General features: G+C 45.6%; 4 protein-coding genes and 3 long non-coding RNA genes across 17 annotated transcripts; 5 read left to right on the top strand and 2 right to left on the bottom strand.

Moving 5' to 3' along the window:
• The first annotated feature begins 13756 nt into the window (after positions 1 to 13756).
• LOC120671411 lies at positions 13757 to 16093 on the top strand. Its single transcript, XR_005673636.1, has 5 exons — positions 13757 to 14684; positions 14767 to 14856; positions 14951 to 15073; positions 15282 to 15483; positions 15603 to 16093. It is a non-coding gene; the product is annotated as an uncharacterized LOC120671411 (long non-coding RNA).
• Positions 16094 to 17228: 1135 nt separating this feature from the next.
• Positions 17229 to 22141, bottom strand: LOC120671361 (pentatricopeptide repeat-containing protein At4g39530-like). 5 transcript variants are annotated; one of them, XM_039951658.1, is made up of 4 exons: positions 21993 to 22141; positions 21861 to 21907; positions 21153 to 21292; positions 17229 to 20450 (listed from the first exon to the last, which is right to left on the bottom strand). In XM_039951658.1, the coding sequence occupies exon 4, from the start codon at positions 20179 to 20181 to the stop codon at positions 17716 to 17718; it is 2466 nt and encodes an 821-aa protein (XP_039807592.1). In that variant the 5' UTR covers positions 20182 to 20450; positions 21153 to 21292; positions 21861 to 21907; positions 21993 to 22141; the 3' UTR covers positions 17229 to 17715. The 5 variants fall into 5 exon arrangements, with proteins under 5 accessions (XP_039807592.1, XP_039807594.1, XP_039807618.1 ...); XM_039951660.1 differs by having other exon boundaries at positions 21153 to 21244; XM_039951684.1 differs by having other exon boundaries at positions 21093 to 21226.
• A 295-nt stretch (positions 22142 to 22436) lies between these two features.
• On the top strand, positions 22437 to 26527 carry LOC120671405 (DNA topoisomerase 2-like). Its single transcript, XM_039951713.1, has 8 exons — positions 22437 to 22575; positions 22774 to 22913; positions 23378 to 23584; positions 23659 to 23772; positions 23845 to 23952; positions 24595 to 24786; positions 25248 to 25370; positions 26393 to 26527. The coding sequence occupies exons 2-8, from the start codon at positions 22818 to 22820 to the stop codon at positions 26411 to 26413; spliced, it is 861 nt and encodes a 286-aa protein (XP_039807647.1). The 5' UTR covers positions 22437 to 22575; positions 22774 to 22817; the 3' UTR covers positions 26414 to 26527.
• Positions 26528 to 26554: 27 nt separating this feature from the next.
• LOC120671394 (DNA topoisomerase 2-like) lies at positions 26555 to 34517 on the top strand. The gene is made up of 10 exons (XM_039951703.1): positions 26555 to 26742; positions 26909 to 27064; positions 32597 to 32730; positions 32803 to 32858; positions 32943 to 32989; positions 33177 to 33383; positions 33482 to 33671; positions 33755 to 33804; positions 33882 to 34240; positions 34330 to 34517. Exons 2-9 carry the CDS (start codon positions 26969 to 26971, stop codon positions 34158 to 34160), a joined length of 1059 nt encoding a protein of 352 aa, XP_039807637.1. The 5' UTR covers positions 26555 to 26742; positions 26909 to 26968; the 3' UTR covers positions 34161 to 34240; positions 34330 to 34517.
• Positions 34518 to 39974: 5457 nt separating this feature from the next.
• On the bottom strand, positions 39975 to 44733 carry LOC120671352 (CASP-like protein 5B3). Its single transcript, XM_039951651.1, has 3 exons — positions 44413 to 44733; positions 40733 to 40865; positions 39975 to 40425 (listed from the first exon to the last, which is right to left on the bottom strand). The coding sequence occupies exons 1-3, from the start codon at positions 44541 to 44543 to the stop codon at positions 40225 to 40227; spliced, it is 465 nt and encodes a 154-aa protein (XP_039807585.1). The 5' UTR covers positions 44544 to 44733; the 3' UTR covers positions 39975 to 40224.
• Positions 44734 to 55516: 10783 nt separating this feature from the next.
• LOC120671327 lies at positions 55517 to 58812 on the top strand. 7 transcript variants are annotated; one of them, XR_005673600.1, is made up of 5 exons: positions 55517 to 55931; positions 56087 to 56160; positions 56237 to 56401; positions 57065 to 57504; positions 57885 to 58812. It is a non-coding gene; the product is annotated as an uncharacterized LOC120671327 (long non-coding RNA). The 7 variants fall into 7 exon arrangements; XR_005673597.1 differs by having other exon boundaries at positions 57065 to 58238; positions 58410 to 58812; XR_005673604.1 differs by having other exon boundaries at positions 55518 to 55931; positions 57065 to 57243; positions 57384 to 58812.
• Positions 58813 to 66609: 7797 nt separating this feature from the next.
• Positions 66610 to 68071, top strand: LOC120671324. Its single transcript, XR_005673585.1, has 2 exons — positions 66610 to 66785; positions 67941 to 68071. It is a non-coding gene; the product is annotated as an uncharacterized LOC120671324 (long non-coding RNA).
• The last annotated feature ends 2052 nt before the right edge of the window (positions 68072 to 70123 follow it).

The raw sequence follows: 70123 nt of genomic DNA, 5'->3' as shown, positions 1-70123 counted from the left end.
GAAGCCAGAGCTGGCAAAGTACTTAGCAGCTATGCGAAGCATGGAGAAGTATTTCCTCGAATTCAGCATACGAAGCTTCCCCAGATCACAAAACAAGCAAGCCGATATATTGGCGAAGGCTGCAGCACAATATGATCCATTGCCACCTGATGTGTTCTTCGAAACTTTAAGGGAAGGCTCCGTCAATTGTGCCGAAGAGCTTGCAAAATTCATCAACGCCATAACCAGCGAAGACTGGAGGGCCACTATAATGGCTTATCTTCGCGGACACTTCATCCCAGAAGATGACAAGGAAGAAAAGAGGATGGCTCTTCGCGTCCGGAACTATAGAATAATCAACGAAGACCTGTACCGAGGGGGGTCTGCGCGCCCCTCTTAAAGTGCATTTCTCGTGAAGAAGGCAGACAGTTGCTCGAAGGCATACATGCAGGCATGTGCTCTTCGCACATTGCAACAAGAGTCTTGGTAGGCAAAGCTTTTCGCGAAGGTTTCTACTGGCCTTCGGCGGTGGCAGACGCGCACGATGTGGTTCGCACATGCCCAAATTGCCAAAGGCATGCACCGTACAGCAAGTTCCCACCAGACGAAGTGCAGTTGTTGCCTCCGGTGTGGCCCCTCGCACGATGGGGCATCGACATTGTCGGGCCTCTGCCCACAGTGTCAGGAAACTAGAAGTATGCTGCAGTCGCCGTGGAGTATTTCTCAAAATGGGTCAAAGCCAAGGTGCTCAGGGACATCATCGCCAAAGGCTTGCAGAAGTTTTTCTGGCAAAACATCGTCTATCGCTTCGGCGTCCCGAAGGAGGTCACTGTAGACAATGGTAAGCAATTTGACTCCGCAACATTCAGAGACTTCACCACTCAGTTGGGCACAAAGCTATGCTTCGCCTCGGTCTACCACCCGCAATCAAATGGTGCGGTGGAGAGGGCCAACGGCATAATCTTCGCAGGCATAAAGAAGAACATCACCGAATTGCCGAAGGGAAAATGAGTCGATGAGCTGCCAAGAGTGATTTGGTCCTACAACATGATGGAGTCGAGGGCCACGAAGTTTACCCCATTCAAGCTGCTGTATGACGAGGAGGCTGTGACACCAGAGGAAATCAAGCTCAAATCTTGGCGAACAACCGAAGGGGCAGCCACAATAGAAGAAGACATAAAGCCTTCGATCGACACGATTGAAGTAGGCAAGATACAAGCTGCAATCAACCTCAGCAAGTACCAAGAAGAAACTCAAAGATGGAAGATCAAGAAAGTGAAGCCCAGGGATATTAAGGAAGGAGATCTTGTGCTTCGCAGAATCCCGAAGGCCAAATAGAAAGGCAAAATGCACAGCAAGTGGGAAGGACCATTCATTGTCGCCTCTATGGTGAGGCCAGAAGCCTGCAGACTTCGCACGCTGGAGGGTGCCGAAGACCCATATTCATGGAACAAGAACATGCTACAGAAGTACTATGTGTAGGAACTGTGTAAAAGTCGCCGGAAGAAAATAACCGAAGGGACTTGTAGTTTAGTTTTTTCCTTATGCAAATTTTATTTCCATTTGCGAAGATTCACACGATGTACCGAAGGGACCGTGCTCTTTTTCTCACGGGGGAAGCCTTCGCACATTCAAATTGGGCGTCGAAGGTGTGAGATTTTTGACGAGGCGAAACCCTGTGTAACCCCTTGTGAAATATAAGCAAGGCCTCCGAAAAAAGAAAAATCTCATAGATACAGGTATATTCTGGAGGCGTCGAAGCGTCCATCCCTCTTCGCCAAGCGAAGAGGGGAGTCATCGGTGCAGAAAACAAGCGATGACGCTTGAAAGAAGCACGGGGCACAATGCCAAGTTGGGGCTTCGCACCCCTTAGCCTCACTTCTGAAGATTCTAAATAAGAAATCCCTTTCGCATAGAACGCAGAAGGCAGAAAAGTCCTTACGAGCGAAGAGCCCAAGGTAGAAAAGTCCTTACGAGCGGAGAGCCTAAGGCAGAAAAGTCCTTACGAGCGGAGAGCCTAAGGCAGAAAAGTCCTTACGAGCGAAGAGCCTAAGGCAGAAAAGTCTTTATGAGCGGAAAGCCTAAGGCAGGACAGTCCTGTCGCGCGAAAGCCGAAGGCTAGGCGCGACCTTCTCCGGATAAAGACCTGAAGGTCACCCTAACAAAGTTCTTATGTGCGAAAGCCTAAGGCGGAGAGTCCTGTTGTGAAAAGGTCGAAAGTCAGGCGCACCCGGCTCAAGTCGAAGAGCCAGGGTGCTAACAGCCGCGACACACAAAAATTCATCACCCCCGCTAGTCGAGTGAATGGGGGTGGCTCTTTGCAAAACCAATTTGTGCGCGACAGCGGCACCGATGAACAAAACAAAACACGTTCACCCAATCGCCCACACAAAGGTGGGGTGGCGCTTCGCAACACATATTTTTTGCACAGGCGAAGGGTAAACGAGAAAAGAAGAATACATTCATTGCATATACAAAGTATGGTTTTTGTTATAATATAAACATACACTTCGCACGAAGGCGAAGAAGACACAACAAATCAAATCATACAGTTACATCTGAGGCTTCTTCATCAAAGATAATGCAGTCCAAGTCAGATATGACTTCGCAGACCGCGTGATCTAATATCTCTTCGGCAGTTCGACGAAGAAACGCTTCAAAGTCCTCCCCTGGAAGCGAGGGCAATGCAACATTAAGCAGACTCTTCGTCAAAAATTCCTTTACGATGATACATAAATTCGTGCGGCGTCAGCACTTCTTCCACGGGCTCCGGCTACGTCTCCATATGGCCCATGGGCGCACTATAAGGCCTGTCGGTGTCCAGAAGCCATTTTATCTCAAGGCAAAGCCGGCGCTCGGCCAGAATCTCAACGTGTTTCTTAGGATTGCGCTGGAACTCCTCAAAAAATCGCTTCGTATCAGTGTTGCAGTATTCATATATACGTTTTCGGTCAGACTAGAAGTCGTCGAACGAAAGCCAAGGGTGACGAGCATGAATCTTCTCCCAAGTTAAACCAGAAACATAAAAATTCCCACAGTTTAGACGCCATGGAATAATACCTTCGGTAATCCGCGCAGGGGCCAACGCAGGGTCCTGCGCAGACACCGAAGGCGTTAGATACAGTAATATTTTGTTTAAGCACAATAGTCAAAGACAACAAAATCACTCGGCCTTCGCCTCTCACACCTCGCCACTCTTCGGCGCGCCGTCCTCTTGCCCTCCGGGAGCTCCGCCTTCGCCTTGCCCAGGGGCCTCGTCTCCACCACTTCCGGGAGCACTGCTGCACAAGTTGCCAGCATCAGCTTCGCCAAGTACACCTCAAGCGAAGATCTCCGCTTTTTCTTGAATCTGGGAAAATAGAAACTTGTCAGTTAGCAGAAGGAAAACAAAAACGATTCAACTCCGAGAAAAATGAAAGGGTACCTAATCCTTCATGCGCTCCAGCTCTAGGTCAATGAGTCCCTGGCCTTTCTTGTGGAAGTGCTTTGCAAAGTTCTTGGCGATGTTCTTTGGCAAAGTGGGAAGAGACTCGGGGCGCAAGGAGTCCAGCAGAGGCCACTCAAAAGACGCGTCCCGAAGAAGCCGCAGTTGAGCCTTTAGAATGCCCATCGAAGAGATGCTGCTCTCCGCCGGAAGCAAACGGCAGACGGCAGTGCTAAGTGTCCGCGCCGCAACCATAGCGGACAGCTCGCATTTAAAGTCCGCGCCAGACCTGGTCATCGCCAAGGAAGCACGGATCCAGCGGAAGAGCTCCGACACTTCAACGGTTTCTTCCTGCGACATCTCCGGGGGATCGAGGCCAAACTTCCTAAGCAGGCCGTGCATATCAACCTGCACCAAATCTGATGCGGAGCTGATAGCGGTGCGCCTTCACTGGACAGTTTCTCTCCCGTGGGCGTGCGTGTCCTCGGCAAGCTTCCCAGCCTCTTCGGCTTCCGTTTTGGCTTTTTCGGCACTGGCCTTGGCCTCTTCCATTGCGCGAGCGTCCCGGCGGGCGGTTTCGGCCGCTTCAGCATTACTCTTCGCCTCGGTGCGCGCAGCGGCAAGAGTCTCCTCAAGAGCAGCCTTCTCTTTCTCCAGGCTGGCCACTTGCTCCTCCACTCCCGCCAAATGCGAAGTCCATTCGTTATCAATCCTTAGTTGGTGGGAGGCGTAGCGGGAGGCAACGAAGGCCTTCAAAGAGAGGTCATCGACATCTTGAAGGATTTGGCTCACACCGGAGGCCATCAAACGCCTTTCCATGAGGGGGAAACCGAACGAGGAGCCAGCTTCGGCAAGAAATCGCCTCTCCCGGTCGCTGCTTGAAAACTGGAGGCTTCCAACAATGTTGCCCCCGATCAACCTCGCCTCTGGCATCCTGAGAGCAGTAGCCACCTCAACAGGATTGGAGGTGCTAACATGACAGCTGCTACTCGCCATAGAAGTGGAGGCCGCAGGTCTTTGACCGGCCGAACCAGCCGACCCGGATTCGAGGAGCTTCAGGCCCGCGCCCGCGGCTAAGGCAGTGGCCCGTCCTTTGGACCCCGACCCGCGCCCTTCGGCGTCCACGCCGCTTGACAACGACGACGACGATCCTGAAGAAGTCGACATGGCTGAGGAAGGGGCCGCAGGTGAGGTGGTCACGGGGGTCTCTGTGGCCGCGAGGGCGGATTGGATCTCGAGGGCGAGCTCGTCGTCACTCTCCGGCTCCGTCGCACTGTACTCCAAGATTAGAGGTGGCTTCGGCATAGGAGCGACAGCCGAGAGAGGCCGAGTGGCGATAAGAGGCTGAGCAACGGCAGTGAGGCTCTCTTTGCCCCTGTCGTCCTCGGAGTCCCCAGTGCTGTGAAGGGGCGACGAAGTTAGAATGTCAAGTAGCTTCGTACGCTTCACTCCACCAGGGCCAGAACCTCCTTTTTTCCTCTTCTTCTTCTCAAGCGTGGCGATGGCACCGCCCGCACCTCCGGTCTTGCTCGTTGCCTTCTGAGCGGCGAGCTGGGCTTTGGCATAGCACTGCGGGGCCTCGATCTCAAAGAAGGAGAACACCTGATTTCCCCGCGTGCCGGTGAGCTTCGACAGCAGCAGATCGTACTCAGTCCCAGATACGGGACCAACTATCTCATCGGCGTGGGTCTCCACCTCCGTGGCATTAATCAATGCAAGCCAAAGAAAAAGTTCTCAGGTCTTCGATAAAAAAACTCATGTTCTTTTTGAAGCCTGAAGACTTCGCTGAAGTTGGGCATAGGAAGCCCGTAAACTTCCTTCTTCGGTAGAGCCCAGGAGGACACAGTCCAGCCCTCCCTCATGGGAAAGCAACCGCACACGACGAACTCTTCCGTGATGTCGCGCATGCTTAGTACCTTCGACACTTTGCGAAGAATTATTAAGTACGCTTTGTTGGTGGGCACGCGGTCCAAGTCCACCTTCGGGGTGTCGCCCAGATTGCCAAGCTTTCGGATCACCAGAGGGTGGCGCTTTGTGGCGGGGTCGAGGGGCACCTTGTGACATAACCAAAACGATGACCAATCCCCCGGCCATTTGTTCTTCGACGCCCCCACGGGGCTGGGAGCGGTCTGCTGGAACGCAAAGGTATAACACCCGTACTGGGGATCCATCTCCGCCGACTTGCCGTCGGAGCCTTGCACGAAGATGGTCTTCAGCTGATAGTGCACCCGCATCACCCGAGCAAAGTTCTCAGGGGTCAGGGCGATGTGGCACGTCTTCGACAGCCACATGAAGAGACTGAGGCGAGAGAAGGAGTTCGGGGTCATATGATGAAGAAAGATGCCATACCGAGCGAAGATGTCGATAACGTCGGGGTCGAGGGGAAAGCGAAGCCCAGCATGGAAGAAATCCTTGAAGACGATCACTTCATCGTCATGGGGCTTCGCGTAGACATCCGTCTTCAGTGGGACTCGTCCGAGGCCAGGAGAGAGCACGCCTCTTTTCTCCATGTCCTCCAACATGGCCAAAGTCATCTTCATTGGGGCGAAGAAGGTGGTAGGCGAAGCCTTGTTTTTCTTCGGAGCCATGGCGGGAACAGACAAAGTCGCCGTGGTGCTAACGAAGGGAGAGGAGCTGAAGCTGTGCTAGCTCACGTCTAAGAGGTGCCAAGGCAGGAGAGAACAAAAGAGTTCAGAACAGGAAAGCAATGGAAGCGTGCCTCCCCTGTCCGCGCGCCCTCACATTTATAGGGGGGCGATGATGTGCAAAATCTTTTCTGCCCTTCATACCTTTTTACAGGATGAGCGTGCGTGGAAGGGCAGCATCGGCAGTTCGTAGTGGGCGCCTCATTTTCTGCGTCGAAGGAAAAAAGTCAAACCTTTTGAATTAAGTTATTAATGCATTTATGACGCCTCGATATCTTGTCCACTATTCAATAGGCATCTCAATGAGATTCTGCCCTCGTCGGACCGCGAAGCGATCGGACGAGGCCCCGAGGGTGGCGCTTCGGGAGAAGAAGTCGGAGTCATTGCCCCTCCAAGGAGGGACAACGACTCCAAGGGGATATTGTTGGGGACGCCACCTTCGGCCATCGACCGAAGGCCCGCGGACAGTCGGAGCAGGAGCAAAGACTTCCGTCTCAAGCGAAGGACTTCAGGCGAAGCCATGCGAAGACATGATCCTGTCAGTGAAGACCCGCGAAGACCCGCGAAGATGGCGCTTCTGGAATAGAAGCGGAGATGGCGAAGCCATGCGAAGAGTTGCGAAGCGAAGCCTCTTGGGCTGCTGCTCCGTAGGCAGCAAAGATCAAGGCAGATCAATGATGACATTCGAAGGTGGACCCGGAGCGGGAAGAGCCCAGCTGTGATCCACTATGTGATGTAAAAAAACCATCTTGTCATTGGAATATTGTAGGAATATAGTTGTTGGAGGGCATTACAGTGTAAACCATGGGAGTTGGTAGGTGAACCGTCACCTATAAATACCCGGACCATTATACATTGATGAAACACATTGAATAGAGAGAGAGAGAATTATGCTCGATTGAGCGAAGCCTTCACACTTGGTCTTGTGTTTTTTTCTTCATCTGGAGTGCATTTCCTAACTGTTGTAGTGTTCGTCCGATTCGGAGTCACTCTCCACCAACAGGGGTGGATTATGCACGTTAGGCAGGGTCTCTGCATAGTATTTGGTTGTGAAGTTTGACACCTCCTCAACACAATACGCCTCTGCAGTGGAAGCTTCAATTTTGCATTTGTTTTTACATTTGGTTCGAAGAACCTTTTGTTGTCTCTCAAATGCATAGCACTAGCGGCCCTGCACAGGCCCCCCCATTCGTGCCTCATACGGAAGGTGCAAAATCATATGCTGCATGGGATTGAAAAAGCCTGGTGGAAAGATTTTCTCCAATTTACAAAGCAATACAGGAGCCAATTGTTCCATTTCTGCAACTACAGTTCGAGATAACTCCTTAGCACAAAGGATGCGGAAGAAATTGCTTAACTCTGCTAGCACTCGCCACACATTGTCAGGGAAATAGCCTCGCACCATCACCGGAAGAAGCCGCTCAATCCATATATGGTAGTCATGACTCTTGAGCCCATTGATTCGCATTGTAGTTAAGTTCACCCCCCCCCCCTCCTCAGATTCGCTGCATACCCATCGGGAAACATTAAAGTTTGAAACCATTCTAGTACTTCCTTCCTCTGGGGCTTCGTCAGGACGAATTCGGCTGGAGGCTTTTTCCATTTCTTCCCGTCTCTAGGAGGCGGAATGTTGAGTTTTGGTCTATTGCATAACCTGGCTTGATCCACTCTAGCCTTAACATTATCCTTTGTCTTAGTAGAAATGTCCATTACTGTACCAAAGAGTGCCTCATCGATATTTTTCTCTGTGTGCATCATATCAATATTGTGTGGAAGCAAAAGATCATCCATATAGGGAAGCCTCCACAAACCTGACTTCTGAGTCCAGGCATGTTCCACACCATATCCCTCAAAGCCACCTTCTTTCTTGACCCTTAGCGCATCTAACTGCGCACAAATCGCAGCACTAGTCAACATCTGGGGTGGAGGGTTTTCAACCATGAGACCTTTTGTAAAGTTTCTGATGTCTCGTCTGAATGGATGGTTAATAGGGAGAAATTGTCGGTGCAAATCAAACGAAGAATACTTGCCACCCTTCGCCAACCATAAGAACTTGAGAGCTGCCTTGCATACTGGGCAGGGAAACTTTCTGTGGACACACCAGCCGCAGAAGAGCCTATATGCCGGCAAGTCATGCAGGGAGTACATGTACCACACTCGCATATTGAAGTTTGTCTTTGTAGCTCGGTCGTATGTCCATACACCTTCCTCCCAAGCATGGAGTAAATCATCAACCAGAGGCTCCATGTACGCACACATATTATCCCCCGGGTATCCAGAGATTATCAACGACAAGAATATGTTCTGTCGTTGAAACATGACTTCATGGGGTAGATTGAGGGGGATAACGAACACGGGCCAACAAGTGTATGGGGCAGCCGCCATTCCATAGGGATTGAACCCATCTGTTGCCAGTGCAACACGTACATTACGAGACTCCTCAGCTTTCTCACTATGACGCCCGTCAAAATACTTCTATGCTTCAGCATCGGCTGGATGTACCATGTTGTCAGGATGGTATCGTTTGCCTTCTTTGTGCCATGTCATCTGTTTAGCGGATTCCTCGGTCATGTAAAACCTTTGGGTCTTCGGTATGAATGGAAGGTACCGTAGGATTTTCACAGGGATCTCGAGTTGCCTCTTCTGACCATCACCTGAGTCGACCTCCAGGTACCTAGATGATTTACATTTAGGGCAGTACTTTGCATCTGCATGGTCTTTCCTAAACAAGATGCATCCATTCATACAAGCATGTATCTGCTCGTAAGGCATCTTAAGTGCACGAAGTAGTTTTTGTGCCTCATACAAGTTGCATGGCAAATTGTGACCAGCCGGAAGCAGGCTGCCAAAAATTGTCAACAAATCATCAAAGCCATCTCTACTGATTCCAAGCTGAGACTTTAGGGCCATTAGATGTCTGATGGCATCCAGTTGAGAAACATCAGTATGGCCGTGAAATGGTTTTTGTGCCGAAGACAACATGTCGTAATAGGCCTTTGCGGTTGCCTCTGGTGGATCCTCCCTAACCTGGCTAGGTCCTTCATCGAACTGTGCTTGATGAAAATCATCCAACATGTCTTCGCACCCAGCATCAGCATCATAATTCTCGATATGTTGTCTCACGACCTCGTCTCTCGCATGATGGGCTTCACCATGACAGATCCACCAGGTATAGTTTGCCACAAACCCATTGGTGCAAATGTGTTTACCCATATTGAACTGTGATTAAAATATCTTGTTTGCACACTGACGGCAAGGACACAAAGCTTTACTTTGTCCTTGCTCAAAAGCTTTTTTCAGAAAATCTTCAACCTTCCGAACGAATTCATCTGTCCAGTCACGTTTATCGAACCAGCCCGTGTACATCCACTCACGGTCATCCATCCTAGCTTTAACAAATTACCGAGACATATAAATCAACTGCATCTACACGATATCTACCATGCTCTAATAGGTGAAGATAGGTCCTAATCCCACCCGAGATGTGTAGATGGTGTTAGTTTCCATGCTCTACTCCTATCCGAGACAAATTTCGGCAGCACATCCCCGCTGTTCTCCGAATACACGTCCTGACAAGAAGATTGTGCATTCGGAGAACAACAGGGAGGCGATGCCGAAACTATCTCGGATCGGAGCAGACCATGCAAACTAAACCCATCTACACATACTCAGGCTGTTCAAAAAATGTGGACAATTCAAAACAGATACGATCATACATATGCAAAGATATGCATATTTTCAACCGTATCTCTTTCGAATGGGAGACGTCTAACTAGGTTTTGAGATCTACAAATATAATACGGATTGAGGGTCGAATATGACTCTCACCTTGCTGTGACGGAGGAAGGCGGCGGGAACCAAGTGGCGGTGACCGATTCCTGCAAAAAAAAAACAATTTAGTGTTAGAGAATAATTTTACCAGCACCTCCCCTGGCACAGTGAGGTTCCCAAAACCAACGGCACGATAACAATCACGATTCCAAAAATAATAAATTTGAATTTTGCCTCAGATATGTTGCATTTCATTTGACCTTGAGCTTGAAGGAAAAGAAACATCACAGGTAGTGGCAACAAGGGGTTCATAGCAGTCATGAAACCATGTGAGACACCCAACCCAATCATCTTATGATCACAACTGAGTTGTTGTTTGGGCATGGATGTCTCACATGGTTTGATGACGACCATAAAAAATGTAAGTGTACAACAGAAGCTCAAGGTCATCATATGTTACCCAGCAAAAAAACTGAGTACAAATTGATATCTTCACAGGCATTGACATAAAATCATTTGACATGTCTATAAAGAACTAAAATCACAGACATTTATCACTAATATGTATCTATATTTGTTTCAAAATCATGTCTAAAGAGCTAAGATCACTATTATTCTAAAACTAATTTCATATCATCACATGCTACTACAAAAAACAATTGACACTCACCCAAAGTGCGAGTGACGTGTACTGGTGGGCAGCGGGGCAACGAGCGGGGGTCCCTCCTTGTACTCCCTCCGCCGGTGCGGTGCCCACCTCCTCGGACGCCGACGCGGTGCCCTCGTCCTTCTTGGATGCTGGCACGGTGCCCTCCTCGATCCTTCTTGGACGCCGGCACGCGGCCCTCCAAATCCTTCTCCTCTCCCTCTCCCTCTCACATTCCTCCTCCTCCTCCTCCTCTCCCTCTCCCTCTCCCTCTCCTCCTCCTCCTCGCCCGGCGCAGAGAACCGAAGGCGACGGCGCCGGACGAACGAGGCGGCGGCGACGGCTCGGGGGCGCGGGGCGGGTCGGCGACGCCGGCCGGGCTCGGCGCGCGGAGGAAGAGGGGGCGGCGGCGGACGGCGGTGGCGGGGGATGCGTGGGGGCGGCCTCGGGGGCGGGGTCGGGCCGAAGCAGGCCGGGCGCATGGCTGCAGCGCCGACCGGGCTCTGCGCGCGGAGGAGGAGGTGGCGGAGGCGGACGACGGCGGCCTCGGGTGGCGGCGCCAGCCAGGCTCGGCGCGCGGAGGCAGAGCGGGTCGGCCTCGCGTGGCGGCGCCCAAAGGCGGCCGCGGCGGCGGGTGGCTGCGGCGGGGTGGGGGTGTGACGGCGGGGTGGGGGCGGTGGAGGCTGTGTGGGCGCGTGACGCGCGGGGTGGGGGTGGCTGCTGTTAAGTCATGAGCCAGACTTCACCGTGTGACAGGATCCAAGACACATGGCGAAGTCTGACTTCACTGTGTGCCAGATCTACGGCACACGTTGAAGTCTTGACTTCGCCGTGTGTCTTAGTCTAGACACACGGCGAATAAATTTCCATCATTTCATGTGCACAAGTTTGATAATGTACTTTCTAAAAAATCACTAAATCTAAACACTAAATTTTTTTATATGGCCTCAATAACATGATAAATATTTTTACTAGTTCCATTCTATTGTTTCATATCATTACTAATCATATTTTACTTATGTCAATTATAATAGTTTACTTGCAATTAATACATTAAAAATACCAAATGGACCCAGAAAAATATGAAAATTCAACATGAAGCAATCATTATCGCATATTGTCTATAGGAAAAGTTTAAAAGTCAAACTCAAATTTTTCTATCATGACATGTACAAATCTAACCTCATTATCTTCTTCTCTCTGAAACTTCTTCGGGAAACTCTCAATTTATAAGCATCACCATGACAAAATGTTTGTATCGTGCTCAATTTTTTACCATACATTCCACGTATGATAGCATGAAGCTGCGACAAATCTCTTAATTTTCTGACGTCGTTCTAATTTTATAGAATTTAAACACTATTTACCACCACGATCGTCATAATGTTTCATTACCACAATCTTTGAAATTTTGTTTGAACTACTAGTTAAGGTTTTACACTACAGTCAATATCATGAAAATCATTTTTACAAATTTTTTCCTATTATTTCATGCACTTTTAATTAAAAATTGATTTATACCACAAAAATCATCTAAATGAAATAAATTAGTTAAATAAAACTAACATGTCTATAAAATATCATATTCAAACATAGAGTACCAAACAATATATGGACAATGTAGAAAAATTTTGGGTGGAAAAATTAAAATATTTTAATTATATGTGCCGTGTGCTGAAGGATGGCACACGGCAAAGGTTGGTTTTTGTCGTGTGCCAGAGATGGGGCACACAGTAAATGGAGCTGTTCGCCGTGTGCCTCTCTGGGCACACGGCAAACGCTGACGTTCGTCAGGCGCCGTCCCTGGGCCTGACGGTGTAGCGACTTCGCCGTGTGCTAGGCTTTTGGCACACGGCGAACACTCACGTCCGTCAGCCCGAGCGACGGCGGGAGCACGTGCCATGCGCGTGTTTCGGCTTCGCCGTGTGTCTGGGCTTCGGCACACGGCGAAAACGGTTGTTTGCTGTGTGCTTGGGGTCGGCACACGGCGAAAATGGCTTTTTCCCGAGTGTGTTTTATTTGCCATGCGTTTTCTATAAGGCACATGATAAATAACACCTTTGCCGTGTGCCTGAAAAAAATACACAGCAAAAGTTCAGGCACACGACAAAATGCCGTTATCCGATAGTGAGTGTAAGACGTTACAATGGGAGACTGGATTGCCGAGTGACCAGAAAAGCGTACGAGACAACTTAGCTTCCTTTTTTTTTTGAACTTGACAAATTAGCTTCCTATACTGTGGGCTTTTGCCGTAGGCCCACGACCATCACTTGATCAGGACGACCAGCCAAAAAAACACAGACGTACGCCAGCCCAGCCATGTATTGTAGTATGTCGCTATACGCTGGATATACTAGTTTTTATTCTACGTATATAAGCATAATATACTAGTCTTTTGTATTCCCTCCGTCCCAAAAAGAATGTAACTTTAAGATTTGTGCCGGTCAATTTGACTAAAGTTTGACCACATTTATAATAATTAGTATTAATATTTATGTTTCAAACCAGATATATTACAAAAATATATTACATAATTAATCTAATGATACTTATTTTGTATTATAAATGTTAGTACTCTTTTGTATATTTTGAGTCAAAATTGAAATCGCTCGACTCCTCAAAAAGCGAGAATTACATTTTTTTGGACGGAGGGAATATAAAGGTAAGGTATGGCAGGCCAAAACCTCGCCACACAGCTGGCTGCGCCATGGGCATGTGCATCATCGCCCTGTTAGGTGACTGCAAATTAAGAGCAACTCCAACAGATGATGTATATTGACTTGGCTAGGTAAATTTAAAGAAAGAGGAGAAAAAACTTGTTCCAACAGTCTCTTCATCTCTCTCCCCTCGTAATGAGCCGCGCTATCTCTCCCCCACGCCTCGCTTTCTTTTCCGCGCGGCGCTGGCTCGCCATCCCCTCGCTCGCGCCGTCGCTCCCTGGCCCCACGTCCTGCGCCACGTCCGGCCTCCCGTGCCCTGCTCCGCTCTGCCGCCGCGCCGCCGTGAAGCCGCCGCCGCCGCGCCCCATCCGCCTGCCGCCGCGGGAGACACGGAGCTCGCGCGGACGCCGGAGTTTGCACAACCCTTGGAGGTCGCGCTGTCACTGGAGCTCGTGCGGACGCCGGAGTTCGCGCAGCCCCTGGAGGTCGCGCTGTCGCCGGAGCTCGCGCAGGGGAGCAGAGCTTTGCGCCGCCACTGCGGGAGGGGGCGGAGGGGAGCAGAGGAGGGCGCCGCTGCCGAAGAGAGGGGGCGGAGGGGAGCAGAGGAGGGCGCCGCTGCCGGAGAGAGGGGGCGGAGGGGAGCAGAGGAGCTCGCGCGCTCGTGAAGAGGATAAGGAAGGAGAAAGAAGAGTATGACATATGGGACCCATGTGTAAGTGGGTGTGGAGTGGGAGAATTGAAGGAGCCGTTGGGTTTTAGAGGGTGAAAAATGAAGAGTTTGTTGGAGTATACCTCTTAATATGAAGAGCAATCTGTTTAAAGAGTTAGATGGAGAGTCAAATAGAGAGTCAAAAATAACTAGTGTGTTGGAGTTGCTCTAACAACCGACTGGCTATCCTCTTGAGCTCCTCACCCGATTTTATGATTTTATACGAACCGTGCAGGTACGAGTACATGCCAATAATTAGAGCTGGAAGCTCCAGGTCGCTTCCAGATCCATCCGAGGACAGCAGCCAACCGACAGCAGTAGCTAGTCGGTTTTTAGTGGCTCCATCCCATGACTGCAGTCACGCACTCTCCCTCCATCCTAAAATAACCATGCAAAAACAAGATTAAAAAAACTCGAAAACACTCGATCTGTGATGACTAGACAACCTGGTTTTTTTTCGAAAGCGTGCATATGCACGTGCTTCGTTAAGAGGAAGGGGAAAGTTTACAATCTCCACAGAGTCACGGCGAGGAGCCGCACTGAACATAAAGAGAACGCAACAGATAACTGAAAAAGGCGAAAGGGAGAGACCCTCCACCGATAGCCTAAACAACTGAACCTGCAAAGAAAAAACACCAACACAAGGGAGCCAAAAAACTAGATATGGCGCAAACAACACGGCGGCAAAACATCTGCCAGATCATCACGGTGGCAAAGCATCCACCCGAGCACACGACGACAAAGCATCCGCCAATAGACAGGGGCCAATCACACCCTCAGCGGTCGGCATGAGGGAATATGCAATTCATGTGGTACAAGTTTCTTGGTTTTCAAGTTGTTGGAGGAGAAGGTAATAGGAAATTTTAGTGGCATGGTTAATTAGTATATTATTAGTTTGATGCTATAGAGTCTGACAAATAGCTTTTCACCAGGGGTGAGATTTGTGTTCAGCAAAATCGACATGCAAAGTCCTGACAAGGAGTATTCTTTTTGCATAAAGCTTATTGATGAAAGATACATCTGTGAGTTGCAAGTTTCTTAGCTGCACCTTCCTATACTCTTTAGTGATTTACATTTGTGCATAGATGCTGAAGTTCTTTCTCTTGTTAATTACAGTAGTCCATTGTGCTCCCTTTGTGCATGGCTCCGAAGAACTTGTGAAGGATCTTAACTGCAACAATGATCTGTACAAATTTGTGAGGACCAGGAGAGAGAGGTTCCAGATCGCTACAATCAGTGGTACTTTATGATACATATTCTCTTTACCTGTTCTGTTTCAGAAAAGAATGTCTACATTAATGGAACTTCAATCATGTCAAAGGTTCCAGGTTCAGGAGTATTGAGCATGACAAAGTCTTATGAACTTATGTAAATATTTGTTCTGAAAATATACCAACTAACTCATACTCATATTATTTATTCAGAGTTACGGTTGTGCTTTCTGCAGGAAATCTCCAGGCAATCTCCTTTTGCCCTGACATGTCATCCATAACATCGTCATCACTCTCAGCCTTGTCACTCAATTCCGGAAGTGAAAATAATACCAAGCAAAGGCATACTCGAAGTCGGTCAAAGAATCAGGAAATTGCTACTAAGAAAGGACTAGCATCCCCCGGTTCCATGGTATGCGTCGCTCCCCACGAATAATTGTGAGTACATCCTATCATCCTCCTTGTGCATAGCTAGCATGTAATTGTTATTTAGTTTGTAGAAAACGCAAGGCAGTATTCAGCGATAATAAATAAATCGATATGGATATTGATTGTAGGAACGCTGCTAAAGTTGCCGTCAAAAGCTGGCTCCGGTGTAGCAAATTCATCTGCGGCTGGGCGAACTTAATAGCAGGCAGCGGAAGATAGACACTTGGAGATCCATTAACCATCTGGGAGGACTCTCAATTCTCCATGGCGACTTCCTACTCTCCTTCCAACAGCAATGGGACGCGGAGATCTGTACAGTAAAATTTAAGCACCTCTGTGTGGCAGATGATTAGATCAGGCATCAAATATGAACTTTCGATCCCTGTGTTGACACATAGGCAATGCTGTATTTTTTTTTGTCTGCTACTTGGCATTTCCATCTCAAACTCCCACCATACCTCTCGGTTTCACTGTTTGCAATTTTTCATTTGCCTAATATTCTTAATAATCTAGGTATTATAAGCTTGTTCTAGCCTCTGAGACGGAGACACTCTTCTACACAGTTTAGCTTGTAATTTTACATGTTGACATGGTTTAAAAATTTGCCAGACCAAAATGTTTAAAGGATCCACAAATACAATGTGCAAAAACTATATCTTCCTTGAATATTCGTTGTAAATGAAATATGTAAAGGTGGGCGTAGCTAAATTATAATGCTCTAGAAGTTGCAAATCATCAGACAAATGTTCTCAGTTGTGCCCGGCAACAAAGCGCAAAAACTGAAATGTTGATATGAACATATATAAGTAGTGGGTTGTCTTGAAATATGCCAAAGTTAGCTTTTGGGCCGAATGTAGCCAACAAACTGGATGAAACTACAAACTGTGAGTTTGGAATGTACACAGTTTTGCTACATTCATTTGGACATCCCTCCTCCCTACAATGGAAATTTCAGTGATTGGAGACTAGCTTGGACGCTGTCCGTAAGTTTCATCAGGCAGGAGCAAAGTCAAAAAGTTCTTGTACAAGTGGCGATACACTTGCAGTATGCACAAGGTTCTTGCACTTGTCCTGATCATCAATGATCATTTCAAAACTTTGGTTTCTTCTTTTGGAGGCATCACAGTTCATAGATATAAAAAAAATCAAAATAGCACATTTCCTCCAAGGCTTGGTTGTGGGTGGGAGGGGGGGGGGGGGGGGTGGAGGGCAGAAGCTACTGCAGAGCATTGACTTTCAGATCGCCAAAATGTATGTAGCATCACTAATCAAACTCCACATAACCCATATGACAATATTGTTTACCTTCAATAAACTGACTATTGCAGTATCTGTGACCAAGACCACATTGAATGACCCCTTTTTTGGGATTAGGTTGAAAGACTTCATGCTTGGTATAACTGAAAAGAGAAAAGATGACACCATGCTCCTGAATCAAGTATGATCAGGAGCACAGTCCTTGCACCAACATAACAGATTTTGACCTTACCATGGAGATTATTTCCAGAGATTTGTTGCAGTGGAGCACTCAGATAAGTTTGTGTATGACTACCTGATGATGTATCAGCAGTCCACAACATTTGATGTGGGAAAGCAATAATAAGCCCATGGTAAGAAATTTTGTCCTATTTTTAGAAAGAAAGCCGAGCCCGGCCCGTTATCTCATGATACAACCAGCAACCAAGGGAAAAACTTTCTAATAGCTAAAAATTAAGAATAAGTTCTCTAAGGTTTTTTCTCTGGGAATCAGTTAGTAAGGAAAATACACCACATATGTTTATTTCGGTTACTGGCCGATGAAATAGCTGTAAACAAGAGCTTCTTATAGGTCAATGAATCAGTTTAACATTATTAACTTTTCACTAAACGAAAATCTGATGCTGTTACCTAAGCACTTGACTCCACTATCTGTGTATGTGCGTCAGTGAAACTTCACAGCCAAATTTTTTTTATGCAGTTACAAATCTCAAAGATCTGAATTGACAGTAAACATATATGATCGGATTGTTCTCTCTTCTGTCCCAATGCTAGTCTTGCTCAATAAGTAGTGACCAGTCAGAAATTGTTTTGGAATGGATAGTTGTAAATCACAGTAGCATTATAAAGCCACTACATGACTGCCTCATCATACCAGAATCACCTCAACCATAATCAGGGAGCAGCACTAACCATAATCAGGGTGTAGATACTGAATTAGAGTGGTCCATCTTATGAAAGTAACTGGTGACCACTGAGAAAGCACTAACCATAATCACCAAGTAATGGAAGTTCAGATGTATCAGGGAGATAGCCAAAATCTCTCAGTAGACTCGTCAGCTCATCCAGTACTGCATATATGGATTCTGCCTGTGGGTGTTCTGTCCCTCTTGCGATGAAAGTATGAACCTCCTTCATCACCTCAACCCAACTATAACCTGGTTCCTTCACCGTCCCAGCATAATCCATCCCCAGTCTTAGCTTCTGCACATCAGCCCATAGCCCTTTGGAGGCATAAATATTTGACAGTAGTACATAAGGGCCACTGTCTGATGGATCTACTAAGAGTGCCATTTCAGCAGCATACCTCCCAATTTCAATGTTACCGAAGAGACGACATGCACTCAGCAAGCTCCTCCAAACAGCTGCCTCTGGTTTGATTGGCATCCTTTCAATAAACTCCTTAGCATAATGCAATTTTCCTGAACGGCCGAGAAGATTGACAACAGAAGCATAATGCTCAGTACCTGGTTCAATACCATATTTTGTTTTCATAGAGTTAAAATGGTGTAAACCTTCATCCACAAGACCTGCATGAGCACATGCTGTTAGGACACCAACAAAAGTGACATAGTTTGGTTCTAATCTGGCCTCTCTCATCAGCTGGAAAACTCTAAGTGCTTCTTCAGCATGACCATGCTGTGCATATGTCGAAATCGTTGAGTTCCAACAAATGACATCCTTCCCACATGTTGACTCAAACAACAACCATCCTTCTTTAATAAAGCCACATTTTGCATACATGTCTATAAGAGCATTTGAAACATGAGGATCAATGTCAGCACCTGCTTTAATGATCTGGGCATGAAACTGCTGCCCATGGAACATGGTTGCCAAGTTGCTAGCCACAGTTACTAGTGCTACAAATGTGAACTCATTAGGTGTTACCCCAGAGATACGAAGCTGGTTGAAGAGTTTTACTGCCTCTTCGCCTTGCTCATTCTGGCTGTGGCCAAAAATCATGGCATTCCATATGGCCACGTCCCTGTTTTGCATCATAAGAAACACAGCCTTGGCATCATCCACGAGGGAACATTTCGAATAGGCATCAATTAGGGCACTCCCCACGTACAGGTCTACTGAAATTCCTGATCTGATGATGAGACCGTGAATCTGTTTGCTCAATTCACTAGCTGACTGAAATGATGACAGCCCAAGGAGCGAAACAAAGGTCAATAGATTTGGCCTTAGGGAGCAATATCTCATTTTATGGAATATATGAAGCGCTTCTGTAAGATCACCTTGCCTTGCATATCCTTCAATCATCGCATTGTAAGAAACTGCATCGTCATGCACCAAGGCATCAAATACCGCTCTCGCAGCAGTTAGATGATTACACTTAGCATACATGTCAATGAGAGCATTCTTGACATACTCGTCAGTCTCCAGGTTAGCCTTTATGGCATGTGCATGTATCTGCCTTCCTTGCCATATAGCTTCCAACGAACCACACGAATTCAAGATACTTGTGCAAGCAAAGACATCTGGCTGCCATCCAGCTCGACACATCCGCCAGAACATGTCAATGGCTTCAGCATCAAGTGAATTCTGCATATAACCAGCGATCATTGTTGTCCAAGACACAAGATTATGGTTCTTTGTGTGATCAAACAGCTTCCGAGCCACTAACGGTCTGGAGCACTTGCAATAAAGATCCATCAGTGCATTGATCACTGAAGCATCCATTCCTGCTGCACTTCGATAAGCATAACCATGTATTTGCCTGCCTCCTTGTATGAAGGCAAGCGCGGAGCAGGCACTGACAGCACTTGCTAGCACAAACCTGTCAGGACGGACACCTTGAACCCCCATCTTTTGAAACAAGTCCAGGGCACGTCCGCCCTGTCCAATCTGAGAGTAACCAGTAATGACTGCTGTCCAAGTGACAGGGTTCTTTGCGGGGAGGGCATGGAACACCCGCATCGCCGCATCCATGAAGGCAACCTTTGCATACAGGTTGGTCAACGCTGTGCCAACGTAGAGATTGACATCCAGGCCAAGCTTGAGGGCAGTGCCATGCACTTGCTCGCCGAAAGGAACAGCCCTGGACTGCGTGCAGGCCCGCAGGACACTGGCAAGCAAGAACTCGTTGGGCACCTCGTCAGATGATTTCCTGAACGCTGAAAAGAGGAAAAGAGCTTGATCGTCGCCGCCGTGCTGCGCATACATGGAGATGGCTGATGACCAGGATACGAGGTTCCGGTGCAGCATTCCGTCGAACAGGAGGCGGGCGTCGAGGAGAAGACCGAGCTTGGAGTAACCACAGAGGAGAAGGTTGGCGAGGAACAGGTCACCGAGACCTTCTGAGACAACGGCGCGGGCATGGGCAGCCGGGAGGAGGCGGCGGAGGTGGTCGCCGGCGAGGCAGGAGAGCAGGGTTTGGGCGAGGCTGCGAGCTTGGCAGGAGTAAGAGACTGAGGGAGCGCGACACAGTGGCCCCACAAGATTCATACTCAAGCATATCCTGCTCCACTAGTTTGGTGGCGGAGGGGCGAGCCGGCCGGCGGTGAGCCAACCGGCCGGCGAGGCACTGGTAACATATATGTACAGAAGTTATTTGAGATCACTATACTCTACATTAATCCAAAGTTATTATTTCAGATGAATATGAGAAATTTTAGATGCCTTATTTCCACTATCCTTCAACATGGCAACAAAGTACCTTGAAGTAGGGAAACAGCAAACCATCCTTATTTAAGTCCTAGTTTAGCATGTGTACCCTGCATCAAAGAAATGCAATATAAGAACCATCATATTTGATTTTCTATAAAATTGAGAACAAGACCCAACCAATATGCTTGCTACTGATGAATTAATTGCTACAACACTTCATCATATTTGATCGATTCATGATGCAAAATACAAACACATCCTCAGATTTGTTCATTCATTCATTCATCCAGACTGTGATTATGAACTGCTAGCCTGATCTCTCAGAAAAAAAAGGAATGTAGGAATATTTCTGAGGCATCTAAAAATTGAGGAATGCTGAGATGCCAAAATGCCAAATCAAATATGTGTGGAGTCCCCATGATGTCATATTGGAATTACTTGTTACTAAACTAAATCTGAATAAAGTGTATACAGAATTTAGAGAGTTAAGTTAACAAATTCGAAGAGCTACTGGCTGAAAACAAGTCAAGCTAAAGAACCAATATTTAGCACTAGTTAAAACTGAACAAGCAGACCAGACTAGGACAAAAGGAAATAAATTGAGCAGCATACAGGTCAAGAAGGTTTTCACTGTTGGGAACCAAAAGCAGCTAGCTTGAAGAATTAAACTACTGACTACTTCACATGACGAACCAAATAGCTAAAACAAGCAGGCAAGGAATAAAATATGGAGTCAAAGATTAGATTACTTAGCAATGATGGAGACACTCCACACAATTCAGAACTAAGCTGAGCTACTGTTTGCAAACCTCACAATAGAGTCACCCTGCAGCTATTGAAACGATGCCTCTCGACCTGCAGACTCCTCTGCACTGCATTCACCCTGCACAAGCTGGTCCAGCTTCATTGATAAAAAAAAGGGTCAACTGCTAATCTTCAGTTTATGGAACTGCACACATGTAAATTAGGAAACAGAGCACTGTGCTTATTTCTTTTTTTTCTGCAGTAAGATTAATTCGCACATAACTCCACATGCCAACTACTAATGTCGACATCATAGCATATACTGTACTTGTACAACAGTAAAATCTACTTCGCAAAGCATGACCGAGCTACATATGGGAATTGGGGAAGACAGGAACACAAAGAGTATGATACACAGCCACAAAAACAAAGAGTAACTGACAACTAGCACTGCAAGAAGATCCTTATGATGTTCCATAAAAACAAAGAGTACACTAATTCATTATGATTTTGTCGTAAAGTGGTTTACTTGAAGAGATCTTTGATACACAGCCACTGTCATAGTGCCTATGATATAATGTCGAACAGCATAGATGTGCCAAATTCTACCAATTTTTCTCATGAACAAAGCAGTGTATGACTGACTAGACTTTGCTGCGACGCCAAAATCATAACCACCAGCCAAACAACACAGACAGCGCAAGCATTGTTTCGACAGGCTATTTCAGGCTAGCATTGTTTAAACGCGTGCCTCAATTTGTGATAGGCCTAACCATTTAGACGGTAGTGCTGGGATTCCTCCAGTTCTGAACATCCGAATCTGCGAATGAAGTGAAAAGCATGAATATTATTAACCCAGAGAGACCAACTGAATGAAACAGGGAAGGCATGGGATTTGGTCAAACAGGTTGCCGGCGATGGTGTCGCAGTAGGAGGAAGGGGAGGAGGTCTGAGCGCTGGCCGAGATGCAGCCGGGAAGGGAGGAGGTACAGGCACCGGCGCGCGGGCACGGGAGCAGGTCGTCGGGCGGCGGGCGCAGTCGGCGGCGGCGCGGACGGATATGGGTCGGGGCAGAGCAGAGCGCGGGCGGATGAATCCGATGCGGACGCGGAGCGGACTGCTTCCCCCACCCCCCGGTAGCGGCGTTTTGGTTTTTGGAGAAAATAGAGGAACCGATCGATCCCGTGATCCGTCTCTCTCTCTCTCTCTCTCTCTCTCTCTCTCTCTCTCTCTCCGGCCTCCGCGCCGCCGCCCGACGCCGCGAAGTCGACGCCCCCGCCTTACCTCCGGCACTGGCGGCCCTCGCCGCCGACGCCGACGCCATCCTACGCCGCCCCAGACGCCCCCGCCGCCTCCACCGCCCACCGGAGATCTCCCACCGCCCGGCTCCGGCGGCGAGGGCGCCACCTCCGCTCTGCCGCCGTCTCTTACACCTCCACCGCGGACCGGCGAGCCTCCCGGAGCTCCCTCTAGGCCCGAAGGCTACAGGTAAGCCCCAAACCCTAATCCCAAATCTCAATCCCAATTCATTTTCTAATACAGGATTTGGTGAATAACTATATAAATCAGACGTTTGATGAGGAGTAAGACTCTTTTTTCCTTTCCCTCGCGGGGTGCAGAATTTTATATTCATTTATGACTGATCTTAGTTAACAAGTTCATAATTTCATTTTTGTATTGCTGTAGGTGTTGATAATATCTCTAATATAGCTAGGAAAAAGTGTGAAAAAATGGAAGCTCTTGATGATGCCATTGAAGCCGGAGGAAAGAATTCAATGAAATGCACACTGATTTTGGCTCAGGGAGATTCAGCCAAATCATTTGTTGTGAGTATTTCAAACTTCAATCTATCATCATGGCCCTTATTTTCTAGATGCAGCGCACTATATTGGAAAAACAATTCTAAGGTGCTGGTAGGTAGATGTAGCACAAATGTTGAAGGAATGGCTTCGACGTGCTAGTAATTAACGCCCTAAGGGCAGCCTTATCTAGAAAGAGTTTAATCAAAAGCTCAGGGACTCCCTATTAGTCAACTAGACTAGATGACAGCCAAAGTGACAACTAAATTTTACTGATAACACCTAACCTAAGACAACGTCTACGACAGTCAAGGATCTTGTAGCAATATAATGACATATGCAAATCACATCATGATGTATGTAGTAGAGGTAAAATCAAATTAACTTTTATTCTTGGTAGCTAAATTCAAATTTACTTGTCATGTTGATAGTTTATGAATTTGCCATACGATGTCACCATTTTCTTTTAATGATAATATTTTTTTTTCAAGATGTCTGGCATGGACGTTCTTGGTCGTGAACATTATGGTGTACTATCTCTTATGGGCAAGGTGGAAAATGTTCGCGACTCAGATGTCAAAGATTCAGTGAGCCCAATCATTCAAAACATAATGAATGCACTGGGGCTTGATTTTGAGGCTTGTTATAAAACTGCCTATAAATTAAGATATGGCCATGTGATGTTTATGATGGATCAGGTTAGATATGTTCTAAAAGTCAGCTTAGCTTCATTTGTAGGACTTTTATTGATTGACATGTTCTTTTTAAATAGGATGCTGATGGAATTCATACTAAAGGACTCCTACTTAATATATTTGGCAAATATTGGCCTTCGCTACTGAAAATAGATCGATTTTTATCTGATTTTACCACACTATTAGTAAAGGCAACAATTGCTGATTCAGATTTTTTTTCATTTGTCTATATTTAATTTATAACATTTATTTTTTTAATTCAGGCAGAAGCTAAAGATGGTGGTGCCGAAGAAATATTCTACACGATGGAAAGTTTCAATAGATCTGATGTTAAAAGAGACATCGATTCTTGGAACATTACGCACATTAAGGTTTCCCTTTATCTATCCTTCATTTTGTTTTCAGAGCGACATAACTATTATTAAGTATAGTATATTATTTGATTTCTGTAAGAAGATTAGTTTGCATTTGGTATTTGTTCTTTTAAATAAGAGTTACAGGAAAACAGACACATGCTATAAACTTTTGTTGAAGGTAATGATCAAGTTTTAGAAAACCAAACAACAAACTTCTAGGGATGGGTCACTTCCTGTGGAGTGACATATGCAACATGTATTTATCTTCTCCATTTTTTGAGATAAGTTTTTTAATTTCTTTGAGAACACATTCAGCCAGTTTAGTTTGTCTAATATTACCTTAATTAACTATCTGAATCTTAATCCATAATACCAAAAAGAATATCTACAATCTAATAGTTCCAGTTGGTAATATCTTTCTATCAACAACTGATTTGGTGTCCCCACCTCAATCTCTCCAAATCATACTTTATTATTTCCATATCTGTTTATTATGACAAATTGTTTATAAATGCTTTGTTCTCCCAAACTCACTTAAAAGAAATTTATAATTATAGGAGAAATATTTTTTTTACATTTAGAATCCTTCTTAGTTATTTCAATTTAAATTGAAAATTAACTCAGAAAGAAATAAACTGTTCCTTTTGGTTTCTACAGGGCCTGGGATCTTTGATGGCAGAAGAGGCCAAAGATTATTTTGCAAACATAGATGACCATAGAAGATATTTCAAATGGAGTGGCGAGATAGACTCCAGGGCCCTTGAAGTATGTTTTGTGAAAGATAAATGGAATGCCAGAAAGATTTGGATCATGAGGACTATGAGCTTGCAGTCGCAGATTGAAAATGAGGTTTGTTGGAAACCCCTCTCTCTTGAGAGTTTATCACAAACACACTAGCAATAAGTTTTTAGTTTTTAGTCAATGAGGCTACACTAGCCCTCATAGTGTTCTCATTTATATTTAGCTGATACAGGGCTGTAGACTGCCCATAGTGTCCTCTAATTAATGCAATCAGTGCCTCCTATGATCTGTCTGTTATTTTCCTTAATTACAAGTATAAATCCAGCTAGCACTAATAGTCATGAACCTAGTAATAAGTTTAATGCTAACAAGGTTATTTTTCTCAACGTCATTTTTGTATGTATGCTGCTGGCTGAATTGTAGATTTAACGATTGCAAACCTTTTCACAGATCGTGGAGGTTGATCAACAACAACAACATAGCCTTTTTTCCCAAGCAAGTTGGGGCAGGCTAGGTTGATCCCACTGAAAAATTTATTAAATATCATTGTTTCTTGTATAAGGATTAAGGAGTTCTCGCGATTTGTAATCAAGGACTTATTGGGCTCAGTGCCATCAATGATGGATGGTCTAAAGACCACACAACGAAAGGTGTTGTTTGCTGCTATGGAAGACCTCAAGGAAAAGAAACAGGTGAGTTCTGAACTTGAATGCTCCCATGATGTTAATTTCATTGTACATCAACTATATGCATTGGAATTTTGGTGCAAACTGTGGATAAAGGAATTTGGCCTGTAGGTCTATGCTTAATTTTTTAAAGCAAATTCAGCAAGATATAGAGCTAAAGCCCATTGCCCATTCGGCCATTCCTGTTTTGACATGCAGTGAATTAAGTTGCCCAAGAATCTGTTAAGAGTAAAATACATGGGCGGTCCTCGAACTTGTCTTAAGATGTCATCTAGGTTCCTAAACTCTCAAAATGCATTTTCAGATCCCTAAACTTGTTCCAAGGTGTCACATTGGTCCCTAATATCTGAAAATACATTTTTAGGTCCATAAACTTGTCTCGCGGTGTCATGCAGGTCTCTAAACTCTCAAGATGCTATTTATAATTTAATATAAATGTTTTTTTTCTACTTTGAGTTAATGAAAAGCCCTTTTGCTACTTTAAATTTAATAAAAAATTGATATTTTAATTTTTATTGAGAATGAGAACAAATTATCTTAATAAACTTATACAAAACGCATGCAAAATATAAAATAGTTAGTAGAAAATATTCAGAATTAGCATTGATATCTCCATGTTAAACAGGAAAACTATAATATACATCGTTGATATCAATTGATCTAGATTAACCCACGATGTATGATTAATAAGCAGCTAATTCAGAATTAAAATGGTCTTAGTGGTAAGACTATAAATGAATTGGCTGAAAAAATAGCTTAATAAACAATCCATTTTGAATACAATTAATTAATGGTAATTTTTAGGGATTTGAAAGTTCATCTTGAGAGTTTAGGGACCGAAATGATATATCAAGACAAGTTTGGGGACCTGAAGATGCATCTTGAGAGTTTAGGGACTCGAATGACACCTCCAGACAAGTTTAGGGATCTAAAAATGCATTTTGAGAGTTTAGGGGCCTAGATGACACTTTGAGACAAGTTCGAGGACCGGCCATGTATTTTAATATGTTAACTACTTCCATGTGCAGTGCTGTCCTTGCTTCAATTAGCTTCTCATTAAAGAAAGCAATGAGTAACTTTCATGAGATAAAAGAATCCTAATGCCTGTTCCACTCGCATCACATTCAGATGACATATTCTGTCACAATGGAACCACGCCTGATGTTCAGCGGGTGGTTTGCGTTTTTGGGGTGAGGCGTCACTCTGGTGCTAGGCAGGAGGAAAAGAACTTGACGAGACAATAGTTGCGTATTCTTGGGCACTTGACCTATCAACATTCACAGAATATGTCCTCTGACGATTGAAGCACAAACTCTGCAAAACCCACACAATCAAGGATGAGGAACTAAATCTGGCAGGAGAAAACACAATCCATGAGGTATTGTGCTGTCTTCTCAGCTTAGTCAGAGCAGATGACATGCCAGATAATCTAAATTTATTGTTAGAAGTTACATTGGTGCATCACAATATGTTTTACTTCATTACTTACTACTTGATAGTACCTCATCAGATATCTGATCCTGGCCTTTTGCTACACATTATAGGTTGATGAGTTTGCAGGTGATGTTGTCAGCAAAACTGTGTATAGGCATGGTAGATCTAGTATGGAAGGCACGATTATTGGTATGGCTCAGACTTTTGTTGGAAGCAATAATGTGAATTTGCTTAAGCCCAGAGGCCAGTTTGGTTCACGATATGAGGTATAGAATATGATATTTTTTTTGTTAGCATGTTATGTATAGGCTGGCCCACGGGCCCTAGCTAGCCGGCCTAATGGCCTTTAGGGGCTGGGCGCCCACTGTGTCTAGGTGCGCCCCCCCTCAGGATATCTCTGTTGATTAGGATAGGCAAGGATCCCTCTGATAGGGTTGTTTCCATCTACTGCGGCATCCTTGCCTATATGTACTCGTACCGTGCTTTGCACCCTAATCAATCAATTATATTCCTGGCCATACTCACTTTCATGGTATCACGAGTCCGGGTTTTGCCACCCCCGATTCATCTTCCGCTGCCCTAGCTAGCTATGGCAGGGACTGTCCTTCCCGATCCCGCCGCCGCCGGCAAGGATGCCGTCGACGTCGACGCCGCAGCCGCCGCCGCCAACGCTGAGCGTGAAGAACGCTCTTGCCAAGCCCAGGCCGCGCGCGACGCCACCTTTCTGGAAGCCGAGGTCGCGGAGAAGGAGGCGGCCGCCGCTGGGAAGGAGCGCGACGACGCCGCTAATCGCGCGCGCGCCGCCCACTCCGGTGCCGCCGCCGCCCGTCAGAAGGCCGCGGCCGCCGTTTCCGATCCCGACGATGCCCTCGACGCCGCTCTTGACGGCAGCGACGTCGACACGCACGTCTCCGATCCCAACCGCGCCGCCCTCGACAATGCCTTGCTTCTCCATGAAGCCGCGGCTCTCCTCAACCTCCACGCCTAGGCCGTCGCCGTCAACATCCGGAGCATCGTCCATGTCATCCTTGACGTTAACTCCGGCAGTTTCGCGCGGTGGCGCGAACAGTTCGTGCTCACCGTCGGCAAGTACTCTCTCCAGGACCACATCTTCTCCGACGTCGCCTCCCCCAGGAATCCTGACTGGGCGCGCATGGACTGCGTGGTCCGGTCTTGGATCGCTGGCACGATCTCCCACGACCTCGCCGACGCCGTCCTCGAGAGCAACTCCACTGCGCGCTCGGCATGGCTCGCCGTCGAGACCCAGTTCCTTGGGAATTGCGAGACGCGCGCTCTCATCCTTGACGCCGAGTTCCGGAATTTCGTTCAAGGTGATCTTTCCATTACAGATTACTGCAAGTTCAAGAAGATGGTGACCGAACTTCACGAGCTGGGCGAGCACGTCTCCGACCGCACGCTGGTGCTCAACGTGCTGCGCGGCCTCAACGAGCGCTACGCCGCCATCGGGATGCACCTCCGTCGCGGCCGGCCGTTCCCCTCCTTCCTGGAGGTCCGGAACGACCTCCTCTTGGAGGAGCTCACCGCCGGCACCCGCTCCTCCGCACCCTCCACAGCCCTCGTCGCCACGGCTCCGACGGGCTCCCGCCCTCCTGCGCCACCTCCACAACTGCCCAAATCGAGCAATCGCTCTCGAGGTGGCGGATCTGGGGGCTCTGGCGGCTCCTCCAAGCCTCGGCACGGCAAGCGGGACAAGGGCGCCGGCGGCAGCAGCGGTGGCGGCTCCTCTGCTTCTTCCAGCGGCGGTGGCGGCAGCAAAGGGACCCCTGCGTCCTCTGGGACCCCGTCCCCCCTTGAGCCGTGGCCCTCTCTGCTGAACCCCTGGACCGGGTCCATCCAGATGTGGCCCAGTCAGCAGGGGTTCACGCCTCGACCAGACCCGCAGCCGCAGCAAGCTCTGCTAGCCCAGCACGCCCAGCTGCAGGCGCAGGCTCTTCTCCAGGCCTAGGCGTACCAGCACGCCCAGCTCCAGGCGGCACAGTAGCAGGCGCCGCAAGCCCCGCTGCCTTAGGCGGCTATGTGGGCCGCGCCGGGCCATCTCAACCCGGCCACGGGCCTTCCTTCATGGGATCAGCAATCCCTGGCGTCCACCTTCAGCACCGTGTCGCTCAACCCTCCGGCACAAAACGAATGGTATTTCGACTCAGGTGCCTCCTCCCACATGACCTCCGATCCTTCCACCCTTATCTTTGCATCTTCCCCGCGGTATCCCTCTCCTTCATCAATTGTTGTTGGTAATGGTTCTCTTCTACCAGTTACCGCCACTGGCACAGCACGCGTTCCAGGCCCTTTTTCTCTTAATAATGTTCTTGTTTCACCAAACCTTATTAAGAATCTCATTTCTGTACGCCAGTTTACTTCTGACAACAATTGTTCCATTGAGTTTGATCCCGCTGGTTGTTCTGTGAAGGATCTTCAGTCCAGGAGAGTGATCGCCAGGTGCAATAGCTCCGGTCCCCTCTACCCGCTGCAGCTGCCCACCGCCACCTCCCTTGTCACCGGTGTTGATGCTACTCTTTGGCATCGCCGCCTAGGACATCCCGGTCATGAGGCTCTCGCCAAGCTTGCTCCCGCCATACCGTCATGTAATAAAAACAGTAGCAGCTCTTTGTGTAATGCGTGCCAGTTAGGTCGCCACATCAGGCTTCCTTTCCCTACATCCTCCTCTCGTGCGTCCAATAAATTTGATCCTATACATTGTGATCTTTGGACATCTCATGTGGTTAGTGTCTCGGGTCATAAACATTATTTGGTCATTTTGGATGATTTCTCGCACCACTTATGGACGTTCCCATTGCGGCTTAAGTCTGACACATTTTCCACGCTCGCTAACTTCTTTGCTCATGTGACCACCCAGTATGGCGCCACTATCAAGACGGTCCAGTGCGACAACGGCCGCGAGTTCGACAACTCCAGTGCCCGCACGTTCCTCCTTGCTCGTGGGGTTCATCTTCGTATGTCGTGCCCATACACTTCCTCCCAGAACGGTAAAGCTGAGCGCATTATTCGTTCAATTAATAATGTCGTTCGCTCTCTACTGTTCCAAGCGAGCATGCCTGCTTCATACTGGGCTGAAGCACTCGCCACCGCCACATACCTCCTTAACATTTTGCCTACCAAAACGCTGCAATTTGCCACGCCGCACTTTGCCCTTCATGGGTCACTCCCGTCCTATGATCACCTTCGCGTTTTCGGTTGCAAATGTTACCCTAACCTTTCAGCCACTACTGCACACAAGCTGGCTCCACGTTCTGTCCTTTGCGTCTTCCTTGGCTACTCAGCTCATCAGAAGGGATACCGCTGCCTTGACCTCGACTCCAACCGGGTGCTCATCTCGCGCCATGTCGTCTTCGACGAGGCTGCTTTCCCTTTCGCTGCGCGCTCCACTAGCTCCGCCAGCCTTGACTTCCTGGATGATTTCATTAATACTAAGCCGGCCCCTATTGGACCGACTCATGTTTTGTCTCGTGCAGGACCTCTTGGCGACATGGCGCCTCTCCCTGGACTGCCACGTGCGGCAGCCCACCCCGCACCAAGCGTGGCCGGCCAGGTTCTGAGCTCGGCCGGCCCGCTGCCACGTGCGGCCCTCCCCAGGACGGCGCCGATCGTCCCGCCGGGCTTCCAGCCCCTGCCGGCTGATCGGCATTCAGCGGCTGCCACCCCGACGTCCTCGTCCTCGGCAGCCCTCCGGCCGGTGGTGCGGCACCTGCAGCCACCTCGCCGCCTGTCGTCGCCGTGCCACCAACGCGCGAGCTGCGACACGTCTACTCCCGTCGGCGTGTGCCTCCACCTGCCGCACCGACTTCTACCCCGCCGACCGCTGCCCCGCTGCCTCGTGGTGCGGTGCCTGTTCCTCCAGTGACGAACCAGCACCCCATGACCACGCGGGCTAAGCGCGGCATTCGTCTTCCAGCAGTATACCATGCTGCGCCGCTGTCCCCGCTCCCGAAGACCTTCCGCAGCACCCTTGCCGACCCAAATTGGCGGGCTGCTATGGAGGAGGAACACGCCGCTCTTCTGCAGAACCATACCTGGGATTTAGTTCCGCGTCCGCCGCGGGCTAATATCGTTTCTGGCAAGTGGGTCTACAAGCATAAGTTCCAGTCTGACGGCAGCCTCGAGCGCTACAAGGCTCGATGGGTTCTTCGGGGTTCCACTCAGCGTCCTGATGTGGATTTTGTTGAGACCTTCAGTCCGGTGGTCAAGCCTGCTACGGTGCGTACAGTGCTTTCTTTGGCTCTCTCCAGAGGTTGGCCTATTCATCAGCTCGACGTGAAGAATGCCTTCCTCCATGGCACTTTGTCCGAGACAGTCTACTGTGCTCAGCCTTCTGGTTTTGAGGATCCTGTTCACCCCGACTTTGTTTGCCGTCTAAACAAGTCGCTTTACGGTTTGAAGCAAGCCCCTCGTGCATGGTACAGTCGGTTCGCCACTTGCTGTCTCTCAGGTTCGTTGAGGCCAAGACTGATACCTCATTGTTCATCTTCCGGCGCGGGACCGACATGATTTACCTGCTGCTTTATGTTGATGATATTGTGCTCACAGCTTCCTCCCCGGCACTCCTCCGTCGCACCATTCAGGCGCTACAGCTGGAGTTCTCCATGAAGGACCTTGGTGAGTTGCATCATTTTATGGGCATGTGTGTGGAGCGCCACGGTTCTGGTCTTCTCCTCACTCAGCGGCAGTACATGTTGGAGATCTTGGATCGTGCAGGCATGGCCGAGTGCAAGCCCTGCTCCACTCCTATTGACACCAACTCGAAGCTCTCAGTTGATGGTCCGCCTGTTCCGAATGCCACAGATTTTCGCAATCTGGCTGGCGCCCTTCAGTGGCTGACTTTCACCAGGCTTGATATTGCATATGCGGTGCAGCAGGTGTGTCTACATATGCATGATCCACGGGAGCCTCATCTTGCCGCCCTGAAGCGTATCCTTCGCTACATCCGGGGTACTCTTCATCTGGGACTTCTGATCCGTCCTTCTGCCATGGCTGAGCTGACTGTGTACACTGATGCTGATTGGGCTGGCTGCCCCGACACCCGCAAATCCACCTCAGGTTATGCTATCTTTCTTGGAGATAATCTTGTTTCCTGGTCGTCGAAGCGTCAGAACATAGTGTCCCGGTCCAGTGCAGAGGCCGAATACAGGGTTGTAGCCAATGGTGTTGCAGAGGCGACATGGCTCCGACAGCTGCTCCTCGAGCTTCATGCTCCACTCCGGCGCGCCTCGTTGGTCTATTGTGACAACATCGGCGCCGTTTACATGAGCTCCAACCCCGTCCAGCATCAACGCACCAAGCACATTGAGATCGATCTCCACTTCGTGCGGGAGCGTGTTTCCATTGGTGAAGTCCGCGTCATGCATGTTCCGACTGCCTCCCAGTACGCCGACATCTTCACCAAGGGGCTCCCATCTTTTGTGTTTTCGGAGTTCAGGTCCAGTCTGAATATCCACGGTGTCGATGATCAGACTGCGGGGGGTGTTAGCATGTTATGTATAGGCTGGCCCACGGGCCCTAGCTAGCCGGCCTAATGGCCTTTAGGGGCTGGGCGCCCACTGTGTCTAGGTGCGCCCCCCCCTCAGGATATCTCTATTGATTAGGATAGGCAAGGATCCCTCTGATAGGGTTGTTTCCATCTACTGCGGCATCCTTGTCTATATGTACTCGTACCGTGCTTTGCACCCTAATCAATCAATTATATTCCTGGCCATACTCGCTTTCAGTTTTTTTAGTTTGAAAACCACTATCTTTTTTTTTTCTTCTAAAATGTATCATTTCAGGGAGCTAAAGATCATTCCAGGGCACATTATTTATTTGTTGAATTGAATGACATAACCAAGTTCATTTTTCGGGATGATGATAAAGATTTACTTGAATACTTGGAAGAAGATGGAATGTTAGTTCAACCAAAGTGGTATTGTCCTGCAGCACTCATAATTAATAAGTGGTCGATTTGTGGTTAATGTATCTAACTCCACTTCCATAGGTACCTTCCTGTTGTCCCAATGTCATTGGTGAATGGCACTGCCGGAATAGCAAGAGGTTGGGCATCTAACATTCCAAACTATCACATGAATGATGTTATTAATGCTCTATTCAAGCTATTGAGAGGCCCCACTATTGCAGAAGATAGCAACAGTATATCATTGAAACCAGGCTACAGAGGTTTTAAGGTATCTTTCTGAAACCTCACGGCTTGCTTTAAACTTTCTATTGTTCTCTGCATCGAAGCCAAGTGTCCTACTACTATTACCATAACGAAGCTACAATTTGCATCCATTTGAATTCCTAAGCATGTGTGTTAGACACTTACTCTTTTTACTTTTGTTTGATTTTGATGTCCCTTTTTTTTATTATCAGGGAAGGGTTGAAAAATCTACTGACAATGATCATGGAATAAATTGCACCATTTATGGTTGTGCTACAGAAATCAGTGATACAGTAATTGAAATAAATGAAATACCTCCAGGCAGAACAATTGTTGAGTACAAAACCTTTCTCCAGTCCCTACTGCCTGATGCTAGTAATAGATCTGAATATTCCAAAATGAAATATCCAACTATTGAGGTATTGATAAAAGGCTTTTCAAGTTTTGTTTCGTAAAATGCCTTATGTATGAATCTTTCATGATTATGTTACTGAAATTAGTTGCATATATCATATAGTGTTTTCAAGAACTGCATGAGGATGCGAATAACTTGAGGTTCAGGGTTTCCTTGGACAAAGGCAACATGATGTTTGCTAGAAAGAGAGGCCTGCTGGAAGCTTTTAATTTGGTGAGCAGAATGCCTGTAGAGACTCTAAATTTACTGGATGAGATGCAACAGCTGCGTCAATTTCTTAACGCAGAAGAAAGTAAGTTTTTTTCTTCTGTACTTTATTGTTGGTCTGAATTTCACAATGAGACGTATGATAAAAACATGATGCTACACGTGCAGCACTGACAGCCTTTTATGACATGAGGCTTCCTTATTATGCTGCAAGAAAGGTACTTCATTTCTCTGTTTGTTTTGTTTGTGTTTATTGATATTGTATAGACTCAAGATTTGTAATGCTCATGTGTAGGCAAAGCTACTGGAAAGGATGAGTAATGATATGACAAGAATTGATAATACCATTATGTATCTCGAAGCACTGGACAAAGGTGAGATCAAGCAGATAAACAGAAAGAAGCTCATTGCTAAGTTCACTGAAAAAGGTTACAAGGCTATTCCAAATGATGGGGATTCAGGCTTTGATCATCTCATTAATCTATCATGTGATGAGCTTGATTTTGAGTGTACCCAATCTCGTGGCGGAAAGGGAAGGCCTGCATCAACGAATGGAGGAAATGCAGAAGACTAGAGATACTGACCTCTGGATTAAAGACCTCGAAGAATTGCAGCAGAAGTTAGCTGAAACAGATATGGAACCCCAAAAGCGAAGTATGTCCCCAACTTCTTACCCTTTGTCTTTTCCATATTGCCAACACACTAAACCAACAATTTGGTTGCACTTCTCTTGTTTATTTCAGAAGTTGAGCGGACATCTGCAAGCAGTGCTAGTGACAAAAGGACCAGGTTCGGCCTGTGACAGGTAGCATCGAGAAGCGAAAGCCATATCTGTGCTGTCAAACTGCGGGGAATTGTTCAAAAAACAAAACTGTGTTGAAGTTGAACTTACTATGCTTATTTATCTAGTGTTGACGTAGTAGGGAGGATAGATGTGATTGCTTAGATTGTAAGGTGGTATCTGGGGAGTGTGTTGTCCTCAACGCAAGGTTGTGGTGGCGGACTTTTGTCTTCGGGTACGTGTCCACCGGGATAAACGTGCCAAGATTGCGAGAACAAAGTGGTGGAAGCTTAGAGGGGAAGCGGCACAAGCGTTTAAGGAAAGGATGCTAGGTGAGGGGCCTTGGGAAGAAGGAGAAGACGCAGATGACATGTGGCTAAAGATGGCAACATGTGTTCGGAAGGTGGCCTTAGAGGTGTTTGGCGTGAGTAGGGGAGGCAAACAGGAGGGGAAAGATACTTGGTGGTGGAACGACGAGGTGCAAAGGGCTATTAAGAAGAAGGAGTGTTTCAAGCGCCTCCACCTTGACAAGAGTGCAGCCAACATCGAGAGCTATAAATTAGCAAAGATGGATGCAAAGCGAGTTGTGAGTGTAGCAAAGGGTAAGGCGTATGATGACCTGTATCAGCGGCTAGGCACGAAAGAAGGGGAGAAGGACATTTATAGGATGGCTAGGATCCGCGAGCGGAAGACAAGGGACATCAACCAAATCAAATGCATTAAGGATGGGACAGATCGACTGCTAGTGAAGGATGAGGAGATCATGGATAGATGGAGATAGTACTTCGACAAGTTGTTTAATGCGGAGAGCGAGGACCCTACCCTTGATTTAGATGACTCTTTTGACGATACCAACAGACGTTTTGTAGAGATCGGGGAGGCTTTGAAGAGGATGAAGGGAGGTAAAGCGATGGGCCCTGATGGTATCCCCATTGAGGTGTGGAGATGACTATGAGATAGAGCAATAGTATGGTTAACTAAGCTTTTTAATCTCATTTTTTGGTCAAACAAGATGCCGGAAGAATGGAGGAGAATTATATTAGTACATATCTTCAAAAACAAGAGCGATGTTCAAAGTTGTAATAACTACCGTGGGATTAAGCTGATGAGCCATACGATGAAGCTTTGGGAGAGGGTTATCGAGCATCATCTAAGAAGAGTGACAAGTGTGACCCAAAACCAATTTGGGTTCATGCCTGGAAGGTCAACCATGGAGGCGATTTTCTTAATACGATAATTGATGGAGAGATATAGGGAGCAGAAGAAGGACTTGCACATGGTCTTCATTGACCTTGAGAAGGCATATGACAAAGTACCGAGAAATGTCATGTGGTGGGCTTTGGAGAAGCACAAAGTCCCAACTAAGTACATTACCCTTATTAAGGATATGTACAAGGATGCGACGATGTTTGTCCGGACATGTGATGGCAACACCACTGACTTTCCTATTAACATAGGCCTACACCAGGGGTCAGCATTGAGCTCTTATTTATTTACTTTAGTGATGGATGAGGTCACAAGGGATATACAAGGTGAGATCCCTTGGTGAATGCTCTTTGCTGATGATGTGGTGCTAGTTGACGAGAGTAGGACAATGGTTAATAGGAAGTTAGAGCTGTGGAGACGCACGTTAGAGTCGAAAGGGTTTAGACTTAGTAGGACCAAGACCGAGTACATGATGTGCGATTTTAGTGCGACTAAGCATGAGGGGGGAGACGTTAGTCTAGATGGGCAAGTGGTGGTCCAGAAGGATACTTTTCGGTATTTAGGATCGGGGTTACAAAAGGATGGCGACATTGATGAAGATGTTAGGCATAGAATTTCAGCTGGCTGGTTGAAATGGCGGCAAGCTTCTGGCATCTTTTGTGACAAGAGGATGCCACAAAAGCTAAAAAGAAAATTCTATAGGACAGCAATTCGTCCGGCGATGTTATACGGTGCTGAATGTTGGCCTACAAAAAGACGACATGTCCAGCAACTGAGTGTAGCAGAGATGCGGATGTTGCGGTGGTTTTGCGGACACACAAGGAGGGATAGAGTCCGGAACGAAGTTATTCGGGATAGGGTCGGGGTGGCACCAATTGAGGAGAAACTTACCCAGCATCGACTGAGATAGTTTGGACATGTCCAACGAAGGCCTACTGAGGCGCCGATGCGTAATGGGGTTCTTGAGCGGGTCGATAATGTAAAGAGGGGTAGAGGTAGATCTAAACTGACGTGGGATGAGTCGGTTAAGAGAGACCTTAAAGATTGGAATATCTCTAAAGACATAGTTTTGGATAGGAGCCCTTGGAGGCTAGCTATTAATGTGCCTGAACCTTGAACTCATTTCTTTTGGGTTTCATCTCTAGCCTACCCCAATTTATTTGAAAAAAAGGCTATGTTGTTGTATTTATCTAGTGTTGACATGCTTATCTAGTGTTGACAACAGTTTGTCCAAGCCTCGCTTGTGCGGATGTGTTTATTTCTGCACTGCTGTAACACGTAGTTTTGTGCTACACTACTTATGAAGTTTTGAAAACAGAAATCACTCTTGAAGTTCTATTTTGCTTTTGAAGTATGCTGTTCGAATCAGAACTTTCTAAAAAAAAGTGCTCATGGAACAGGTAGGGTGCTTGTTGGTGGTCCTTAAGTGTCAAATCTCACCGCCAACTATACTCAAGAACAAAGGAACACTATGCAAGTCACGGTGTTAAATTGAAGGTGAAAAGACCATTTTTAAGGCTGCAATGAACGATTTGCAGCCGTTCTGTATGTCTCACCCGTGTGTTCCCCAGTCGCTCCTTCCTCCCATTCGTGTTGGTGAGGAGCTGGCACAGGGGCCGGGCCGGGCCGGTGTGGGGTGGGGTGGGGTGGGGGGGGGGGGCTACAGAGAGCCACACGTGTGACTAGTAGTCAAGGTGTTATATAGTAATATTTTCCAAAACTGTATATCCAAATCAAAATTTGATTGCACAATTGTATTCCTTGCGATAAAATTTTCAAAACAAGATCATACCTAGATGATTTTTTATGTGGAACATTTTTTAATGCGGAATGGCTGGCGGCGAGATGTGGCCCTGCACCATCGAACGGCGACAGACAGGCACAGCCATGTAGCGGCGCTCCCACGCATGTGATCGGGCAGCAGCATGGACACGTGCCGCCGGGGCGCTACAGAGAGTCACACGTGTGACTAGTAGTCAAGGTGTTATATAGTATTATTTTCCAAAACTGTATATCCAAATCAAAATTTGATTGCATAATTGTATTCATTACATAAAATTTTCAAAACAAGATCATACCTAGCCGATTTTTTATGTGGAACATTTTTTAATGCGGAATGGCTGGCGGCGAGGTGTGGCCCTGCACCATCGAACGGCGACAGACAGGCACAGCCATGTAGCGGCGCTCCCACGCATGTGATCGGGCGGCAGCATGGACACGTGCCGCCGGGGCGCGGCGCCCTGTGCTCAACAGGCGGCGGTGCGGCCACACACGGCTAGGACGTGCACCTATGCTCGACGGGCGGCAGCACGGCAACACGCTGCTTGGCATGCATTGGCGCCGTTGATTCAGGGTGGGCATTCAGTTCTCTGGTTTGATTTTTCGATTTTTGAAGAAATTCGGTTCCTAAAAAATAGAAACCGATCGGTTCTAAGAAAATTTAGGAACCGAGCATTTCGGTTCGGTTCGGTTTCAGTTCTAACCGAATTAACTGAAACTTTAGGAGAAGGTAAGATAACAAGAAAAACATACATGTTCTATAGCAAGTTTAGACAATACTTCCTCTATTTTATAGAGAATAGTAATTGAGAAGAGAACAATAATGATAGAGTAATAGAAATATGACACATCACATATAAACTAAGTATACTATTAGAAAATACATGTAATTCAGTTCTTTCGATTAATTTGGTTAACCGAGAATAGGCACCAAATTTTTTTCGGTTATTTCGGTTCCATGTTTTTTGGAACTGAATAGGGAACTGATTTTTTCAGTTTCTATTATTTTGGCTTCAGTTTTCATTATTTCAGTTCGGTTTTTGGTTCGGTTAATTATGCCCACACTGACCGATGATGGGCATGGACGGGGCAAAATGGTCTTTTCGCATGCATCTTAACAACGGCTGAAAATAGACAATAGTGTCAAACTGAAAATCAATTTCAGACCTAGTGTCAAATATGGAAGATTTAGTTTTAAAGGGTCCATAAAGGAATAAGTAACTTTGCTAGTGCTAAATAAGGAATTTTCTCCGCTACCTAAGCCCGCAAATGTATCACACTTGCCTCATGACGAACACACTCTACATCACACAGTTCATCTTCCACGAAAAAGGAAGGGATACACTATTGAAAAAAAAATACTTTACCTTAGAAAGCCAGCCAAATTGATGCTGTGTCGCAATAGTCGTACACTGAAACCACCCCTTTCCCTCTAATTACTATGCTGCTGTTGGCCCCATGTAGCTCTGCGGGCTTTGTTATGAATGGCTTTGCGCATTCCCCATTTCATCAATTGAATTACCACGTATGACATGGTGCTAGGTCATGCACTTCATCAAACAGGTGCAACGTACACATCAATACCAAGAAGCTCCGTAGCTCACACAGACCATTGAATTACCATATATGACAATACTATCACTTCTGGATCTTCTTTTCTTGTGCAAAATTATCATTTCTGGATCTTGTGCTCTCACATGATCTAAAGTCCACTGAAGCAAGCAACTCTAGCTGTGCCCCATTTATGGGTCAGTTTGTTTGGCGCCTCTCAATGTATAAAAAAAAGATATTTCATCTCCAGCACTGCACCACAGGCCCTTGCTGCAGCCCATTTCACCACCAAAAAAGACACCCCCTCACAAAACTTACCTCTTCTCCAACAATTAATCATTCCTACTACTAAAATTGATGAAAGAATGATGGTATAAATAAATAACAAATGCACATTAATTAGATTGAGATCTTACCTTTTCCATGCCAATCTCCTTCTCTCACAACTTAGTAGGTTTAGAACAACTGCCTGTTAGGGGCAGATTCATTTAGCTTCTTCTAATTTCTATAAGTCTATCATGAATCCTCCAAGTTGGAGGCCTGACAGGTGGGGACGCCGTGAGGGATATGGGCTTATTAATCTTGGTAAAAAGTATTTTAATTGTTTTGGTTCGTTATAGTATTGATTTTGCAATATCATACTCTTGATGGAGTAGATTGCTACAGATTCCAACGGCGGAAGAGATATGCCTAGTAAATATTGTACTTGGAGAAATAAAATATTTTCAGACTCTTCTAAAGAGAAGGAAATATTTTAAAATCACTTGACGCGGGATTGGAGGCGATGGAGGGCTCCGATCGCGCGAGGGGGCGATGCACGACGGGCAGGGACTGACGACGGACGAAAGATGAAGAAAAAAAGTGTTATCCTTAGCCTCTTCTTAGTATTTTTATATTTAATTTTAGTGGTGGAGAAGAGAGGAGATGGACCAGCTGAAGCAAATTGCCAAACATGACGATGAACTCGATCCCGGCCTGATCAAACAAAAATGCGCTTCCTCGCGCATCGGCGGTGCGCTTAACACCTCACAAAGGCCGCTTGCCCGTCACATTTTCCAGCAAACCGATCACTTAGCCTCCAAATGTGATGTCCACTTCAAAGCGCACAGAACCACTCTCTGTACATAGGTAGGAAACAACACCATTGGGCCAAGCAAACAACACAGGATGACTGATGCTGGAACGGCAACTGAAATCTTTCTTGTTCCAACGGACAGGTAGCACAGGGAACAACACAGCGGTCGTCGGTACACAACACCAGCGTGGCCAACCAAATGGATGTACACAGGATGGGCTAACAGGCTCCTTCCGAGATGCTGACTCAGAGGGACGGCAGCAGCCAGAACATGGAGACGGCGGATGTCGCGATGAAGGACCAGGTGATGAATGCCAGGATCACCGAGAGCTCGTACCGCCCGCACGACAGCTGTGGGTACATCCTGCAAAAGTGTACGTCCCTCTCGAACAGGATGGTTACGCCGGCTGAGGCAGAGGCGGCTGCAAACGACAAGATCGCCGTCACCTGCGTGCAGCAACCAACCGCATCTTAATGTCTCATTAGCTGAACTTTTATAGTGGAAGTGAAATCAGAATAGGGTCCACAATATGCAGTGTAAAATGCGGTTGGTTAAGTGAAATCAATCCAACAGGAGAAAAAGACATTCCACAAGCTAGAGAAGTATCATCCAAAAGTAATGCAGAACACATTACTAGTTTATCATCTCTGATGTTGAAGAACAAGCTTAGGGAAGGTGCATTACTTATTCAATGCATACTTTCCTCTTAAATGTAAGTACTTGAGCAATAAGCAGACAAAATAAACCACGTACCCAGTCCCCAACAACAAACAGGCTAACAAGCACAGGGTTGTGAAGATCTCGTTTAGTCTTCAAAGAGTAGATATCAAGACAAGCAAGGCCAAAACTCCAAAGAAGCTGCAGGCCCATTGAAGCAATCAAGTAGCTGAAAAAAAGAGACATCAGAATAAGACACCTAGTAGCAGTGTAAAAGATACCCCAATATATGCATTATTGAGCTTTGAGCACATGCCCAAGCCATTCTGAACATTACTCAATAACTTTCAGAAGTGATTAAGTTGCAGTCTCAATACACTTAGCTGAGCAGGAGAGAGAACCATTTATGCATCAATGCAGTAGTCAAGAGTTCTAGACATGCAACACACCGAAAATAAAACTCCAACATGGAGACTCCGACCATGACAGAAAAAAAAAGATACATGTAAAGATAGAATAATGTCATTGGAACACGTGCGCACTTATGTTCAATATTGTAGCTATATCTTGTAAAGTGTTTCTCATTTATCTCTGAGGCCTTTAATGGCGCACAATACCATTACATAGTGATATAGTATAGAGTAGATCTAACCCTTCAATAATAGAGGCCTCCGTTTCTAAATATTTGGCAACTTTGACCAAACACGGTTACCAAGGTAACTCACTTTTTAATGAGCGAAATGACTAAAATGCCCTTATAAAGCTACCTTTAAGTGTTTCTAGAATATTCCTATAGTATTCTTATAAGGGCAAAATAGTAAAGTGTTTCTCGAGAAACGTGAATTGCCAAGTATTTAGAAACATATAAAGTGATCAAAAGTGACAAGTATTTGGAAACAGAGGTTGGTAATTAGTTTTCAGTTATAAATGAAAATTAAGATATGAAATTAGAAAGAAAGTCTAAAAAAAATGAATCTTGATATTAATATGTTTTCCCATAAAACCCTTATACTACCTATGCTACTCACATATACTACCTATACCACTACTGAACTTTTCAGTAGTATACAATTAATCTGAACCATCGAATGTTTATATACTAGTCCTTTCCAAACACTAGTATAAACCAGTATTGTGTACAATAAAAGACCTTTTATCTCTGCCAGTAATTGAATTCCGGGGGGTATCCTAGCTAATCAGTATTCTAATTCTAATGAGAAACCCTGGCGGACATCACGGCAGCACCATGGTATAGATTAGGAATTCAAATATTATTTTGGTCCATCTTTTATATAAATGAATTGATAGCGACCAACATAGGAGAATTAGGTGTCTTTTAAATTAATTAATTAATAAGAAATAGAAACCCATATTCGCCAAGATGAGGCTTTGAACTTGGGTGGTATGGGCATACAAACACACCCTTGACCAACCGAACTAGGCTCAGTTCCTATAAAACTCTCCAACACCTATGAGGAACTAGGTATCTTTTAAATTAAGAAGAAATAGGAACCCAAATTCACCTCAACAAGGACCTGAATTTGGGTGATCTGGGCCTACATCAACGCCCTTCACCGAGCTAGTCTCAATTCGGTCATATGCAGCCCATTAGGGCCTGTGACATGGAGAAGCCCAAGGCCATCATGCTAGGGCTGGCATTGTTCTTGCGCAGTTACTTGTTCATGCAAACAGTAACCACATTGTATTGTTTTTTTTTATTTATAGATGAGTCTTTAGTTGGTTCCTTTTTAGATGATTTCAGCAACCAGGTGATATGGAGGAAGGAACAAGTCTACTTTCTTGTTTAAGAATCTTCAGCAGGAAATGAATAAATCTATCTTGCATTCTTGCTTGAATCTACAAAAAATTGAACCCATCAAGGATCTCATTTGAACAATGGATAGAAAGGGAACATTCAAATATATAAAAAATATTGTCATCTTTTAAAAATAAAAATGTTACCCGCAATTGTTCTCTTCAGCAATAAAATTTTATGGTCAATCAGACAGAGCTTTTGGCACTTCTGACGATCATGATCCCTATGCCACAAGAAGCTTAAAGGGAAAATTGGTTGTACAGCATCAAAAATGAAGATTTCACAAAATGAACTGTTCATTCTAATGCTGCAACAGCCTTGCGATATTTAGCATTTTACCAATCCACTGAACTTAGTGTCACCTCTGTGTAATCTGCACCCTTCTGCTACTGATGCTTCTTGCCTCAGGATGGCTCCATGCAAGGCACTACTGGACAAAAAGATGCGCGTGTGCCATGGGCGGGTTGGTGGGGGAGGTTGGTGTAAGGACTTTGGGTTCACTTAACAAGGGTTCCTTGTGGCAAATGCAAGAAAGTCCCCATGTATGTTGCAAGAGTCAGCAAGGCATGGATAGGGTAGGCTCAGGGCTATTCTGGTAGGGCTAAACTATGCAAGGAGAGATTTAAATAAACAGCAGTGCCATATTTGTAACTAGTATTTCTTTTCATGAAATGTGTGATAGGAAAATCCTATGGCAAAAGAAAAGGGTCACCGGGATGGTACAAGTTTAAAATCAATGACAAGTTTCTAGGCTTAAACTGAACGGTGAGATATTCTTAGTGCTTAATTTGTCAAAATTTATATTTACAGAACAATGTTTCCAGAAGTTAAGGAACAGCGGTGCAAATATAAAAGTACGAGGTACAAGAGAATCTAGCACACAAAGTTAAATAGGAATTAAATAAAAGACTCTTTTCCTAACCCTGTCGAATAGGAACAAATGCATATTCATTCTTTTGGCATGTGTGTTGTATTCTTTACTTTCTTCTCCTGAATGCAAATGATACGTAGCCCTCTTGCGTGTTCAAGGAAAAAAAAAACCTCGACCACAGGGATGTTGCATCCCCTGTCTGAACTAAGGACAGTACCATCCCATAGCTGCCAGCAAACTCACTGAGTCTCAGGGAGGTACACACATTTAGCTAGCACCTGGGTGGGTCGCCTCCTCAATGAGAGACTATGAGCAGAGTGATCTCAATCAAGGTGAACATAAGACAGCAAGTGTCATTCATACATACGGTTAAAAAGATTCAGACCACAATTTTCACCCCATTTCTAACAGAAACAATTCAATATATAAAATGCTGCAACCTGTTTTGAGAGGATGGCATTACTGTGGAAGTTATAAATTTAAGGTCTTGTATCACGAAACATACAATTTAGTTCCTCATTACATAGCAACCCTCCACATAATTTTCAAACAAACAGCACCATATCCAATAACTAACTGAGAAATGTGCCCCATGAGTCCATGACAACTCATCTGGAGGAACCATTCACAATACAAACAAGAAAAGAAAATCCACTCATAATGGCACTACTCTGGGGCCAAACTCCCATAGAACTAATCCAAGCTAGTGAAGACCAAAAGTAGCAGGAGACATACTTTAGGAACCTGAAAACTTCACATCGTAAAGGAGCAGCATCTTTTGGCAGCTTAACATAGTTTCCGACTAATTCCAAAAAACCAGCATCTTCAGCTAGCCGCATTGGACTAAGAACGACTTATTCAGGGTACATTGCAGATTATGCTTGTCCAAAACCCAGAAGCGCCCACATTGTGAATTCTTAACGAAATTCGAAGAAACAGACGCACATCTGATTCGGACAAGGCTTACCAAAGCAAGAAAATTCGCACCTTTACCCAACCGCACGGCTAGCCATCCATGCAACCAATGCAGCGCAAAAGAAGCAACTGAGCGGAGGGGAGGAGAGGGATAGAGGAAGGAAGCGGGGTTACCAGAAGGCGGTGTAGTTGGAGAAGCCGTAGGCAGTGGCCATGGCGGCCATGGACGCGCCGGCCAACACGCATTGCGACAGGCGCAGCGCCATGCCGCTCCAGGTCCCCGGGCTCCCCAATACATCCTTCATCCCCGCTACCCAGTGGGCGGGTGCGAGAGGAAAGAAGGGCACCGGCGCCGGAGAGGGCGGCCGCCGCCGGTGGGAGGTCCGGCGAGGCTGAACACCCAACCCCTCACCGTGGATCTGTACTAGTACTCGCTTCTGCGAAATGGGGAAGGAACCAGCACCCAGCTAGGGGGACCCGGATTCTAGTGACTTGGCTTCAGCTAGGGGGACCGGGATTCTCTATTTTTATCTTCTAAATATAATATTTTATTCTGATCGTTAAGATTCTCTTCTCTTACGTTGTCCGCGCTCGTCGTATTCTATTTCCATCTTTTAAAAGAAATATTTAGTTTTGGTCATCGAGATTCTGTCATCTATATTTGTTGACATTTCGTAGCGTCACGAATAAAATAAAAAAAGCATATGCATATCATCGCAGGTTTTCACCTAAGAGTATTCCAGGGTATCGTATCCACAGAAGAATATGAGTATACTATGTAAGACTTTAACTCGTCCAAAGACACCATATTATTGAAGAGGAAAGGGGTTGAGTGGATTTTCTAAGGCTCAGAACCTAGAATAAGACAAGATCTAGAGTTGTCGTTTACTTCGGGCCACTGGGTTCCCCTGGCTAAAAGCCAAATGCTCTAGTGATTACGCACTGTTTTCTGTAACCGAATGTGGAAGATTACTGGGCAACAGACTAGGTTGTCACCACCTGCCGGCTACCTCTACAAACCGTGGGTATACTAAACAACAAAGTGGTAAAAGCTAGCCTAGACACCACATCTACGATACCTTGTACTAACTCTAGAGGCGATCAGGATTACCTGTCTCTATCAGGAGTCCAACTCTAGATTCATCCACTATTCACTAGTGAACACTCGATCCAGTAAACGATAGAAACTAGTACTTGAACTTACACTTTAATTCTAAATGTCGTGGCTCTAAGAGGAGGGCCACAGCCGGGTGGCGTAGTACACCCGCCTAATCCCAGAGGGTGGTTACTCGAGAAAGTGCAAGCTATTCCTCAGATCTACTCATGAAGCAAGAACACAAGAACACACGAGGATTTAGAGTGGTTCGAGCCGCCGGAGCGTAATACCCTACGTCCACTGGAAGTTCTATTGCTCTAGAGTTCGTGGATGAGTCTATTCTCTGCCTCTAAGCCCCGTTTGAGCCTTGAGTCCTTCTCTAGCGGGCGTCCCCCTTTTATAGCGCAAGGAGGACGCGTACACAGGCGTTGGACCCCGACAGGTGGGCCCAACAAGGATGTATAGTTTACCATCAAAAAGACATTGACAGTGCCTTGTGAATCTCTTTCTGGATACGCTTCATCGCCCTGTAGACTCTCTGACCGAGGGGGGTCTTCACTTGTCCTATCGGCGAGGCGCCCATTGAGGCGGTGTAGGTTGCGACGTAGAGTGTTGGGTCTATCGCGTAGGCGTTATGATATTCCGTCGCCGAGCTGTCGTGTCTAACTGGCGTTGCAGACTGACGCGCGTGGCGTGGGTGGCGCCAGCGGCTGCATTGTGCGCCTTGGTAATGCGCGATCAATAGTACAGCCTGGCAAAAGTCATCTCGGGCTCTGCTGTGGCAGAGCGCACTTAACATCTCCCGCATTGAATGCGGTAGGTGGGCTAGTCTTCCCGGGGAAGCTTCGCGGCTGCGCGCGTGCCTGCGCCTGCGGGCACGTGGCGGCTCCGGACCCCCTCAAGCGGGGTGTCTGTTCCCTCCCCGCTGAGGGGTCCGGGATCCCGTGGAAGGTCCGGGGCCCCCGGCTGTTTTGGCTGAGCGCGCCCTTCTCCGGGACACGCGGCGTCACCGGACCCTTCCCTAGCAAGGAATGGGTCTGGGGCTGCTGACCGGGCGAGAAGGGCTTCGAACCGCGGGGGTCCAGCTGCTCAAGCCATCAGCGCGTAGTCACAGATAACTACGAGGCTCTTGCCTAGACACGGCAATCACCTCTGGACACGTGGTGACACCGGACCCGTCCCAGAGCGGGAAGCGGGTCCGGGACCGTTGGTCCGATGAGGTGGAGTCGGACCCCAGGGGTCCGGCTGCTCAGCTCCTTAGGGCGTAGTTACGGATAACTACGCGAGTCTTGACGCAGAAAGAGGGGGTACCCTAGTCCAGAGGTACCGACAATGGCCCCCAGGCCCACCTCGGGGGAGGTACGAACCCGCAGGTGGGGCCATTATCGTGACGTGTTTCGACGCAATCCTGGTTGCGTTGGCTTGCTCATGTTGAGAGCGGGTGCTCCGGACCCCCTAAAGGTCGTAGCACTTGTTGCCAGGTTCAGGTACTAGAGCGTTCTCCGCAGGGCGGCGAAGGTGCATGCTTAGGGTACGGAACCAAGCTAAGCGGCTGCACGGACCTCGAACCGCCCAGGGAGCGAGCACCACTTCCCCGGACCCGGCTTCAGGCGACCGTGGCGAGCGGTCTCCGCCGGAGCGGGCCACCGAAGTGGACTTGAGCGACCGTGGCGAGCGGTCTCCGCCGGAGCGGGCCACCGGAGTGGACTTGAGCGACCGTGGCGAGCGGTCTCCGCCGGAGCGGGCCACCGGAGTGGACTTGAGCGACCATGGCGCGCAGTCTCCGCCGGAGCGGGCCGCCGGAGTGGACTTGAGCGACCGTGGCGAGTGGTCTCCGTCGGAGCGGGCCACCGGAGTGGACTTGAGCTGTTGCCATTGATCCAATGAGATACGCCACCGGACCTTGTGGTAGGGCATAGGAAACCACACCTTATACTAGAAAGGAGTCCGGACCTCTAGGCACGGCAGCTTCGGATACTAGGGGACTCGTAACAGGGCAGGGAAGTACGTTACCAGGCTAAGCGGCTATGCAGAACTTCTCCACCCCAGGATACAAGCACCACTTCCCCGGAGCAGGTCCCTAGGAGTTCGGGCCACCTTCCAGCTAGAAGGGGTATCACAGCCTGTTCACAAGCCAGCAAACTCAATGTGGATCGTTAGCAACAATGGAAAGACTCCGCACGAAAGAAGGAAACAGTCAAGCCGAACGGACAAGTGCCATTAAGTTAATGTAAAGATAAGACTGAAGAAGCAAATCTCCTTCATTACTTGATTTGTGGTGTACATCAGATGTCGGGATTACGAGGGTGAACCTCTACCGCTCTGGACCACTTGCTGGTGTCGCCTGTTTGTGCGATGAAGCCAGAGGTCGGGTTTACAAGGGCGGACCTTTACCGCTCTGGACCACACGTAGGCACCACATCATTACAAAGGAGAAACACACTCAATCCTGTCTAGAGGTAACCTACAGCCGTCGCCTCGTAAGGCATGCACGTTCCTGGCCGGAGTGGAACTGCCACCTTGGAGGTTCTTCTCAGTCGTTGGGGGCGAAGGCGCCCTGGACATGCTTATACAACATCATCCAGCATCACCTTGGGAGCTTGCACGGCTCTTCCCAGCACAAGAATTGTCCCACGCTCAGATAGCATGGGAACAAATTCTTTGGCTTTGAATAGGAGTGGTCCTGCCGTTGCCAGCTGCCGTCGGAAGCTAGCCCGATGGCCGCTCATAGTGAACTGAAGCCAGCTTGACACCCTGGCGCAGCGGAAGGACGGGTGCTCGTTTGGACGAGCACGGAGCGTGGACAAGGGCGGTCGTTCGCCGGCTCCACCTTGGTGCTGGGATAGGTCCCCCGCGCCTTGTAGTGGAGGTCGACGCCTGTCTGCAGCAGCTCCAAAGGAGGCTTGACCCAGTCGAGGGAGAAGGCGACAGACATCCTTCCCGAGCCACAGCTGTCGGTTCTAGGCTCCATTTTGAGAGGAAACCTTGAGCCGACGCCGTACCGCCGCAGGGGACCCCTGGTGGTTGCTTGAGAGAAAACCTTGAGCCGACGCTAAGGTGTCGCAGGGTGACGCGCAGCAGGCGTCGCCCCTGCGCGCCACTGTGCCGGCTCTGAGGTGTCGAAGTGGCGACGCACAGCAGGCGCCGCTGCCGTGCGCCACTGCACCGAGGACACTGCTGCCTCGGTGTCAGGGCATGCGGTGTAGGTGACGCCGTGCCACTCTTCATCTTCTCGTCGTCGTTGCAGATGATGAGCTCAACCTCAGAAGCCAGGAGGTGAGCGAAGATCTAGCCAACCCTTGCGCGATCCCCACGGACGACGCCAGATGTCGTGGCTCTAAGAGGAGGGCCACAGCCGGGTGGCGTAGTGCACCCACCTAATCCCAGAGGGTGGTTACTCGGGAAAGTGCAAGATATTCCTCAGATCTACTCATGAAGCAAGAACACAAGAACACACGAGGATTTAGAGTGGTTCGGGTCGTCGGAGCGTAATACCCTACGTCCACTGAGAGTTCTATTGCTCTAGAGTTCATGGATGAGTCTATCCTCTGCCTCTAAGCCCCTTTTGAGCCTTGAGTCCTTCTCTAGCGGGCGTCCCCCTTTTATAGCACAAGGAGGACGCGTACACAGGCGTTGGACCCCGACAGGTGGGCCCAACAAGGATGTATAGTTTACCATCAAAAAGACATTGACAGTGCCTTGTGAATCTCTTTCTAGATACACTTCATTGCCCTGTAGACTCTCTGACCGAGGGGGGTCTTCACCTGTCCCATCGGCGAGGCGCCCGTTGAGGCAGTGTAGGTTGCGGCGTAGAGTGTTGGGTCTATCGCGTAGGCGTTATGATATTCCGTCGCCGAGCTGTCGTGTCTAACTGGCGTTGCAGACTGACGCGCGTGGCGTGGGTGGTGCCAGCGGCTGCACTGTGCGCCTTGGTAACGTGCGATCAACAGTACAGCCTGGCAAAAGTCACCTCGGGCTCTGCTGTGGCAGAGCGCACTTAACATCTCCCGCATTGAATGCAGTAGGTGGGCTAGTCTTCCCGGGGAAGCTTCGCGGCTGCGCGCGTGCCTGCGCCTGCGGGCACGTGGCGGCTCTGGACCCCCTCAAGCCTCCCCGCTGAGGGGTCCGGGATCCCGTGGAAGGTCCGGGGCCCCCGGTTGTTTTGGCTGAGCGCTCCCTTCTCCGGGACACACGGCGTCACCGGACCCTTCCCTAGCAAGGAATGGGTCTGGGGCTGCTGACCGGGGGAGAAGGGCTTCGGACCGCGGGGGTCCGGCTGCTCAAGCCGTCAGCGCGTAGTCACAGATAACTACGAGACTCTTGCCTAGACACGGCAATCACCTCTGGGACACGTGGTGACACCGAACCCGTACCAGAGCGGGAAGCGGGTCTGGGACCGTTGGTCCGGTGAGGTGGAGTCGGACCCCAGGGGTCCGGCTGCTCAGCTCCTTAGGGCGTAGTTATGGATAACTACGCAAGTCTTGACGCAGCAAGAGGGGGTACCCTAGTCCAGAGGTACCAACACTAAGAAATATAAGGAAGTCACGAATACTTACTATGATTGATAAGCATTCATCGAGATACGAGTGAAGAAGAGTGCCGACAGACCCTGCACTTTCCCGACTCTCTCTCAGTCTCGTAGAGGTACAATTTGGAGAAGATGTAGCGAAAATGGCCTCTCATGCCATATTTCAATATAATGTTTTGGCGATTGATGACACACACAACACTTGGACTAATGTGATTGTTAAGATAACTATTCTCAGGCTTTTAGGTTCAAGTGATGACAAAGAGAAGAGAGGCGTAGCAAGGCCCGAAGGACAAGAAGCGAAGAGACTGTGAAGAAATTCAATACACCGGTTGAACCGACGTTAAGGAAAAGACACACACCGGTGTAATTGTCCAGAAGCTGGAAACTGAAGATACACTCACCGGATTAATCGACGTTGAAGAAAATGCATACGTCGGTGCATTGCCAAACGAAGACCGATGAAAATACATACACCGGTTGAACCGACGATGCATCGGTCAATTGCATCAGTTCAGTTGTCCAGAGAGGTGGTTTTTGGAGGAACGTGAAGAAGTTACAATCACCGGTTAAACCGACGTTAATTTTACATACACCGGTTGATTGCATCGGTTAAACCGGCGATACACCGGTTAATTGCTAACGGCTAGTTTTTCACGTAGCAGTTTACATACACCGGTTAAACCGATGATGGCTTTTGGGGTACGTCGGATTAACCGGCGTTACGCAGTTTTCTGACAGCTTTTCTCCAACGGCTATATTTGCTTGTGCTGCCTATATATACCCCCAAGGCCGGGTCATTTGAGTGTGCTGGAGTTCAAGGAAGTATACAAGAGCTAAAGATCATCTCCAACCACCATAGAGCTTCATTGTACATCATATAGGCTTAAGCACACTTGTGAGAGTGCTTAGTGCTTGTTTAGGCTTAGTTCTTGAGAGAACTAGCTTGAGAGAAAGCCTTGCTGCGGCAAGCACCTTGTGTACTCGTCGTGTGACCCTCCGACTTGGTGTGGAGTGGCAACGACACTTTGTGCGGGGAAGGAGGCCCCTACTTGGTGTTAAAGCTCCAAGATAGTGAAGACGGTGCCGTGGTGACGCTTCGAGATAGACGGTGGCGGTGACCTCGTCTTTGTGACTTGGCGTCACTTAGCCTTTGCTTGTCGGGAGCCTTGGAGGCGTGGCAAGACGGTGATCAAGCGAAGAGACTCGGCATCACACTTGTTCTTTGTGAGCAAGTGGCCGTGGACGTAGGGAGGGACTTTGGTGTCCTAACCGAACCACGTTAAATCGTGTGTCTTGTTGTCTTCACGGGAGTTTGCATATCCTCTCCCTTACCGCTTTACTTACCACATTACGTTTCCGCATTTACTCTTTCTTGCTTACCTTTACTTTCCTAGTTAGTTTAATTAGGATTGGCTATAGGTTGCAAGTCTTTTGGGGTAAGTAGAGGGTAGCATAGATAAACCTTAGTCATAACTAGCATGTGTAGGACGTGTTAGGTTTATCTTATGCAATTAGATTGAGCCCTAGGATAGAAAAGCGATTAGCGACCCTATTCACCCCCTCCCCCTCTAGGGTCGGACACCCCGGTGATCCTTACAGAAGAGCATTGACAATCCGGCGCCTCTCCTGAGTACCTCTACCCCTATCTATACTCTTCTAGGCAGCATAAGCCACAAAGGTGAGCTCCTAAACTCTAAAGGTGAGAAGAGGATGAAATGTGAGATGTCTTCATTTGGAGTCCTCTACTATTTATAGATGAGTGGCATGAGTTCTTCTGTCGTGAATTGAGCCCGGAGCCTCTAAGAACCGACTTCAGCATCCAATGACCGTGTGACACGTGCAAGATGAGGACCAGAGGCGCCAACCGAAAAAGACGGCAAAACGACCTCCCCTTTGGTTTGGACACTGCTTGGTGAGCCCCCATGTCAGTTATGTGTGGCATGCCTTGTCTTAAAGCGGTTTGCTAGCTCTGGTGGGCCTGTGGATCCTCATGAATGCGCCTGATTCGTCGAGAAGGTATTGCGTTGGATCGATGACATGTCATCTTGTTTGTGGGCTGCATTCTCTTCTCATGTGTAGTTGCCAAGTGGACCCTTTTGATCCTTGTGCTTGCTTTTGAGTGGTTGAGCATTTGTACTTGAATCATTCTTGCTAATCTCTTGCATTTTTGGTCCAAATTCACCTGCACACATCTTCACACCAGCATCTATGAAATTCGTCAATAAATCATCCTATACTAATATTTATTCCTTTCGATGCTCATCTTTTTGCGAGATAGTTGACGGTAAAAAATGGTCACAATAGACCGTCAACAAGATCTCCACACTTAGTTCTTTGCTTGCCCTCGAGTAAAGGCTAGAACTAAGGCGGGCCCGACTTCTATATGATATGACACCTGCATACAGATTATTCTAAACTTTACCTTTACCTGTGAATTTTGATGTGTCTACCATAATTGTTTGGTGTTGGTGTTTCTTATGCTCGATAGAATATGGATTCCGCAAGCGCACAGAATCACCGCTGTAGCACTTCACCTTGGAGTATTCCAGGGTATCGTAATTTTCCTCAGGGAAGCACTATGGCAAAGAGTATCGAAGAATCGAATGACAAACTTTACTAGAGATATCAATCGACTAACTTAGTGGGGGTAAGCCTGATATGATAGATAAGATAATGGCCACGATGACCGTCTGACAGAGGAGACTCTAATCCTTAGAGAGGTAAGCAGCTGGGAGGGCAACGAGCGAGGAAGACTCCTAAAACACTTCTAAACTATTGAGCTAGCCTCTCTAGACTAAACCTTGTTCCTAACTAGTTATCGGGAACCTAGAGCTTACTTCGGCGGCCTCAGGGAAGGACTCAAACTGGGGTGAGAAGGGAGTCCAACGGCAGTCGGCACTACTGCTATGAAAGCACCCGAATGTGGTGGACTACAAGGGACGGACAAGGCTGTCACCACCTGCCGCCTACCACAACGGTACCGTAGGATGAAACACACTTTCTAGCTAACACTAAGCTTGGACACCACGTCCGTACTCGGTGTTAGGATTTCTCTTGTCGCGTACAAGAGAAATCCCCCTCAACCTAGGGACCTAACTTGAGTTCCCTAGTCCGGGCGAGAAAACCCGTAAGGTAAGATCCCTATAAACAAGAAAGATACAAAGCCTAAACTAAAGGATCCGTACACAAGTAAGATAACTTGAGAAGGTAAATAAATACGGAAAGTAAAGCTGACTCAAAAAGATAAAGAAGATAACTACATTGATAAATGTCAAAGGAAAAGATACAAGAGCTTATACCCGACTTCCGATGACGACTCCGGAATCCTGAGGCAAGCTCGACTCGACTCTAACTCCCAACTACCTAACCTACTCTAGAAAGTAAAAGTGAGAGAAGAGAGCTCCTTTGTTGTGTGTCTCACAAGTGAGGGGTGGAGTCCTATTTATAGCCTTCCAGAGTCGGTAAAGTGGTTGGCGTCAGTTGTAAGCAGCTGAGGTCGGTAGGCTTAACTTCCACGCGAAGCCTGGAGATGAGCAGCTGCCAAGTGGGGCCAGCCAGCCCCTCCTAGGCCGGCCGACCTAGGATCGTGGCGGTTTGGCCACCGCCTTCTCCTGAACGCTCCTGATTCACTCCTAGGGTCGGTGACAGTTGCTTGGTCTTGACGCAGGCAGTTACTGGGCCGGTCGGCCTGGGGTAGGCCGGCTGGCATCCCTCTGGCGCCCCTCGGCCCTCCGTCGCACCGACGTCGTACGTGGATGCTTGTGATTGTTCCAGGGAGGTGCTTCACCGACTTATGCTTGATATGACACTATCTTGTGGGTCCTTTGATCCATGTCAATGCCTTTCGGTCCATTCGATCAAACCGACGTCCAACCCACGACTCAGAGGCATTGTGGGTGTGTTACTTTGCCTCTGGATTGAAGACGTGGCACACTCCTCAGGGATGCCAAGCCGGCCGGCCTAGGATAGGTCGGTCGGCCTGGGTTTGTGCCCAACTTCGCCTGTTTTTGGTACATGATCACCTGAAATCAAAACTCATCCAAAACTCGTGGAACTTATTAGAATTAAGTAAAATATGAATGGAATATAGTGTAAAGCTCATTTTATTCCCAAGTAGTTGACGGTTAAAATGTGAAATAATTGCAGTCAACACCCCCTAAGCTTAAATTTTTGCTCGTCCTCGAGCAAACCTCAAACTAAGGCTCGGTGAATCAGGAGTTGCATCGATGTTCATACCTACAGATACCTTATGCACAACAATTTACTCTAACCCATGTGTACTTTGAATAAGTTGGCTCATACCTTAATTTCTGGAGATGGGGCTTACTTGCATTTCATCCCTCGTCTTGAGCAGTTGAGAGACTGAACAGCCACCACCGGAATATTTTCTGCTTCTTGTTCAAGTTCCTATCTCGGAGTTTTGCAAGTTTTCAAAAATGGTTTAAGATTCCCCAATGGTGCTCTCAAATCGCTCAAGGTGTATGATCCTCACCATGGTAGGAAAATTTGACCATCTTCCTCCTACTCTAATGCTGATATGTGGAGTTTTGGGTAGGAAGAGTGTAGCATACCTTGGTTACCTGTGTTGCTGAGCCGAAGAGTGGTTCGCAAGTGGTTGGTACTCAATCAAATCCTGATCTTATGGATGATATAATTATCAAGGGAGAGGGAGGAAATGGACACACACATAGAAAATCTTTGGTCTTTTTATTTGAGCTCCTTGCAAATGTCTTTTGTATGGAGATATGGATCTTTGTCTTTTTTTTAAGAAGATGACCCATACTCCATAATGATAGAGTTTTGGAAAGGGAGTATTTGCTTGGATTGACCATTTAAGATGGATGGGCTCACTGTGGAGATTTTGGGTTTTGTCGTGAGGGGAATTGTCTGGCGAAGGTGGATATCAATACCCGGAGTAGGTAATTGACATGCCAGACATTTTGAGGCTAACAAACAAGGGGTACGCAAAGGAGAAAAATCGGTAGATGGCAAGTACCTTCCTCGAACGGACTCACCATTCGGCAAAGCTCAAAATAGCTCAAGATAGCTTATATCGGTTCATATGATAAAATATTATAGCTCTGGGTAGGACATGTAAACCCAAAGGGAAATCTTTACCATGTTTTATTTTAAAGAAATTCCGAGAGGTTCCCTACTAGAGAAAGCTGTTTTATTCCGATTCGGGCCATCTCAAATCTCACAACAATTTAGACTTGGAAATCAAGCTCATGCTCCCACTCAAACCTGAATTTTAGTGATTTTTCCATGAGCCAATATTTTGAGTACTAGGAGAGTAAAAGATTATATACGAGGTACTTGCAAGCATGGACAGAGCAATTATTCATCATCTTCATGATAAGAGTTTACACGGATTTCCACACATATATGTTGGGAGTTTTATTCATAGCATGAAACATTTTTTTGTGTTTTATTTTAATTAATTTATTTTATTTTTTTTATTCTCTTTTTATTTAAATTTTTGAAAAACTCAAACTTTATATATACAGTAGCTCTATTAGATACCCTGTCTATGGAATAAACTATTCCATACCCGAACCCACCCCCGAGCGTCCAGCGTCCGTCCACCCCGCGCGTCCGCGCCCAACGATCGACCCGCCCGTTTTTTTTTGCGCCAACCCACCCCCCACCATCCCCGCCCTGTGTGGGCCCCACACCGCTGGTAACCTTTTGCGTCGCCCAGCTTCAGGATCAGGTCGGTTCTATTCCCCGACGCCGCTCCGCTCCTCCCGTCGCCGTCGCCTGTCGCTCTGTGCTCCCGTCTCCGCCGTCCCCAGGAGAGTACCTGCCGACGGCGCCGGATCCTGAGTCGTCGGCAGATGCGGACGGCTGCGCTGGTTTTGGTCTGGTCCACCGTCAGCCTCCTCGTCTAGCTCCCACTCGAGGTGTTGAAGACCGGGCGGTGATTCGGTTTGGGATGAAGCGATTCGGGAGGAAGAAGGGCGGTGGGGACTGGCTAGTGGCAGATCTGGGCCAAATCGATCGGCAAGTGTTGGTGCGGCTGTGGCAGATTTAGGCCACAAGAATTTATGGGTACAACATCCCTTGGTAAATGGCTTCTCTCACTCCCGGCGGCGGAGACTGCCCTCAGCAGCTACTATTTATAAATCTCATCTCGTTCATCAACTTGGGTTCTTTAAACTGATTCACCTGTTTTCGATTGAGCGATCTAATTTGTTTGAGTTCAATTTGCTCCCCTGCAGCCCTGCTCGTGCGTGAGGATGCAGATGCATACAGTAATCAGGTCCGCAACTTCCGCATCGCGATTTAAACCCAGGTCAGTCTCCTTAATTCGAGCATAAATGTTGGCGCAGGGAAAGAAAATCTGTACACTACACGCAATATTCTTGCAGATGAATGAATGCTAAAGGATCACGGAAGGCAGGCAGGTGGCAGGGTTCTCAGACATCCATGGGGACATCACTGATGGCCGCCGGCAGACCATGAGGTGGCAGATACCAGCGGCCGGCATCCCGGCAGCATCTCATTCGGACTCACGACCAATCCGCAAGCATCAGGTAAGCCGCTTGCTGTATTAGAAAATGTTTTTTTAATTTTCACCTATTATGTGATGCCTGAGTAGCTATAAGATGTAGAATGTTCATATGATAGCTAGCACTATCGTTCTTGACAGTCTAAGGAATTATCTTTCTTTGTTTAAGCACTCTTTTTAAAGGTTGTGCTATTTAAATTGTTGATTGTTCCTTTGACAAAGGTTTCTTTGACCTGTTCGTTGTGGTTCTAAATTTATGATTCATTTCTCACCAAATTGTTTATGACTTGTTTAGTATGTGATGTTTTGTGCCATTATAAATAAAAAAAACTGTTCCCTGGCTTCAGGCCAAGGTTATTGATTGCACGGTGGAAATTATTCCTTCTTGACACTGTCACACTAGCCCGTGCAACACAAATTTAACTGAACAATCATGGCTCTGCCTGATTTAATAATATTATGTAGACAAATTAGCTAATCGTGTAAAGGATAAACAAACATGCGTAGCACTAGTGCTGATGATCTTTGTTTATGAATATTTTTCAGATTACATACCCTTTTGAATTACTAGTGGCACTATAATAAAAAATAGATCTTTCTCAATTAGGTTACCTGTTTATGGATTATCTCGTATGTTTAAATCGCACAAAAAATTCTTAGAGCTGTTACCGTAGCATCATTCTTTCAGAAATGCCGTTCCTGATGTGGTCAGTTGGTCTCTCTCTGCATGGTGGTGGGATCAATCCTCCTGCGATGCCCATCTTTTACCAAAAAGCTGGTAGTGATGAGCATATGTGCAACAATGTGTAGTGATCCAGGATCAAGCTCCCAGTAGAGAGGAGAAAGTGTGGTAGCCTCTTCTTTCAGGTGCATTGTCCGTTTGTTCTTTCTTCTATTGTCGACTAGCATCGTATATTATGTGAAACTCCACCGGTGCATGTGTTCGGATGGTGAGTTTTTAATTTGGCTTATTAATTCCTGATTTCAACTTCTGTCATTGGTTGTAGATAACCGTCATCATCCTTTTGCTAGTGTTATGATCTCTCGACAACGACCATGGCCAGATATCTGCGAACACTAGATGCTCATGGCGCTCGCTCCTTGGAAGCTCAGCCTCAGGAAAGATAGGTGAGCTAACTCCCATCTCTTAGTGATTGGTCACTTTATTATTTGTTGATCGATTTACACTTTCAGTAGGAAAAATGTATATTAATAGGATTTATTGTCCTTATGTGTTGGCTAGGGAAGGAGGGTTTCTTTAGCTAGGACTGTCACTGTATTCTAGTAAAAATCTCTTTCAGAATTCGTTATTATGTGCGATATGGAGAAAGAATGTGCAGAAATGATGCACTCCTTTGCACTGATCATAGCTGTTTACTTAGTTAGTGTGTTCAGTCCTTTGCTGCTGTGTAGTAAATTTCATTTCTTTTTTGTTTTATCTGAGCAAAATATCTGACCAGCAGTCTCTCTTCTTCCTACCTACTACAAATCCATCCATTCATCTCCAGGATCAGGTTGCTTTTCAGAACACCTTTCTCTTTGGTTCCTGTTTATGTCAGTTTACTAATCTATTCCTCCCAATTTATTCTGCTTTAATGGCATAATGGCACTGAAACTATCACTTCCTGTTTAGGTGCAAGTGCTTTGACAGATGAAGTAAATGTATGTATTAAGTTCCTTTTATCAGTCTTGTAGCAGGGGTTAATAATTTTTATCCTGATGTATGATCAGGTCTGTTGATTGTTGAAGGTGATATTAAACTGAACTCTGCTCTCTCCACTATGATAGCTTGCTAGCTCTGCTCTTAGAACCTGATCTCAGTTTAGTCCAGTGGTCGCTCAAGTTCTAATACTTGAACATGGGTATGCATTCTGTAAATTCTAAAGCACATCAAAATTGATATAAATTCTTATCAGGTTTCAATATAGTTATATAAAATCAGCTCCACATTTCTACTGCTTGGATTTTTTTCTCTTTCTGAGCTATCCTTTATATGAATTCTGTAAGATTGTGTTCAAGGATCTTATTTACAGGTGGGTGTTTTGATCAAGTTGTGATGAAGATCTTTTGCCTCAGAAGAAACTAAGGTGGCAGATGATGCCAGAAGATCATAACTGCACTTGCCACAAATGTAAAAGACACTCGGATGCAGCTATGCATATTTGTGGAGTGGAGAGGTGCTGAACTTTTACTTTTAGTCAAAGCTATGTAGTCAGTCCCCCCTGATGATATATAGTCAAAATTTCAAGTGCAAATGTCCAGTATTGGACTATAAAAGTAGTTTAATCTTCATAATGTGTAGAAACGATACTTAAGAACCTACTCCGAAGACTTGTCAGTTGTACAAATGTTAAAGCTGTTTTGGAGCACGTGTTTAAAATCTTATTATTTGTATTTTGGTGACTCTGTTTTTGTTAAAAATGAAGAACTTTGCTATTTGCCTGGTTGTATGCCTAATTGGCTCCTGATGTATTGATGGCCACTGTTGAGAAACAATACACGCGGATACGCCGCCAGTTTTATCATTCAACATAGCCGCGTCAGGCCATCATTCATACATGCCGGGTAAAAAACGTAACTGCATGCCTACCTGCTTACGCTCGCACCTTGGAAAAAAACGGAAACCAGGCTCGCACCTACGCAGTGAAACTGGACAGGCAGAGTGAGAAAAAAACTGCACCTTGCAATAAAAAAATGGAAACCACGCTCGCCACTATGAGGTGTCGTGGTGCAACCGTATAGGCGGAGCGAAGAAAAAAAACCGAAGACGGATGGGAGGTGGCGAGGTGTCGTGGTGCAACCGGATAGGCGGAGGGAGGAAAAAAAACCGAAGACGGATGGGAGCTCGGTGCGCGGACGCGCGAGCACGGCGCGTGCCGCTGGCTCGGGTATGGAATAATATTTTACCAGGGTACGGAATAGCGGTGTCTAGCGTAAAGACATCACCCCGTGTGCACGAGCTCAAAGGAAAGCAGGGAAATTCACAGGAAAACTTAATCCATTTCCACAAAGCAAACTTACATACGGCTTTCCCTTTCGAGAAACCCCAAGCACTTACACAACCGTGGATTACCTTACAGGCGAAGGGCGGTTACAGCTTCTCCCTTATTTCTATATTACAATGAGAGTGAGATGACTACTAATTAGGTGGAGTGGTGGCGGATGCGCTCTGAGTATTAGGCTCGGTGTCTTCTCTCCTCTTCTCTGTCCGGCCCATGGTATTGAAGGCAGCGTTATCGTCCAGCTGTCCAGGCAACAGTAAAGAAGGATAATTGAAGACACCGGGTGTCCAGCGCTTCCTTAAGCCTGAAGGCTCCTCCCGTCTATAAAAGGAGAAGCCAGACGCATGCAACGGACCATGGGCCGGATAGAGAAGAGGAGAGAAGTCACCGAGCCTAATACTCAGAGCGCATCCGCCACCACTCCACCTAATTAGTAGCCATCTCACTCCCATTGTAATATAGAAATAAGGGAGAAGCTGTAACCGCCCTTCGCCTGTAAGGTAATCCACGGTTGTGTAAGTGCTTGGGGTTTCCCGAAAGGGAAAGCCGTATGTAAGTTTGCTTTGTGGAAATGGATTAAGCTTTTCTGTGAATTTCCCTGCTTTCCTTTGAGCTCGTGCACACGGGGTGATGTCTTTACGCTAGGGACTCTAGAGGAGAAACCTCTGCGTTGAGTTGCTCTCGTTTAGCCCATGGAGAGGCGTCTGAGAGAGCCTGTGTCCGCAGAGAATTGTTCCCTTCGGGTGGAACTGCCTGGGGAGACGGTAGGGCCTGAGTCCTGTGTAAGCGTGGCCGGGGTTAGTTCGGGAGAAGACCGGGTAGGCCTGGTTCTGAAGCAAGCCAGCGATGTATGCGGTGAGTACCGAGTAGGATTTACACAAGCATAAGACACTCCACCGGCTGAAATGTTGGTTTCGCCAACCTGCCAAGATCCTGAGAATCACGCATACCATACTCTGCATATTCACTAATCACGTGCAAATAATCACGCACCCGTTCATCATCCACAAGAGGTCGCTATCGTTCAATAGTCAGTGCCTGAATATTAGCTGTGAAATATTACTCTGCTAATTACCCGCATAATAATCACGCACCACCCACGCAAGTCGCTATCGTAGAATAGTGTAGAATTTGGGTGCCTGAGCCACTCGCTGGTGAGTGCTCGTGCACTGTTTATTTTATTAATTAAGAGTTAAGCGCACACTTAGCCAATTTATATTGCCAGAATACTGCTGCGAATAGTAGCGTGAAAGCGACGCGCTGCTTGCTGAGTTGCTAAGTGCTCTCTAATTATTTCCAAGAACAGTGCATAAAGAGGAGACCTCCTGAAGTGGTTCATCCACCTTGTGAGTGGGATTCTCCTATTCATATTCGGAATTTGAATAGTACCTGATATTTTGAATAGTGCCACGAATTTGAATAGTAATTGCTGAATTTAAATAGTGTCGTGAATAGTAACTCGTGATTTTGAATTTGCAATTTGAATTTTCGTATTTTTTCCGCTTGTTCCCCGCGTTCGCCCTCGATTACTGGTATCAGAGCCGAGGTTATTAAAATTTGAATTTAAGGGAATTTGTGATATATTTTAGAGTACAAGAATCAGTAGAATATCTCAGTTGAGTTTAAAATGGAAGCTTTAGAAAATGAAATTAAGTAGTATGAGTTTAAACTAAGTAAAATTCCTGATGAATATAATACTTCAATGCTATGTGAATGGTCTGCTATTAGAGAAAAAGAAATTTATTTCATTAGAAAGATAGCTTATTTAAAAAAATATCTAAAGAAAGAGAGCTAAATGATAAGAAATATTAAGCGTCAGTTGTGATAAAGAAGTGGAAAGATGAGTCAACCCCAAAAGATGTGCAGAATCATAAAGCAAAAAGTGATCCAGACACTCATAAAGGTAATATTATGATAAATAATGTGTTAAAAGAAGACAGACAACCAGAGTTGATGATTAAGCTTTTAGAAAGTTATGAAGATGAAGAAAATAATGCACAACAATACGGAGACTTTATAGACTCTCTAGATGATGAAAGTTTATATAATCTGGATAATGCTATGGATGCATTAGAAATAAATAGTGAAAGAATTAATACCTTAGAGGAGGTTAAAACTGAATTAATGGATCAAGGAAATTGTGATCATGATTTGATTCAAGAAAGAGGTGACTATAATATTAAATGTGCTTTCTGCATTTATTATCCTAGTCAAGAAAATAGATTTACTTGTAGTATATGCTTAAAGCAAGCATGTGCTTCATGCTTAAAAGCTGGAAATCAAAGATGGAGACTGGAAGTAGAATTAGAAGAAGAAGATAAATTATTAACAAGAAGAGTTAGAAATTTAGAAAATAGAATAAATAGTTTAGAAGTGGAACTAGAAGAACTAAAAAGTAAGTTAGAACCCAGTGAGGTACAAAAGGCTGATAAGAATATTGAGTTAAAGGACCAGACGATAATAAACAACAAAGATAATAGTACCATACAGTTAAAGGATGCTATAATAAACTTTGGTAGCAAATATATAGTCAAATTGCCATTTAAAGAAAATGTAGGAATAAGAATACCTGTGAAGGTAAAATTAACACCTACTATCACTTACAAAATTTTAGCATTAGTTGATACTGGCTGTACTAAAAATATTATGCATGATAAATATTTTGCGAGATGCCCAGAAATAGTTCATACAATAGATCAAGAAAAGGCAGATATATCCACTGACATGTCTGGAATAAAGAAGCTTCATAATCAGTTAGCCTACAATATTGAGGTACAAATAAATAATACTAAATATATTATGGATGAGATTACAATAAGAGACCTATCTATGATACATGATGATATGATCTTAGGACTAAGGTTTTTACAATTCTCGTTGCAAACAACGATCATACATGAGCAAGGAATTACATTTATTCCTTATCAAGATAATATCCCATACATAACAGAAGTACGTAAGACTATAAGTACCAATACCGGAAAGTCCAATTTAGAACTCCAAGGAGCTGATGATAATGACCTTGATGATCATACAGACGAGGAGTTAGGTGAAAATATAGAAGAGTTTCATATGGCAAACTCATGTATAGAATGTATTAGTTTACAATCTTTTGCACCCAATTGGTATAGAGATATAAAATCTAAAAAAATATAGATAAAATTGTGCAAAGATTAGAAGATATTCAAATAATTGGAGAAATACCAATGAAATATTGGGATAAGAATGGTATTGTGTGTAAAATTAATATAATAAATCCTAACTATATAATTAAGACAAGTCCTATTGAAGCTACACCTAAGGATATAGAAGAATTCAAGATGCATATTGAAGAGCTACTAAAATTAAGAGCCATAAGAGAAAGCAAAAGCCCTCATAGGTCAGCTGCATTTATAGTAAGAAATCATGCAGAAATAGTTAGAGGAAAATCAAGAATGGTTATTAATTATAAAAGATTGAATGATAACACTATAGATGATGGTTATAACATCCCTAATAAGCAAGAATGGATTAATAGAATACAAGGAAGTAAATATTTCTCAAAGTTTGATTTAAAAGCTGGGTTTTGGCAAGTAAAGATGGCAGAAGAATCAATAGAGTGGACAGCTTTTACGTGTCCTCAAGGCCATTTTGAGTGGCTTGTTATGCCTTTAGGATTAAAGAATGCCCCTGCTTTATTTCAAAGAAAGATGCAGAATATCTTTAATGAAAACCAAGAATTTATACTGGTCTACATTGATGATTTGTTAATCTTTTCAAAATCCTATAAAGAACATATAGCTCATTTAGAAACATTTTTTAGAAAGGTAGAGCAGCATGGATTAATACTTTCTAAAAAGAAAATGGAAATATGCAAAGAAAAGATAAATTTTTTAGGTCATGAAATTGGGGAAGGAAAAATTTATTTACAAGATCATATTGCAAAGAAAATTTTACAGTTTCCTGATGTTATGAATGACAAGAAGACATTGCAACAGTTTTTAGGAATAGTAAATTATGCTAGAAATTATATTGAAAACTTAGCCAAGTTGGCTGGACCATTGTATGCAAAGTTAAGAAAAAATGGGCAGAAGCATTTTAATTCTGAAGATATAAGATTAGTAAGAGTTATAAAAGAAAAGGTCAAAGAATTAAAACCTTTAGAATTACCTTTAGATGACTATTATTTTATAATAGAGACAGATGCATCTGAAATAGGATGGGGAGCTATATTAAAACAAAAGCCGAACAAGTACTCTCCAAAAACAGAAGAAAGAATATGTAGGTACGCTTCAGGAAAATATAAGTTAAAGGCTATAAATAACACTGATAGAGAAATATTAGCTGTAATAAATGCAATAAATGCTTTTAGATTATATTTAGGATTCAAAGAGTTCACAGTAAGGACAGAATGTGAAGCTATATGTAAATATCATAATAAAGTCAATAGTAAGAAAAGTTCAACTAGGAGATGGGTTTTATTTGAAGATATCATTACAGGAAATGGTTATAAAGTAATCTTCGAGCATATAAAAGGTAAAGATAATACCTTGCCTGATATATTTTCACGATCATCTATTTTGCAGGAATGAAGAGAGGAATGAGTCCTACTGGTGGTGAAAGTTTCAGCTTTGGAACTGAAAACAGATTGAGAATCTTTCCACCAAATACTTATAAATTTAAGCCTAAAGACCATATTGTCTTAGATGAAATACAAGAATGTGTTTTAGATAATTTTTGGTTCCAATATAATAATAAGAGAGATGATAGAGGTTATATGCTTGCAATATTAAATAGTTTAGCTGAATATTTTCATATGATCAACGGGAAGATACAGCCAAAAGATCCATCTAGCAATATAGAAAAGAAACCCATATATGTCATATATAGGGGAAAGACACCAGGAATATATGTAACTTTTGAAGAAGTTATAGCCCAGCAAATAGAAAGAGAAAAAGATGGAGGAATATCATGGAAAAAATATCTAGATATTGATCAAGCCCTATCATATGCAAGAAATATTTTAGGAATAAATTATTTCCTAGAGCCTGCAGCAAAAGAATATATTCAAAAATACAGAAAGACAAATGAGGTAAAGACAAACTTGCCTGGAATAAATATAAGAGAAGATGGACCTTCAAGAATACCCACATATAAGGATGCTGTAAAAAAAGAAGCATCAAATGAAGAATATGTTGAAAAGAAGATCAAAGAAAGGCTAGATTCAATAATTCCTCAATTAAAGAAAGATATAAAAGAAGAAATATGGCAAGAAGTGAAGCATGAAATAAAGGAAAATTTTGATGCCATAAAGAAGGACTATGAAGAAAATATAAAGAAGGATTATGAATCAAAAATGAATATGCCAATATCTGATGATGATATGCTGGATATTCGTGGTCATGGGCAGCAACAAGAGTATTAAGAATTATATATTATGAAAATTAAATATGTGTTAATACTTAAGATACCTATCTGTGTTGATAAGGAGTTATCAACAATTTCGCCGTGGGATAAGGATAACCATGCCAGAGTGTTTGCTTGATGTCTGCGACATCAATCATTCGGGCGTGGAAGACTATACACCGAATATATTCTCGAATATATCCGGAGAATATCACGTGAAGGAAGTGGACAATGCAAAAGGAATAAACAGTAATATCAACAGTGAGTTCTACTATAGCCAGTACAATTATTGAAGGCAGTGTTATCGTCCAGCTGTCCAGACAACAGTAAAGAAGGATAATTGAAGACGCCGGGTGTCCAGCGCTTCCTTAAGCCTGAAGGCTCCTCCCGTCTATAAAAGGAGAAGCCAGACGCATGCAACGGACCATGGGCCGGACAGAGAAGAGGAGAGAAGACACCGAATACTCAGAGCGCATCCGCCACCACTCCACCTAATTAGTAGCCATCTCACTCCTATTGTAATATAGAAATAAGGGAGAAGCTGTAACCGCCCTTCGCCTGTAAGGTAATCCACGGTTGTGTAAGTGCTTGGGGTTTCCCGAAAGGGCGTGGAAACTTACATACGGCTTTCTCTTTCGGGAAACCCCAAGCACTTACACAACCGTGGATTACCGTAGAGGCGAAGGGCGGTTACAACTTCTCCCTTATTTCTATATTACAATGGGAGTGAGATGGCTACTAATTAGGTGGAGTGGTGGCGGATGCGCTCTGAGTATTAGGCTTGGTGTCTTCTCTCCTCTTCTCTGCCCGGCCCATGGTCCGTTGCATGCGTCTGGCTTCTCCTTTTATAGACGGGAGGAGCCTTCAGGTTACTATTCACGGCACTATTCAAATTCAGCAGTTACTATTCAAATTCGTGGCACTATTCAAAATATCAGGTACTATTCAAATTCTGAATATGAATAGGAGAATCCCACTCACAAGGTGGATGAACCACTTCAGGAGGTCTCCTCTTTATGCACTGTTCTTGGAAATAATTAGAGAGCACTTAGCAACTCAGCGAGCAGCGCGTCGCTTTCACGCTACTATTCGCAGCAGTATTCTGGCAATATAAATTGGCTAAGTGTGCGCTTAACTCTTAATTAAGAAAATAAACAGTGCACGAGCACTCACCAGCGAGTGGCTCAGGCACCCAAATTCTACACTATTCTACGATAGCGACTTGCGTGGGTGGTGCGTGATTATTATGCGGGTAATTAGCAGAGTAATATTTCACAGCTAATATTCAGGCACTGACTATTGAACGATAGCGACCTCTTGTGGATGATGAACGGGTGCGTGATTATTTGCACGTGATTAGTGAATATGCAGAGTATGGTATGCGTGATTCTCAGGATCTTGGCAGGTTGGCGAAACCAAAATTTCAGCCGGTGGAGTGTCTTATGCTTGTGTAAATCCTACTCGGTACTCACCGCATGCATCGCTGGCTTGCTTCAGAACCAGGCCTACCCGGTCTTCTCCCGAACTAACCCCGGCCACGCTTACACAGGACTCAGGCCCTACCGTCTCCCCAGGCAGTTCCACCCGAAGGGAACACTTCTCTGCGGACACAGGCTCTCTCAGACGCCTCTCCATGGGCTAAACGAGAGCAACTCAACGTAGAGGTTTCTCCTCTAGGGTCCCTAGCGTAAAGACATCACCCCGTGTGCACGAGCTCAAGGAAAGCAGGGAAATTCACAGGAAAGCTTAATCCATTTCCACAAAGCAAACTTACTTACGGCTTTCTCTTTCGGGAAACCCCAAGCACTTACACAACCGTGGATTACCGTAGAGGCGAAGGGCGGTTACAACTTCTCCCTTATTTCTATATTACAATGGGAGTGAGATGGCTACTAATTAGGTGGAGTGGTGGCGGATGCGCTCTGAGTATTAGGCTTGGTGTCTTCTCTCCTCTTCTCTGTCCGGCCCATGGTCCGTTGCATGCGTCTGGCTTCTCCTTTTATAGACGGGAGGAGCCTTCAGGTTACTATTCACGGCACTATTCAAATTCAGCAGTTACTATTCAAATTCGTGGCACTATTCAAAATATCAGGTACTATTCAAATTCTGAATATGAATAGGAGAATCCCACTCACAAGGTGGATGAACCACTTCAGGAGGTCTCCTCTTTATGCACTGTTCTTGGAAATAATTAGAGAGCACTTAGCAACTCAGCGAGCAGCGCGTCGCTTTCACGCTACTATTCGCAGCAGTATTCTGGCAATATAAATTGGCTAAGTGTGCGCTTAACTCTTAATTAAGAAAATAAACAGTGCACGAGCACTCACCAGCGAGTGGCTCAGGCACCCAAATTCTACACTATTCTATGATAGCGACTTGCGTGGGTGGTGCGTGATTATTATGCGGGTAATTAGCAGAGTAATATTTCACAGCTAATATTCAGGCACTGACTATTGAACGATAGCGACCTCTTGTGGATGATGAACGGGTGCGTGATTATTTGCACGTGATTAGTGAATATGCAGAGTATGGTATGCGTGATTCTCAGGATCTTGGCAGGTTGGCGAAACCAAAATTTCAGCCGGTGGAGTGTCTTATGCTTGTGTAAATCCTACTCGGTACTCACCGCATGCATCGCTGGCTTGCTTCAGAACCAGGCCTACCCGGTCTTCTCCCGAACTAACCCCGGCCACGCTTACACAGGACTCAGGCCCTACCGTCTCCCCAGGCAGTTCCACCCGAAGGGAACACTTCTCTGCGGACACAGGCTCTCTCAGACGCCTCTCCATTGTCTAAACGAGAGCAACTCAACGTAGAGGTTTCTCCTCTAGGGTCCCTAGCGTAAAGACATCACCCCGTGTGCACGAGCTCAAAGGAAAGTAGGGAAATTCACAGGAAAGCTTAATCCATTTCCACAAAGCAAACTTACATACGGCTTTCCCTTTTGGGAAACCCCAAGCACCTACACAACCGTGGATTACCTTACAGGCGAAGGGCGGTTACAGCTTCTCCCTTATTTCTATATTACAATGGGACTGAGATGGCTACTAATTAGGTGGAGTGGTGGCGGATGCGCTCTGAGTATTAGGCTCGGTGTCTTCTCTCCTCTTCTCTGTCCGGCCCATGGTCCGTTGCATGCGTCTGGCTTCTCCTTTTATAGACGGGAGGAGCCTTCAGGCTTAAGGAAGCGCTGGACACCCGGTGTCTTCAATTATCCTTCTTTACTGTTGCCTGGACAGCTGGACGATAACGCTGCCTTCAATAATTGTACTGGCTACAGTAGAACTCACTGTTGATATTACTGTTTATTCCTTTTGCATTGTCCACTTCCTTCACGTGATATTCTCTGGATATATTCGAGAATATATTCGGTGTATAGTCTTCCACGCCCGAATGATTGATGTCGCAAACATCAAGCAAACACTCTAGCATGCTTATCCTTATCCCACGGCGAAATTGTTGATAACTCCTTATCAACACAGATAGGTATCTTAAGTATTAACACATATTTAATTTTCATAATATATAATTCTTAATACTCTTGTTGCTGCCCATGACCACGAATATCCAGCATATCATCATCAGATATTGGCATATTCATTTTTGATTCATAATCCTTCTTTATATTTTCTTCATAGTCCTTCTTTATGGCATCAAAATTTTCCTTTATTTCATGCTTCACTTCTTGCCATATTTCTTCTTTTATATCTTTCTTTAATTGAGGAATTATTGAATCTAGCCTTTCTTTGATCTTCTTTTCAACATATTCTTCATTTGATGCTTCTTTTTTATAGCATCCTTATATGTGGGTATTCTTGAAGGTCCATCTTCTCTTATATTTATTCCAGGCAAGTTTGTCTTTACCTCATTTGCCTTTCTGTATTTTTGAATATATTCTTTTGCTGCAGGCTCTAGGAAATAATTTATTCCTAAAATATTTCTTGCATATGATAGGGCTTGATCAATATCTAGATATTTTTTCCATGATATTCCTCCATCTTTTTCTCTTTCTATTTGCTGGGCTATAACTTCTTCAAAAGTTACATATATTCCTGGTGTCTTTCCCCTATATATGACATATATGGGTTTCTTTTCTATATTGCTAGATGGATCTTTTGGCTATATCTTCCCGTTGATCATATGAAAATATTCAGCTAAACTATTTAATATTGCAAGCATATAACCTCTATCATCTCTCTTATTATTATTATATTGGAACCAAAAATTATCTAAAACACATTCTTGTATTTCATCTAAGACAATATGGTCTTTAGGCTTAAATTTATAAGTATTTGGTGGAAAGATTCTCAATCTGTTTTCAGTTCCAAAGCTGAAACTTTCACCACCAGTAGGACTCATTCCTCTCTTCATTCCTGCAAAATAGATGATCGTGAAAATATATCAGGCAAGGTATTATCTTTACCTTTTATATGCTCGAAGATTACTTTATAACCATTTCCTGTAATGATATCTTCAAATAAAACCCATCTCCTAGTTGAACTTTTCTTACTATTGACTTTATTATGATATTTACATATAGCTTCACAGTCTGTCCTTACTGTGAACTCTTTGAATCCTAAATATAATCTAAAAGCATTTATTGCATTTATTACAGCTAATATTTCTCTATCAGTGTTATTTATAGCCTTTAACTTATATTTTCCTGAAGCGTACCTACATATTCTTTCTTCTGTTTTTGGAGAGTACTTGTTCGGCTTTTGTTTTAATATAGCTCCCCATCCTATTTCAGATGCATCTGTCTCTATTATAAAATAATAGTCATCTAAAGGTAATTCTAAAGGTTTTAATTCTTTGACCTTTTCTTTTATAACTCTTACTAATCTTATATCTTCAGAATTAAAATGCTTCTGCCCATTTTTTCTTAACTTTGCATACAATGGTCCAGCCAACTTGGCTAAGTTTTCAATATAATTTCTAGCATAATTTACTATTCCTAAAAACTGTTGCAATGTCTTCTTGTCATTCATAACATCAGGAAACTGTAAAATTTTCTTTGCAATATGATCTTGTAAATAAATTTTTCCTTCCCCAATTTCATGACCCAAAAAATTTATCTTTTCTTTGCATATTTCCATTTTCTTTTTAGAAAGTATTAATCCATGCTGCTCTACCTTTCTAAAAAATATTTCTAAATGAGCTATATGTTCTTTATAGGATTTTGAAAAGATTAACAAATCATCAATGTAGACCAGTATAAATTCTTGGTTTTCATTAAAGATATTCTGCATCTTTCTTTGAAATAAAGCAGGGGCATTCTTTAATCCTAAAGGCATAACAAGCCACTCAAAATGGCCTTGAGGACACGTAAAAGCTGTCCACTCTATTGATTCTTCTGCCAT

This window comes from Panicum virgatum, chromosome 2K, assembly GCF_016808335.1.
Source record: "Panicum virgatum strain AP13 chromosome 2K, P.virgatum_v5, whole genome shotgun sequence".
NCBI lineage: Eukaryota > Viridiplantae > Streptophyta > Magnoliopsida > Poales > Poaceae > Panicum > Panicum virgatum.
The sequence above is the reverse complement of the archived record's forward strand: the minus strand, read 5'-3'. Positions and strand labels throughout refer to the sequence as shown.

Bases quoted from the DNA above. Each gene is read 5' to 3' on its own strand.
- LOC120671361 (XM_039951658.1), bottom strand. From the start codon at position 20,181: ATGAATCTTGTGGGGCCACTGTGTCGCGCTCCCTCAGTCTCTTACTCC.
- LOC120671405 (XM_039951713.1), top strand. From the start codon at position 22,818: ATGGAAGCTCTTGATGATGCCATTGAAGCCGGAGGAAAGAATTCAATG. The intron at 23,773-23,844 runs GCAACAATTGCT...TTTTTAATTCAG, and splicing joins TTACCACACTATTAGTAAAG to GCAGAAGCTAAAGATGGTGG. The intron at 25,371-26,392 runs GTGAGTTCTGAA...TTCCATGTGCAG, and splicing joins ACCTCAAGGAAAAGAAACAG to TGCTGTCCTTGCTTCAATTA.
- LOC120671394 (XM_039951703.1), top strand. From the start codon at position 26,969: ATGGAAGGCACGATTATTGGTATGGCTCAGACTTTTGTTGGAAGCAAT. The intron at 27,065-32,596 runs GTATAGAATATG...GTATCATTTCAG, and splicing joins AGTTTGGTTCACGATATGAG to GGAGCTAAAGATCATTCCAG. The intron at 32,859-32,942 runs GTTGGGCATCTA...CCACTATTGCAG, and splicing joins CACTGCCGGAATAGCAAGAG to AAGATAGCAACAGTATATCA.
- LOC120671352 (XM_039951651.1), bottom strand. From the start codon at position 44,543: ATGAAGGATGTATTGGGGAGCCCGGGGACCTGGAGCGGCATGGCGCTG. The intron at 40,866-44,412 runs GTAACCCCGCTT...TCTTTTTTTCAG, and splicing joins TCCAACTACACCGCCTTCTG to CTACTTGATTGCTTCAATGG. The intron at 40,426-40,732 runs GTACGTGGTTTA...TGCTGCACGCAG, and splicing joins TGTTTGTTGTTGGGGACTGG to GTGACGGCGATCTTGTCGTT.